At 38.4% G+C, this 72,089-nt stretch overlaps 3 protein-coding genes across 5 annotated transcripts in view; all 3 read left to right on the forward strand.

Moving 5' to 3' along the window:
* The first annotated feature begins 4,384 nt into the window (after positions 1–4,384).
* On the forward strand, positions 4,385–20,044 carry pop5 (POP5 homolog, ribonuclease P/MRP subunit). The gene is made up of 5 exons (XM_061985852.2): positions 4,385–4,529; positions 4,603–4,745; positions 13,484–13,633; positions 19,434–19,517; positions 19,686–20,044. The coding sequence occupies exons 1-5, from the start codon at positions 4,510–4,512 to the stop codon at positions 19,775–19,777; spliced, it is 489 nt and encodes a 162-aa protein (XP_061841836.1). The 5' UTR covers positions 4,385–4,509; the 3' UTR covers positions 19,778–20,044.
* Positions 20,045–23,583: 3,539 nt separating this feature from the next.
* On the forward strand, positions 23,584–58,842 carry rnf10 (ring finger protein 10). Its single transcript, XM_061985863.2, has 17 exons — positions 23,584–24,262; positions 26,793–26,977; positions 29,364–29,569; positions 29,631–29,721; positions 29,786–29,970; positions 30,092–30,228; positions 30,365–30,519; positions 36,302–36,430; positions 36,521–36,761; positions 42,308–42,441; positions 50,724–50,841; positions 50,928–51,029; positions 51,119–51,256; positions 52,422–52,513; positions 52,619–52,676; positions 57,844–58,011; positions 58,072–58,842. Exons 1-17 carry the CDS (start codon positions 24,100–24,102, stop codon positions 58,143–58,145), a joined length of 2,376 nt encoding a protein of 791 aa, XP_061841847.2. The 5' UTR covers positions 23,584–24,099; the 3' UTR covers positions 58,146–58,842.
* Positions 58,843–70,189: 11,347 nt separating this feature from the next.
* The window catches only part of LOC133622987 (uncharacterized), a 78,100-nt gene continuing 76,200 nt past the window's right edge, over positions 70,190–72,089 (forward strand). For all 3 annotated transcript variants that reach the window (XM_061985859.2, XM_061985860.2, XM_061985862.2), the window contains exon 1: positions 70,190–70,359. The gene's annotated coding sequence lies outside the window, so the exon portion shown is untranslated. The remainder of the gene's footprint in view (positions 70,360–72,089) is intronic.

Raw genomic sequence — 72,089 nt, forward strand, 5'->3', positions numbered from 1 at the left:
TCCATTTTCTACCGCTTATTCCCTTTGGAGTCGCGGGGGGCGCTGGAGCCTATCTCAGCTACAATCGGGGATATATATTGTCGGAGGCAGATATTTACATATATCTGAATTTAAGTTGTACTTCTTTCATTTCTTAGTCATATTTGAACACAGCTCGTGTTTTCCATTTATTCTCTTTTGATGCTCTGTCAGCAAGTATACTATGTGTTGCCCTTGAGTTCTTTGGAATGTGTTTTGTCTAGCATTTTGTTTTGGCTAGGGAGGGGGAAGGAAAGAGAGGTTTTTGGCGTTGGGAAGACAGACCATTTTGGGTGTGCGCGATAGAATGTTCGAGGGTTAGACTGGTCTCAATCAAAATGTATATTGGCAAAGCTTTGAGAATATACAACAAAAAAACTATTCTGTCTCTGGTGGTTTTTCAACTCAGCTTTAAGTGTCGGAAAGAACTTGGGAGCGAATTGTGACTTGAATTCCCTGGGAGGAACAACTGGTCCAAAACGCAACAATATCTATCTCTATCTATCTATCTCTCTATCTCTCTCTCTATCTCTCTCTCTATCTATCTCTATCTCTCTCTATCTCTCTCTCTCTATCTATAGAGATATCTACATCCTGAAAATATGTAAACAAAACTGTTTAGATAATTGATACTTCAAACTTGCATAAATAAATATTAAGGAATATAACATAACTTGGCTTCTGAGAGTTTCAAAATGTAATGAATAAAATGCTAAAGTTGTTGATAAACAAGCAATTATTTTAATAATTAAATATGGTCATTTTAAATGAATTATTATGATCATTTGAAGTCAATTATTTCAAATATGTTTATTTTAATGTATAATTCTATGGCTGGATGTAATAAGGAGTCACAAAAAAATACAAATAAAAATACAATTAATTTTGATGTTCTTAGCAAAATATAGTAAAAATGTATTTAGTTTTTTTTTTTTTTTTTAAGTTAACAAATATATTTATTTTTAGGTAAAATAAACATAATACAATTTATCTCTAGTCTGGATGATTTAGTTCTTGTCACCCTGTTTTCCTCCCGTCATAAAAAAAGGCTGTCCTCACTCAGGTCCGCATTGAGCTGGAGGGGGCGTGGCCTCCAGCTCCGGCTGAAAATCGGGAGATTTTCGGGAGAATATTTGTCCCGGGAGGTTTTCGGGGGAGGCGCTGAATTTCGGGAGTCTCCCGGAAAATTCGGGAGGGTTGGCAAGTATGGATACAGTCTATAAGATGTATATATATCTAATGTATTCATACATTGTTTATGTAGGATATACGCATGTATATATAACCTAATCATATTGTTTCTTCAATTCAAAAATAGCTCACCGTTTTTTCCCCGTTCTCTGGGATTATATTCACAGTTTTCATCTTGGACGTCTGGTCACTTATAGCATACAGGGCCGGCCCGTGGCATAGGCCGTATAGGCAAATGCTAAGGGCGCCGTCCATCAGGGGGCGCCACGCCAGTGCCACAAATGTTGGAGAAAAAAAAAAAAAAAAAAGTTGGTACTATTATTTCTAAATACAAAAAATAATCCCACGTTAATTAATATGCAAAGTAAAGCCTATTTAATAGAAATATTATTTGTTACAACATTACGCCCCCCCCCCCCCGCACGGTGCGCCCCCTCCCTTCCCGTATCATGACTCTTTTTGGACGTCACCACATCAAAAAATCAACACAAGCTGTCAAAACGGCCAAAACTGTCAGGTGCCCAGGGAAGAAAAAAGAGAAAAGAAGAGGAGGAGAAACGAGAAAAAGACAGAGGTAGCAGGTAGGTAACGTTAGCCTACATGACATTATTTGTCTGTTACAGAATGTGATAGTAGCTGGCTTTTTAGCATTAAGCTAATGTTACATGATTCGGCAATTGCTAATCAATAAATAGCTAGTTCTGTTTTAACGTCGGGTTAATATTGTGGAGGGGGCTAAATTGTTATGGAAAATAATAATGTAACGTTAGGTAATTACAGTACTCCCACCTTACATTCCTCAGGGACATTTCTTTCTTTCTTTAGTTTATTTGGAACATGAACACACTTACATCATAACACATCACACAATTTCATATCATTTCATTTTACATCATGCCCGAAAAGGAGTAGGAAGAAGCAAAGCTTATTTAATCCTACCCCTTTCCCACTTCAAAGCGTTTACAAATATATAGAATCATTTACTGACCTTTTTATATAATAAAATAACATCTATGAATTAGTATACAACAGTTTTGTAATATGTAATTAATTAATTAATTCAGTCATTATTAACATACTGAGATGAAGAATATCTTATTTTCAATAAGGTTGAAAGTATTTCTCATAATTCTTCTTTTTTGTACTCTGTAAGCACTATTATTTTGAACAACCTCTTAAACTGGATCATATCAGTACAATTTTTAACTTCTTTACTTAATCCATTCCATAATTTAATTCCACATACTGATATGCTAAAAGTTCTAAGTGTTGTACGTGCATATAAATGTTTGTATTCGATCTTTTAAGCAGGTGTTTTTTGTTTACATTGTTATTGCCTTCTGGTTAGCTAATGTTTGCCCTGCAGGTAATCGTCACTTTTCCACCCCTTTATATATTAGGTATAGTTGTAAGTAAAAAAAAAAAAAGGTCAAAGACAAAGCTATTCGGGTTCTTGTGAGTATATACACTTCACTGCCGATGTGGGGGGGGCGCCTCCTAAAATCTTGCCTAGGGCGCCAGATTGGTTAGGGCCGGGCCTGGATGTATATATATCTAATGTATTCATACATTGTTTATGTAGGATATACGCATGTATATATAACCTAATCATATTGTTTCTTCAATTCAAAAATAGCTCACCGTTTTTTCCCCCTTCTCTGGTATTATATTCACAGTTTTCATCTTGGACGTCTGGTCACTTATAGCATATAAGAATATTCTATTACTGTTAAGCAAACTATGAATAATAAAACATGTGTCCTTTATCATAGCTACACGTATGACGAAAAAGCGCGTGAAAATCAGTGGTATTCGGTGAGGTAAGATGAATTAAATGCGCTGACAGTTCAATGCTCCTGCTAGAGATGCGCGGATAGGCAATTATTTCATCCGCAACCGCATCAGAAAGTCGTCAACCATCCGCCATCCACCCGATGTAACATTTGATCAGAACCGCACCCGCCCGCACCCGCCCGTTGTTATATATCTAATATAGACGATGCAAGGCATTAGTGAGGTTATAAAGCTTTTGCCTGTTAAAGAAAGGAGACTGATCCAATGCAGCACAGACATTCGCGTGCCACGCTGTCACGACCCAGACGCACACCAGTGCGCAATCATATGGGAGCCGCGCTGAGCGCACCTCCAAGCGCGTCTCGCTGCCGGCGACGGCCGGGTATGGGCCCGACGCTCCAGCGCCATCCATTTTCAGGGCTAGTTGATTCGGCAGGTGGGTTGTTACACACTCCTTAGCGGGTTCCGACTTCCATGGCCACCGTCCTGCTGTCTATATCAACCAGGGTGAGCCCCACCCCTTTCGTGAGCGCACTGCGCGCGGAGTGACCCCTGTTACGCGCCCCCGGCAACAGGGGTGGCGGGCAGGTAAGCTGCGCGGGCGGAGCGCGCGGAGTGACCCCTGTTACGAGCCCCCGAGCCTGCTGCGCGTGACGCCGGCCGCGGCGAAGGCGGACGAGGCGGGGTGTCGGTGCGGTGGGCGCGGTGGTGACCCTGGACGTGCGTTGGGCCCTTCTCGCGGATCGCCTCAGCTACGGCTCCCGGTGGGGCCCTCTCGGGGGAAGGGGCCTCGGTCCCGGACCCCGGCGAGGCGTCCCTTCTCCGCTCCATAAAAGTGTCCATCTCTTTTCTTTTTTCTTCTTCTGTTGTGGCATATGCTGCAGGTGCCTGCTCGTTTTTCGTATGTGGGTAACAACATTTAACTATGTATATATATTTCCCAATTGGTTTAACTGCCACCCGCCTGAATCTATTTAAAATCTAATTTTTTTTTATTTCAACCGCCCGACCCGACCCGACCCGCGGATAAAATCTAATTTTTTTTAATTTCATCCGCCCGATCCGCGGATAATCCGCGGACTCCGCGGTTGTGCCCGCAAACCGCGCATCTCTAGCTCCTGCCAAATGAATTGCACTGAGTGGAGCGGATCACCACTCCAAGATGGCGGCCCCACGTCTCGTCAACGCCAGTAGGCAGTAGCGCTCCATGCTGCGTACCCTTCGAACATGTCTATGAGGGTAATGCTATAAAAAAATAAAAAAAATAAAAACAGTTTGTCTAGTCATTGAAAGACAGAACAAGCTGAAACCGGTTAGATAGGTATTTTATTGTATTTATTTTGTTTATTTCAAGTTTTTTGTGAAATGGTGATTTAGAATGTTCAGACTCCGGAGCAGTAGATGGCGGTAATGTCTGATTAAGTTGGATGCCAACCGCCGTAAAAGACGAAGAAGAAGAAGAAGAAAGTTCGCAACCCGCCATTCCACCAAAGAAGAAGAAGAAAAATGGTGCGAGTGAAGTCAAGGTAAGTTTAGTGGAAGATGTCATTTGTCTTTTCACACGTTTGAGTCTAGTTTATGTCTGTTTTTTCTTTAAAGATATTTATTGTGTGAGGTCAACGTGTCGGACAGGAAGAGCCTCTTGCTGTTGGATGACCGAGCCATCTTCGCGGCGGTGAAGAAAGCCGTGGCTCGCTTACATGGAGACTATGGAGCCGCACTGTGCAGCATCAGGTTCTCTGGTAAACTTCTTCATCTATCTAGTCAGCATATACATCTAGTCATAACATCATCTAATCATTGTATTGTCATTCATCTATCTAGTCATAACATCATCTAATTATTGTATTGTCATTCATCTATCTAGTCATAACATCATCTAATCATTGTGTTGTCATTCATCTATCTATTCAATGAATAGATATATGAATTACAATACAATGATTAGATTGTATGAATAGTATTCATTAGGGGTGTAACGGTACACAAAAATGTCGGTTCGGTACGTACCTCGGTTTAGAGGTCACGGTTCGGTTCATTTTCGGTACAGTAAGAAAACAACAAAATATAAATTTTTGGGTTATAGGCGAGGGCGGACCTACGTCACTTCCGCCTGCCAATCCCCTAGCAACCGGTCGCCATATTGAATTCGTTGAAAACAAACCAGCTCACAGCGAACACAGCATTGACAGAAAAGGCATTTAACGAGGTTTCACGGCATTTTAAACTGTTCTAAATGGCGTATGATTATGTAAATACCATATTTTCCGCACTATTAGCCGCACCTAAAAACCACAAATTTACTCAAAAGCTGACAGTGCGGCTTATAACCCGGTGCGCTTTATATATGGATTAATATTAAGATTCATTTTCATAAAGTTTCGGTCTCGCAACTACGGTAAACAGCCGCCATCTTTTTTCCCCGTAGAAGAGGAAGTGCTTCTTCTTCTACGCAAGCAACCGCCAAGGTAAGCACCCGCCCCCATAGAACAGGAAGCGCTTCTTCTTCTACTGTAAGCAACCACCCGCCCGCGTAGAAGAAAAAGAAGCGCGCGGATATTACGTTTAATTTCCTTTGTGTGTTTACATCTGTAAAGGCCACAAAATGGCTCCTACTAAGCGACAGGTTTCCGGTTCATGAAAAGACGCAATCTCTCCATCCGCACACGGACTACTATTTCACAGCAACTGCCTAAAGACTTTCAAGAAAAGCTGACTACTTTCCGTGCATATTGTAAAAACAAGATAGCTGAAAAAAAGATCCGGCCAGAGAACATTATCAACATGGACGAGGTTCCACTGACTTTTGATATTCCTGTGAACCGCACTGTGGATACAACGGGAGCACGTACGGTGAATATTCGCACCACAGGGAATGAGAAGTCATCCTTCACTGTGGTTCTAGCTTGCCATGCTAATGGCCAGAAACTTCCACCCATGGTGATATTCAAAAGGAAGACCTTGCCAAAAGAGACCTTTCCAGCCGGCGTCATCATAAAAGCTAACTCGAAGGGATGGATGGATGAAGAAAAGATGAGCGAGTGGTTAAGGGAAGTTTACGCGAAGAGGCCGGGTGGCTTTTTTCACGCAGCTCCGTCCATGTTGATATACGACTCCATGCGCGCCCACATCACGTTGGTTTTTAATATATTATTAAAGTTTGACTGACCTATCTGACTGTTTTTTTGACATCCCTTTAGCGCAGTTAGATGCGGCTTATAACACGGGGCGGCTTATAGGTGGACAAAGTTTTGAAATATGCCGTTCATTGAAGGCGCGGCTTATAACCCAGGGCGCCTTATGGTGCGGAAAATACGGTAGTCTTTCCAGTGAGGCTAGGTTAAGATACGAGTTAAAATGTTCTGTAGTTGAATTAAACGACTGCCTTTACCGCCTTCCAGCAGATGCGTGGACTGATAATCCTACACAATGGCCGGACATGGAATTTGGAAATCTTTTTGTCTACCTCACAAGCGCACCAGGTCGGTTGTTATATAACGAATAAATCACATAAAAATTGTTGTTGTTAGGGTTTATTGGTTTTTAAAAACCCAACCATTAAAGTGCAAATTTAAATGAAACCGGTTTTCGAAAATAGCCTTTATACCGTATGTTATTGTTGTGCAACAACAACTTCAGCTGTCGAACGTTATTCAGTAAAAATTCAACGGGTTCAACATTAGCATGGACGCTATAGCCAAGTTGTGGTTAAGAATGTGGATTTTTGTTCCTTATATTTACCAGAAACGAAGTGATCCGAACACACGACCCGGGATTTTGGGGGACTCCAGTGAGAACCATCCTCGTTTTCCCGGTGTGAAGCTGCGAGCCATTTGTCTCGTCTCTGTGGGCTTTTAGCACGCTTTGGCAGAACAAAATACGACCTTTGTTTTCCCTGTTTCCAGTTGTGGTTTGCACAACCAAAAACAACACCGTTTTTTGGCATTTTGGAGGCAGAATGACGGGTTTAATCAGCGCAGGTCGACAGGTTAAAGAGTAATGGCGACGGTTTGTTTTCAACGCCAGTCAGGTTGCTATGGCTCGAAGAACCCGTATGTAGCTCAGTTGCCCGGATGTCGGCCCTGCCCTATAGTATTCATTAGGGGTGTAACGGTACACAAAAATGTCGGTTCGGTACGTACCTCGGTTTAGAGGTCACGGTTCGGTTCATTTTCGGTACAGTAAGAAAACAACAAAATATACATTTTTTGGTTATTTATTTACCAAATTTGCAAAATCTTCCACCAAAAATATTTTTCTTAGTGTAATATTTGATGTGAAGTAATGTGAACCTTGGATAGGTCAATAATTCCTAATAACATTGATTTTGATTCAATATTATGTTTTGAGCAATGACAGTTTGAAAGAAAAAAAAACCCAGCTTTGTTTTATTAGTCAACATTGCAACTTTTTCTAAATTACATTTAACCTTTAAGCTTTTTTATTTCACTTCTGTTATGTTTTTGTTTATTTCAATAGTATTTTTAGAATGTGCCGTGGGCCTTTAAAACATTAGCTGTGGGCCGCAAATGGCCTCCGGGGCACACTTTTGACACCCCTGCTATAGATAATAAAAAATTGAATGTGATAAATCTGTGGATAAAAAGCAGAGCCTGGCGACGCATGCGCGTTTATCATAACTCTCTCTCTCTCTCTCTGTCTCTGCCCCTCCCTCACCAATACTGCTGCATGCACAATTTGTTTTGTTTTTAACCCCTTCTTAACCCTGAACGAACATTGAAAATACACGCAACCCTAACTCAAAATGCCGGACATTTGAGGCGTTTAAGAAACTCCGCCGGGACAGCTCCACAAAAGAGGACATGTCTGGTGAAAAGAGGACGTATGGTCAGTCTATCCTAGCCCGGCCCTTGCTAACAATGCACACCTCGGTGTGTTACGCTACTTAATATGTCCGTGTGGAAACTCGTTCGGTACACCTCCAAACCGAACCAAAACCCCCGTACCGAAACAGTTCAATACAAATACACATACCGTTACACCCCTAGTATTCATACATTCTAATCATTGTATTGTAGCAGGCTACATTTTTTGGTGTTTTAAACTTTCCCATCAATAATTCAAGTTTGACAGCGATTTTCTGCAGTAAATAAGCCATTTTTTTGGCCCGAAAAAAAAAATGCAGGCGTTATCATTGAGGAATATTAACATTGTTCATTATTTATTGTTTATTGAGGATCCCCATTAGTCGACGCACAAACGCCAGGCTAGTCTCCCTGGGGTCCTTTTTTAAAAAGTTTCAAAGTAAAATAATAATACGCAGATCTTAATAATACGCAGATCCAGTTACAAAACATACACAAATCCAATTACAAATAAAAGGGGGGGAAAAAGGAAAATTCTCAAAATAATAAAATTAAATAACAGACACAAATAAAAGAAAGGGTGGGAAAAAAAGGAACATTCTCAAAATAATAAAATTAAATAACAGTACACAGATACAGTTACAGAACATACGCAGATCCAGTTACAAATAGAAGAAAGGAAAAAAGAAAAGAAAATTCTCAAAATAATAAAATAACAGTACACAGATACAGTTACAGAACATACACAAATCTCGTTACAATAAAAGAAAAAGAACATTCTCAAAATGATAATAAAAAAATAACAGATCCAGTTACAGAACATACACAAATCTAATTACAAATAAAAGAAAGGAAAAAAGAAAATTCTCAAAATAATAAAATAACAGTACACAGATCCAGTTACAGAACATACACAAATCCAATTACAAATAAAATAAAGTAAAAAAAGAAAAAGAAAATTTTCAAAATAATAAAATATCAGTACACAGATACAGTTACAGAACATACGCAGATCCAGTTACAATAAAAGAAAAAGAACATTCTCAAAATAATAATAAAAATAACAGTACACAGATCCAGTTACAGAACATACGCAAATCCAATTACAATAAAAGAAAGAAAAAAGGGAAAGAGAAAGAAAAAAAATTCTCAAACTGATATCATATGAAGCTTAGAGGTGACAGAGCTTTCGCCGTTGCTGCTCCCAAGCTCTGGAACGACCTACCCCTGAGTGTTAGACAAGCCTCCTCTCTTCCTGTTTTTAAATCTCTCTTAAAAACATACTTTTATTCCATGGCTTTTAACACTGAGTGATATCCATCCCGCAATGGCGCCCCATAATACACCTGCTGTGAACCTGTTTTTATGTTTTTATTTATTCTATTTTATTTATTTATTTTTTATCGTGTTCTGTTTGTGTTGTGTTGTGTTTGCTCGGTACTCGTTTTATCTTTTAACCTGCCCATTGTACAGCACTTTGGCTAACCCAGTGGTAAATTTTAAATGTGCTTTATAAATAAAGTTGATTTGATTTGATCATGAAAGATGAACTCTTAAGCCTAAAAAGTGACTTTACATGTTTCTTAAATGCTTTTTTACTGGGAATAGTCCTAATATCTAAATGAAGAGTATTCCATAATGAAATGCCTCTGTGTACAACAGTGCTTTTCATTGAATGAGTTCTTGGTGGTGGTAATGCAAGTAGACCTTGAGTTGAAGCTCTGCTACTGTAGTGGTGAACATCAGCAGTCTTAAGAGTATTTTATGTAGGTTGCTTTAAAAGCACTGAGCTGGATTGCTGTTCAATTTCGTTGTTTCCATGCAATGACAATAAAGGTATTCTGATTATAACCAATCTGCCTAAAAAGAGCTGGAGGGTACTTGTTATAAATAATGTTTCGAATAAATAACCATAAACTGTTGGATAATCTATGAATAACCTTTAGCCATCCAAGACAAGAATGCATATGGTCCACACTCCATCTATAAGAACAATCAAGAGTAAGTCTAGCTGCCCTATTTTCAGCTGTTTGTCATTTTGTAAGTTCAACCTTGGGTGTAGAAGCCTAAATAACTGAACAATAATCCAGATGACACAATCCAATCCACTTTATTTATATAGCACATTTAAACAACAAAATGTTTCCAAAGTGCTGCACAACAATATTGAAAACAATATAAAATAGATATGATTAAAAACTATTTTAAAGGGTAAAACCAATTAAAACAGTAAATAGAAATCAAAATGTTAAAATCACAGAGGACCACACAACTCACGTAGTGTTAAAAGACAGAGAATAAAAGTGGGTCTTAAGACGAGACTTAAAACACTCCACTGTGGGAGCAGTTTGAACATGGAGGGGCAGAATGTTCCAGAGCTTAGGGCCGACCACAGAGAAGGCCCTGTCTCCCCTGGTTTTAAGTCTGGTCTTGGGCACCACGAGCTGGAGCTGGCTCTCGGACCTCAGAGCGCGCGCAGGATTGTACATTTGGATGAGGTCCGAGCCCTAACCAATCTGGCGCCCTAGGCAAGATTTTAGGTGGCGCCCCCCCACATCGGCAGTGAAGTGTATATACTCACAAGAAACCGAATAGCTTTGTCTTTGACCTTTTTTTTACTTAAAGAAAGCAAATTAACAATCAGAATAGTTAACAAGATAAAAAAAATATGAATAAATAAATCAAGGCAAAAAATAAAAAATGAATATATGAAATACAATATTTTTTACATACATATTGCTTAATTTACATTAATGATGTGCACTTTAACAACTAGGCTTACAACTATACCTAATATATAAAGGGGTGGAAAAGTGACTATTACCTGCAGGGCAAACATTAGCTAACCAGAAGGCAATAACACCTGCTTAAAAGATCTAATACAAATGTCCCTGAGGAATGTAAGGTGGGAGTACTGTAATTACCTAACGTTACATTATTATTTTCCATAACAATTTAGCCCCCTCCACAATATTAACCCGACGTTAAAACAGAACTAGCTATTTATTGATTAGCAATTGCCGAATCATGTAACATTAGCTTAATGCTAAAAAGCCAGGTTACTATCACATTCTGTAACAGACAAATAATTTCATGTAGGCTAACGTTACCTACCTGCTACCTCTTGTCTTTTTCTCGTTTCTCCTCCTCTTCTTTTCTCTTTTTTCTTCCCTGGGCACCTGACAGTTTTGGCCGTTTTGACATCTTGTGTTGATTTTTTGATGTGGTGACGTCCAAAAAGAGTCATGATACGGGAAGGGAGGGGGTGGGGGGGGGGCGTAATGTTGTAACAAATAATATTTCTATTATATAGGCTTTACTTTGCATTTTAATTAACGTGGGATTATTTTTTGTATTTAGAAATAATAGTACCAACTTTTTTTTTCTTTTTCTCCAACATCTGTGGCACTGGCGTGGCGCCCCCTGATGGACGGCGCCCTTAGCATTTGCCTATACGGCCTATGCCACGGGCCGGCCCTGGGTCCGAGATATAATAAGGTGCCAGTCCATGTAAAGCTTTAAAAACAAACAGCAAGGTTTTAAAATCAATTCTAAAATGAACAGGGAGCCAGTGCAAACTCTGAAGGATTGGGGTTATATGCTGGCGTCTCCTGGCCCCTGTTAAAAGTCCTGCTGCCGCCTTCTGGACTAACTGCAACCGGGAGAGAGCTTTTTGGCTAATGCCAGCATAAAGTGCATCGCAGTGGTCCAGGACACTTGAAATAAAAGCATGCACGACTTGTTCAAAAAGGTTAAAAGATAAAAACGGTTTTACCTTTGCTAAAAGACGAAGATGATAAAAACACGATTTTAAAACGCCATTGACTTGTTTGTCAAGTTTAAAATGGCTGTCTATAGTGACGCCAAGGCTGGTGACTTTGGGACGCACATCATTTTGCAATGGTCTCAAATCAGTGAGGGCCGGACCAAAAACTAAAATTTCCGTTTTTCCCTCATTCATTATTAAACAATTCTGGGCTAACCAAGCCTTAATGTGGCATAGACAGTTGAGAAGGGGTGTCAGGGGGCCGTGGCCTTTTGAAATCGGCATATAAATTTGGCAGTCGTCTGCATAAAAGTGATATGACACTCCATGCCTCTTAAAAATCTCTCCAATCGGGAGGAGATATAGAGCGAACAGGATGGGGCCTAGAATAGATCCCTGGGGGACACCACAGTAAAGCGGAGCAGAAGAAGAGGTGGCGTCCCCCAGCCTGACAGAGAAGGACCTCAACAACACCAGTGTTTTAACTACCGTATTTTCCGCACCATAAGCCGCCCTGGGTTATAAGCCGCGCCTTCAATGAACGGCATATTTCAAAACTTTGTCCACCTATAAGCCGCCCCGTGTTATAAGCCGCATCTAACTGCGCTAAAGGGAATGTCAAAAAAACAGTCAGATAGGTCAGTCAAACTTTAATAATATATTAAAAACCAGCGTGATGTGGGCGCGCATGGAGTCGTATATCAACATGGACGGAGCTGCGTGAAAAAAGCCACCGCGTAAACTTCCCTTAACCACTCGCTCACCTTTTCTTCATCCATCCATCCCTTCGAGTTAGCTTTTATGATGACGCCGGCTGGAAAGGTCTCTTTTGGCAAGGTCTTCCTTTTGAATATCACCATGGGTGGAAGTTTCTGGCCATTAGCATGGCAAGCTAGAACCACAGTGAAGGATGACTTCTCATTCCCTGTGGTGCGAATATTCACCGTACGTGCTCCCGTTGTATCCACAGTGCGGTTCACAGGAATATCAAAAGTCAGTGGAACCTCGTCCATTTTGATAATGTTCTCTGGCCGGATCTTTTTTTCAGCTATCTTGTTTTTACAATATGCACGGAAAGTAGCCAGCTTTTCTTGAAAGTCTTTAGGCAGTTGCTGTGAAATAGTAGTCCGTGTGCGGATGGAGAGATTGCGTCTTTTCATGAACCGGAAACCTGTCGCTTAGTAGGAGCCATTTTGTGGTCTTTACAAATGTAAACACACAAAGGAAATGAAACGTAATATCCGCGCTCTTCTTCTTCTTCTACGGGGGCGGGTGGTTGCTTACAGTAGAAGAAGAAGCGCTTCCTGTTCTATGGGGGCGGGTGCTTACCTTGGCGGTTGCTTGCGTAGAAGAAGAAGCGCTTCCTGTTCTACGGGGAAAAAAGATGGCGGCTGTTTACCGTAGTTGCGAGACCGAAACTTTATGAAAATGAATCTTAATATTAATCCATATATGAAGCGCACCGGGTTATAAGCCGCACTGTCAGCTTTTGAGTAAATTTGTGGTTTTTAGGTGCGGCTAATAGTGCGGAAAATACGGTACCTGTCTGCCAATTGCAGGTGTTACATACCTAGCACATTTCCTAACAGCAGCGATACTTCTACCCATCTTAGCCACGATTTCATTGATGTATTTGGACCACGAAAGTTTATTACGCCCAAAAGTCTTACTTTATCCTCTTGTTTGATGGATTGTCCTGAAATCAACACATACTGAACTAATTGAGCTTAGTATATGTTGACATACATTGGACTGGTGTTTAGTATATTAAAACATGTACGAGGCTCGTACATCCTTCCGATTTTCCTACATGCTCCCTGGGTGGGAAAACATAGTATGGACACCCGTCTTGTATCTGATGCATCATTTGTTTCATGTTCTCTTATAGTGAAATACCTGAATAGCCATACTGGAATGGTATTCCTGCGTTTCCTGAAAATGTGCTACAAACTCCTGTGGTCAGCGTTGCCCTTTATCACCAGCATTGAAACACGTGGGCAGAAGATACCTTGTTTTGTCAACTGTCTGCACATAGGAGGTAAAAGTATATATTTTTTAAAAGCATAAGTTAACTTATTTTTTTAATTACTTTTAGCTATAAGGTACATCGCAAATCGAGTACACCCTGACATTTCTGAAGAAATGACAGTGTACAGCTTGTACATACCTGCCAACTACTCCGGTTTTCCCGTAATTAGTACGGTTTTCATCAACCTATTCCGGGTTACGGTTGCAGTGATAAAAAATACGGTTTTTCATTAATTAAAAAAAATTAAGTTTTATTCACGAAATCGCGTAACAACAATGACAATCGACACTGCTTCCCGTAACTTCCTATCGAGCCATTCCGAATGCCATGCGCATACGAGTCTTAAACCGAAAAGAAAACTGCAGTCATTCCGTGAAGAATATTCAAAAGCCTATCCGGGAATAATTATCCGTTCCAAAAAGGTTGAAAACTACGCGAATTGCACCTTGTGCAGACAAGATTTTTCGATCGGACACGGAGGAATTAGCGATGTAAAAGACCACGTTGGGACAAAAAAACACAAGTCTAATGCCGTTGCTAATGCCATTGCCGTTGGATTTTAGCCACAAAAAGGTAATGACACCAATGTTATCTATTGGAATTGTTTAGTACTGTTATACTGTTAAAAGTGTTTATACTATTTATGCTTTCAAGTCCAAGTTGAAGAAATCTTGTTAAATGTTGACAGCATAACTACCAAAATACAGAAGTATGTCCTTAATATTTTTGCAGTGCTATTTCTGTTGAAAAGTTCAAATGATTACATTAGAGATGTGATGTGCCACTTTTCAAGTGTCTGATGGCTTAAATTAATTTTCATTCATTTTTCATATTTTGAATTCTTTTGAAAGGCTTACAAAAAAACTACATTTGAATTGTAATTCCATGCTATTGACAGGACTATTAATTTTAATGAAGTTAGCTTACCATGTTTACAGTATGATAATTGTGATAGAAATGTGAATTTTAGGCACAGAATATTTTTTACAATTGAACAAGGCAGTAGATTATACAAGCTTGGACAGAAAGTTAATAATGACACCAATTTTTTTTTTAATGGAATTGTTTAGTACTGTTTTACCATTTGTTTACTGTAAAAAGTGTTTATACTGTTTATACTTTCAATTAGCAAATTGAAGTCTTGTGAAAGGTTGACAGGATAACTGGCATTAACTGTCAAAATAATTTCAAACTATTGAAGTTAGCTTACAGAATAAACATGTCAATCAACCCATATGATTTTTGCTGTAATATTTTTGTTTTGAAAAGTCACTGTGACTGATAGAAAAGTGATGGTTTTAGCAACATTTTAACCTGTCTGAATGCAATCAATCATTTTGCGTCGGGGGGCGAAGCCTGAACTCCCCACCAGGACTTTGTCCTGGACCTACCGGGGCCTGCGGCCCCTGGACCCTGGCTACTAGGTTTTTCTGATTTCAAAAGTTGGCAGGTATGCTATAGTAATGTAATCAAGCTAGTGCCGTTAGCAAATATGCCAACACGTTTACAAGTGTCATAATATTAACAATAATATTAACTTACAATGGCATTATTTTTGTATTGTTTCAATTGAGTAATTTCACCAAAAAGTCATCGTGGAGTTATTGAGTCTGTTTAGATGACAATGACTTCTGTTTTGTTTGACCAGTCGTTTTACTGCCATGTGACAGGCACCGTTTGAAAACAATTAAGGTACCGGTATGTAAATAAACACAACATTTTTCCTACTGGTATATATCTGCGGCTTATGGTCCGGTGCAGCTGATATATGTAAACATATTTATTTATTCTAAAACTTGGTGGTTGCGGCTTAAATACTAGTGCGTTCTATAGCCAGGAAAATATTATTAGGGCCCGCATGGCCCATTGTATAAGGACTCCCAAAGGGAGTCTTTATGCAATGGGACATAAGGACCTATTGAATTTGTAAGGTTTTGTTCTTTATTCTTTATTCTTCCGCCGCCACATTAAACTGTAATTTGACCCACTTAACATGCTTCAAAACTCACCATATTTGACCCACACATCAGGACCTGCGAAAATTGCCTTTTTTTTTTAAAAACCGAACCACAAAACTCAAAATTGTGCTCTAGCGCCCCCTAGGAAAAAAAAAACTAGACTGCCTGTAACTCCCACTAGGAAGGTCGGAGAGACATGAAACAAAAACCTCTATGTAGGTCTGACTTACACCTAGTTTTCATAATTGTATATCCTCGGGCTAAAATCAACAGGAAGTTGGCAATTCCCCCTTCAAGACAAAAAAGTACTAAAAACAGTCACTTTTGCCTCTTTGAGCTGTAATTTGACCCCCTTAACATGCTTCAAAACTCACCAAACTGAACGCACACATCAGGACTGGCAAAAATTGTGATCTAATAAAAAAACCTAACCCCAAATTTAAAAATTGCGCTCTAGAGCAATTTTTGAATAAAACGGAGAAAAAACTGCTCCTCGGAAGAAAAAAATGACAAAACTGCCTGTAACTCCCACTGGGAAGGTCGGAGAGACATGAAACAAAAACCTCTATGTAGGTCTAACTTACACCTACATTTTATAAATTGACAACCCCCAGCGAAAATCAACAGGAAGTTTGCTATTCCCCCTTCAAAACAATTTTTTTGTAAAAACCGGTCACCTTCCTTCAAAATCTATCTCCTCTGAGCGCGTTTGTCGTTTCGGCTTCAAACAAACACAGGAGAGAGATTGAACCCTTGTGTATAAAAGTATAGAACAGAGTTTTAATACCTGCTACGGTTGTGATTTTATGACCCTTCAAAGACCCGCTGCACTGATGCTGCTGCGCTGCTGTTTTTTTAAGATGGCTGCTTAAAAGCAGGAAGCACCAACGTGCCCACACAATGCAGACAAGGTAGGTACACTAGACAAAAGTATTGGGACAATTCAGACTAAAAGTAGACAAAAGTTTTGGGACACTTATGACTACAACTGGACAAAAGTATTGGGACACTTACACTTGACAAAAGTATTGGGACACTTCGGACTAAAAGTAGACAAAAGTTTTGGGACACTTATGACTACAACTGGACAAAAGTATTGGGACACTTCGGACTAAAAGTAGACAAAAGTTTTGGGACACTTATGACTACAACTGGACAAAAGTATTGGGACACTTCGGACTAAAAGTAGACAAAAGTTTTGGGACACTTATGACTACAACTGGACAAAAGTATTGGGACACTTACACTTGACAAAAGTATTGGGACACTTCGGACTAAAAGTAGACAAAAGTATTGGGACACTTTGGACTAAAAGTAGACAAAAGTATTGGGACACTTACACTTGACAAAAGTATTGGGACACTTCGGACTAAAAGTAGACAAAAGTATTGGGACACTTTGGACTAAAAGTAGACAAAAGTATTGGGACACTTACACTTGACAAAAGTATTGGGACACTTCGGACTAAAAGTAGACAAAAGTATTGGGACACTTCGGACTAAAAGTAGACAAAAGTATTGGGACACTTTTGACTACCACTGGACAAAAGTATTGGGACACTTAGGACGCAAACTGGACAAAAGTATTGGGACACTTGGGACTACAACTTGACAAAAGTATTAGGACACTTGTGACTACCACTGGACAAAAGTATTGGGACTCTTATGACGAAAACTGGACAAAAGTATTGGGACACTTACACTGGACAAAAGTATTGGGACACTTAGGACTACAACTTGACAAAAGTATTGGGACACTTAGGACTACCACTGAACTAAAGTATTGGGACACTTCGGACTAAAAGTAGACAAAAGTATTGGGACACTTAGGACTACCTCTGGACAAAAGTATTGGGACACCTACACTGGACAAAAGTATTGGGACACTTAGGACTACAACTTGACAAAAGTATTGGGACACTTGGGACTAAAACTGGACAAAAGTATTGGGACACTTAGGACTACAACTTGACAAAAGTATTGGGACACTTGGGACTAAAACTGGACAAAAGTATTGAGACACTTGGGACTACCACTTGACAAAAGTATTGGGACACTTACACTGGACAAAAGTATTGGGACACTTAGAACTAAAACTGGACAAAAGTTTTGGGGCACTTACGACCAGAAATTGACTAAAGTATTGGGCCACTTGGGACTAAAACTGGACAAAAGTATTGGGACACATAGGACTACAACTTGACAAAAGTTTTGGGCCACTTGGGACTAAAACTTGACAAAAGTATTGGGACACTTGACTACAACTTGACATAAATATTGGGACACTTCGGATTACCACTGGACAAAAGTATTGGGACACTTAGGACTAAAACTGGACAAAAGTATTGGGACACTTAGGACTACCACTGGACACAAGTATTGGGACACTTACACTGGACAAAAGTATTTGGACACTTGGGACTAAAACTTGACAAAAGTATTGGGACACGTAGGACTACAACTTGACAAAAGTTTTGGGCCACTTGGGACTAAAACTTGACAAAAGTATTGGGACACTTGACTACAACTTGACATAAATATTGGGACACTTCGGATTACCACTGGACAAAAGTATTGGGACACTTAGGACTAAAACTGGACAAAAGTATTGGGACACTTAGGACTACCACTGGATACAAGTATTGGGACACTTACACTGGACAAAAGTATTGGGACACATAGGACTACAACTTGACAAAAGTTTTGGGCCACTTGGGACTAAAACTTGACAAAAGTATTGGGACACTTGACTACAACTTGACATAAATATTGGGACACTTCGGATTACCACTGGACAAAAGTATTGGGACACTTAGGACTAAAACTGGACAAAAGTATTGGGACACTTAGGACTACCACTGGACACAAGTATTGGGACACTTACACTGGACAAAAGTATTTGGACACTTGGGACTAAAACTGGACAAAAGTATTGGGACACTTAGGACTACAACTTGACAAAAGTATTGGGACACTTGGGACTAAAACTGGACAAAAGTATTGAGACACTTGGGACTACCACTTGACAAAAGTATTGGGACACTTACACTGGACAAAAGTATTGGGACACTTAGGACTAAAACTGGACAAAAGTTTTGGGGCACTTACGACCAGAAATTGACTAAAGTATTGGGCCACTTGGGACTAAAACTGGACAAAAGTATTGGGACACATAGGACTACAACTTGACAAAAGTTTTGGGCCACTTGGGACTAAAACTTGACAAAAGTATTGGGACACTTGACTACAACTTGACATAAATATTGGGACACTTCGGATTACCACTGGACAAAAGTATTGGGACACTTAGGACTAAAACTGGACAAAAGTATTGGGACACTTAGGACTACCACTGGACACAAGTATTGGGACACTTACACTGGACAAAAGTATTTGGACACTTGGGACTAAAACTTGACAAAAGTATTGGGACACTTAGGACTAGCACCTGCCAAATACGCGGGCCCGACCAACGCTGCTTGCAGCTTTAATTATTATTGAAACAATAAGAAAATGTGCAGTATTTCAATGGCTAATTGGGCTATATTTGGACACTTTAATTTTGAAGTGTACTCACTTTTGTTGCCGGTGGTTTTGACATTAATGATTGTGTATACAATTATTTTGAGGGGACACTAACTTTACCCTCTCATACAAGCTGTACACTGACGTATATACATTATATATACTGTAAGTGTCATTTCTTCACTCAAGATGTAATAAAATATTGCAGAAATGTGAGTGGTGTGCTCACTATTGCAAGGTACATCTGGGAAAACTATGTAACATTCTACATGTTTCACTTTGTAACTACTACAATTTATCCATTTATTCAATGCAATGTTTCCTCAGGAACCATTAGAACATGTCAGAAATTTCTGGTGCGATACAACACACGGCAGCTCCATCGAATGCTCCCTAATTGCAACAATGAAGGTAAGCATCGTCATTTAGGCCTTTGATCAAATTGACAACTTAAGTTTGTAATATTTACTTTAATTCATAAATAACAATGTTCTTGGATAATAATGTTTTAGTGTCTGTCATTTGTTATGAAATACCAACTTGACTGGTTGTCAATCTTTCCATTTCATCCATATACAGATGAAAAGAAACAGATTCGCAAAGCTATTTTAAATTGCTCAATAATACGAGGAGCATTTGAAGATGAAGCAGAGAGTGAAGATGAAGAGTAACCTCGCCAAATACTTAAACACGGTGATTTCCCCCCCCCTTTTTTCTTAATTTTTTGTTGACCCTCTTTGTTCTTTCTTTTGGAAGATGTTTCAACCACAGTAGATTTGTTCCTAAGGACATTACACAGATTATGTGCATGTATTATTAAAATGACAGAATATATTGAGGTACCTCAATTCATGAGTATTTTGACATGCAGTACGAACGGTCTCTTAGCTTTTTTTCAGCCTTGAATGGGCCTTATTATTAAAAACAACTTTTCTTAACTGTTGGTACCTAATTTTTTGTATTTGGGATCCTCGTAAGTCCTGAAAATGTGAAATCAAACCATGAAAGCATGGTGGAGATATTCATAAAACAATCTTGCTCATGAGGAGAAATGTCTGGGGCTGCACACTCAGCTACAGCCTCCCACCACGCTCTGAAGGCAGTCCCAACGCGCTCCTCCTTTATTTGGGCATTTTCTGATTACATTACGCAGCTGCTCCGAAGGGGAGGGGGGTCATAAACAGCTGCCGCACTCAGTCATAAACAGTTCAAAGCAAAGGTGCCTGGAGCGGTGTCAGGTCTGCTCCCTGACTCATATTATGTTCAACATATAGTGAATGTTTGTTTATATTCATCTTGGAGAAAGCAACCTTCAAGTTTGATTAAACAGTGATATTTCAGTTTGAAATACCGTAACTCTAAATGAAGTCTTTGTTACTTAGAATATGTTCCCCTACTGTCCAAATAACTCTAAATTAAGTCTTTGTTACTTAGAATATGTTCCCCTAGTGTCCAAATAACTCTAAATTAAGTCTTTGTTACTTAGAATATGTTCCCTTAGTGTCCAAATAACTCTAAATGAAGTCTTTGTTACTTAGAATATGTTCCTCTAGTGTCCAAATAACTCTAAATTAAGTCTTTGTTACTTAGAATATGTTCCCCTAGTGTCCAAATAACTCTAAATTAAGTCTTTGTTACTTAGAATATGTTCCCTTAGTGTCCAAATAACTCTAAATGAAGTCTTTGTTACTTAGAATATGTTCCCCTAGTGTCCAAATAACTCTAAATTAAGACTTTGTTACTTAGAATATGTTCCCCTAGTGTCCAAATAACTCTAAATGAAGTCTTTGTAACTTAGAATATGTTCCCCTAGTGTCCAAATAACTCTAAATTAAGTCTTTATTGCTTAGAATATGTTCCCCTGGTGTCCAAATAACTCTAAATGAAGTTTTTGTTACTTAGAATATGTTCCCCTAGTGTCCAAGTAACTCTAAATTAAGTCTTTGTTACTTAGAATATGTTCCCCTAGTGTCCAAATAACTCTAAATTAAGTCTTTGTTACTTAGAATATGTTCCCTTAGTGTCCAAATAACTCTAAATGAAGTCTTTGTTACTTAGAATATGTTCCTCTAGTGTCCAAATAACTCTAAATTAAGTCTTTGTTACTTAGAATATGTTCCCCTAGTGTCCAAATAACTCTAAATTAAGTCTTTGTTACTTATGTTCCCCTAGTGTCCAAATAACTAAATTAAGTCTTTGTTACTTAGAATATGTTCCCCTAGTGTCCAAATAACTCTAAATTAAGTCTTTGTTACTTAGGATTTGTTCCCCATGTGTCCAAATAACTCTAAATTAAGTCTTTGTTACTTAGAATATGTTCCCCGAGTGTCCAAATAACTCTAAATTAAGTCTTTGTTACTTAGAATATGTTCCCCATGTGTCCAAATAACTCTAAATTAAGTCTTTGTTACTTAGAATATGTTCCCCTAGTGTCCAAATAACTCTAAATTAAGTCTTTGTTACTTATATGTTCCCCTAGTGTCCAAATAACTAAATTAAGTCTTTGTTACTTAGAATATGTTCCCCTAGTGTCCAAATAACTCTAAATTAAGTCTTTGTTACTTAGAATATGTTCCCCATGTGTCCAAATAACTCTAAATTAAGTCTTTGTTACTTAGAATATGTTCCCCTAGTGTCCAAATAACTCTAAATGAAGTCTTTGTTACTTAGAATATGTTCCCTTAGTGTCCAAAAGACTCTAAATGAAGTCTTTGTTACGGTACTTAGAATATGTTCCTCTAGTGTCCAAATAACTCTAAATTAAGTCTTTGTTACTTAGAATATGTTCACTTAGTGTCCAAATAACTCTAAATTAAGTCTTTGTTACTTAGAATATGTTCACTTAGTGTCCAAATAACTCTAAATGAAGTCTTTGTTACTTAGAATATGTTCCCCTAGTGTCCAAATAACTCTAAATGAAGTCTTTGTTACTTAGAATATATTCCCCTGGTGTCCAAATAACTCTAAATTAAGTCTTTGTTACTTAGAATATGTTCCCCTAGTGTCCAAATAACTCCAAATTAAGTATTTGTTACTTAGAATATGTTCCTCTAGTGTCCAAATAACTCTAAATTTAGTCTTTGTTACTTAAAATATGTTCCCCTAGTGTCCAAATAACTCCAAATTTAGTATTTCTTACTTAGAATATGTTCCCCTAGTGTCCAAATAACTCCAAATTTAGTATTTCTTACTTAGAATATGTTCCCCATACTAAAGTGTTACCAAAAACATATAACTTTGTTTTGAATTTGAAAAAAAAACATTGTATTTTTCACTAAAGAAGGGTTCGGTGAATGCGCATATGAAAGTGGTGTGGTTCGGTACCTCCAACAAGGTTAAGAACCACTGCTCTCCGTCTGGTCATTCAACACCATACTTGCCAACCTTGAGACCTCCGATTTCGGGAGGTGGGGGGGTGGGGGGCGTGGTTGAGGGCGGGGGCGTGGTTAAGAGGGGAGGAGTATATTGAAGGCTAGAATTCACCAAGTCAAGTATTTCATATGTATATATATATATATATATATATATATATATATATATATATATATACACATACATATACACATATATATATATATATATATATACATATACATATACACATATATATATATACATATACATATACACATACACATACACATACACATATATATATATATCCTGAAAATATGCAAACAAAACTGTGTTTAGATAATTGATACTTCAAACTTGCATAAATAAATCTTAAGGAATATAACATAACTTGGCTTCTGAGAGCTTCAAAATGTAACGAATAAAATGCTAAAGTTGTTGATAAACAAGCAATTATTTTAATAATTAAATATGGTCATTTTAAATGAATTATTATGATCATTTAAAATTAATGATTTCAAATATGTTTATTTTAATGTATAATTCTATGGCTGGATGTAATAAGAAGTCAGAAAAAATACAAATAAAAATACAATTAATTTTGATATTTTTAGCAAAAAATAGTAAAAATTTATTTATTTATTTTAAATTAATAAATATATTTATTTTTAGGTAAGACAATTTATCTCTAGTCTGGATGATTTAGTTCTTGTCACCCCTGTTGTCATAAAGAAAAGGCTGTCAGGTCCGCATGGAGCTGGAGGGGGCGTGGCCTCCAGCTCCGGCTGAAAATCGGGAGATTTTCGGGAGAATATTTGTCCCGGGAGGTTCTCGGGAGTGGCGCTGAATTTCGGTAGTCTCCCGGAAAATTCGGGAGGGTTGGCAAGTATGTTCAACACTATCCTTAAACTCTGAAATTGAACTTTTATTTTGAAGTTGTCAAACATGTATATTACTTAAAGCACTTGACAATGAACTCTATTTATGTGTTATTGCATGCATGTAGTAGTTAAAGACAAGGGTGTGTAATTGTTGAGTCAGATGACGAATAAGGAGAAGAACAGTCGTGGTTTTACTTAGCTCTGGTGCGTAGTTCCGGGTTGTCCTCTGTGACAGCGTTGATTCGTTGAAATCGTTTGTAGTTCTCCTGTCATCCAGTTGCCTTCATTGCTGTTTTATAGACAGGCGGTGTGAACTACATTTCCCAAGATGCCCTTTAAGGTCGCAGCAAAACAGCTTTGCAGCCTCGACTAGCAACATCCGGGTCCCTCAGGTTTCTACCAGGCGACCCGTCGCCATTCGTGCGAGCGCATACAAAAACACACACTTTTAGGGGCCAAATCTTGATATTGACAATTCCTGGCTATTGAAAACATTTCAATACATCGGTTTTGCAAATTATTCACCCGAGCAAGAAGAAGAAGGTTGCTTTTTGGGGGCCTGTCCCCGCGTGGCTGTCCGTCCTCTCCTAGCACAGCCTGCATAACTTGAGACGCCGATATCGTGTCTCTTCTTTTTCTCTCCGGATTATTTTAGTGTCAAGATGTCGCCGTGATGGGGTCTCCGTGTTTGATAGATATGAATCAGGGCATTTGCCGCCTGACCCGCACTCTTCGTTACTCCTTGTTGTTTTTGTTTGATGCTAGAGAGCTCAACGGCTCTCAGCCCGGAGCTCGGCCTCAGCAGCGCTCGTCGCACGGACACAAGAACCATGGAGAAAACCCCCAACAACAGCAACTCCAAGGCGCCACCTCGTTCCAACTCTTCCGGGCCAACGCCGGGGGATTCTAAACCCAAAACAGGTAACAACAACACCATTTAATAGCTCAAGTCAAATACGCCATGGTTGCTTATATTCAGGCGGCGGCCTAGTAGTGAGGCGCAGGCAAACATGTCGCTGACAATTGTAGTATCAGATCGATAAGTTAGTTGATTATTTCTTCGGGTCAGTGGTCAACAAAATAAACAAACAGTTGTACATTCATAAATTGAAAATGTTGCAGACCGAAAGGGTTCAGGCATCTATGAGCAGGCAGTTAGGAAAAAAGCTAAGAAAATTATTTCCAACTCACAACACCCACTCTTTCCTGAATATGGAACCCTGCCATCAGGGAGAAGACTCCGGGTCCCACTATGCAAATCTAACCGCCTTAAATTATCATTTGTCCCAGCCTCCATTAAGCTGACCAACAATGTGCAATAGAATTTTAATACATAGGTTAGCACTTTTTTAGCACATAGCACTTTAGCACATAGCACTTTAGAACTAAGCACTTTAGCACACAGCACTTTATCCATGAGCTCTAGTGCAATGCACATTGGTACTTTATCTTTATCTCCATACTGTAGATTTTATGCCTACATCAAAGTGCCACCTATGTCTATCAAGCTCCATGTTCTGATGTTTAAATGTTAGTTGTATGGTTGTGGTTGTGTCTGTGCTTGTGTTTTTCTTCTGTTGTTTTTGGGTATGTTAAGAAAGCAATGATGCACTGTGCCCAAGACAAATTTCCCCGCGGGGACAATAAAGTTGAACCTTGAACCTTGAAGGCTGAAGTTGAACACTTATTGCGCCTAACTCTATAAACCAGGGGTGGGCAATTAATTTTTTTTACCGGGGGCCGCATGAGCAACCCGAGCACTGCTGGAGGGCCACATCGACAATATTTCAATTACATTTTGCTCAATATTATTTTTGATGTACCGTAAGATAAATAATAATAATAATTTCATTTAACTTAACTTTATACAAAAGCAGATTGCTTTTGATTAGAGATGTCCGATAATATCGGCAAAATGTAATATCAGAAATTTTCGGTATTGTTTTTTTAAATTATCGGTATCTTTTTTTTAAATTTTTTATTTATTATTAAATTAACATAAAAAACACAAGATACACTTACAATTAGTGCACCAACCCAAAAAACCTTCCTCCCCCATTTACACTCATTCACACAAAAGGGTTGTTTCTTTCTGTTATTAATATTCTGGTTCCTACATTACAGGTAAAAGCCAGTAAATTAGAATATTTTGAAAAACTTGATTTATTTCAGTAATTGCATTCAAAAGGTGTAACTTGTACATTATATTTATTCATTGCACACAGACTGATGCATTCAAATGTTTATTTCATTTAATTTTGATGATTTGAAGTGGCAACAAATGAAAATCCAAAATTCTGTGTGTCACAAAATTAGAATATTACTTAAGGCTAATACAAAAAAGGGATTTTTAGAAATGTTGGCCAACTGAAAAGTATGAAAATGAAAAATATGAGCATGTACAATACTCAATACTTGGTTGGAGCTCCTTTTGCCTCAATTACTGCGTTAATGCGGCGTAGCATGGAGTCGATGAGTTTCTGGCACTGCTCAGGTGTTATGAGAGCCCAGGTTGCTCTGATAGTGGCCTTCAACTCTTCTGCGTTTTTGGGTCTGGCATTCTGCATCTTCCTTTTCACAATACCCCACAGATTTTCTATGGGGCTAAGGTCAGGGGAGTTGGCGGGCCAATTTAGAACAGAAATACCATGGTCCGTAAACCAGGCACGGGTAGATTTTGCGCTGTGTGCAGGCGCCAAGTCCTGTTGGAACTTGAAATCTCCATCTCCATAGAGCAGGTCAGCAGCAGGAAGCATGAAGTGCTCTAAAACTTGCTGGTAGACGGCTGCGTTGACCCTGGATCTCAGGAAACAGAGTGGACCGACACCAGCAGATGACATGGCACCCCAAACCATCACCCAACCATGCAAATTTTGCATTTCCTTTGGAAATCGAGGTCCCAGAGTCTGGAGGAAGACAGGAGAGGCACAGGATCCACGTTGCCTGAAGTCTAGTGTAAAGTTTCCACCATCAGTGATGGTTTGGGGTGCCATGTCATCTGCTGGTGTCGGTCCACTCTGTTTATTTATTCTACAATTGGGAAATTATCTGGTTGTGGTGCAGTTTTTACATAAAAGTAAAACATGATTAAAAAAACAACTAAAAATGAGTAATAAATAATACCACTATTTCCACCTATGCACATATAAACATATTTCACGATGTGTAAAACACAAACACCATCTTGTCTTTTTTGCTAAATGCTCGCTACCCACTCAAAACATACTACTTTCAAATGAGTATATTTAACTTTTGATTTTCACAAATAAGATATAAATCCTAGACCGCCATCTGGTAGTAGTAAGTTAAAAGTACTGAACTGACGATGGTTAGAGGGAGTGGAATGCTAGTTTACCGGAGACTAGGTCATTCATTTTTCACAAACATATTTAGGAATGTTACCATTGGGCGTGTTCCTGCAGTTCATGAGAGTTTACATTTTGTTTTTCAGAAAGTAAGAATAATGGAGGGTCCAAGCGTTATAACCGCAAACGGGACCCCTCCTTTCCAAAAGCAGAAAACTTCACTGGCCCGCGTCGCACCAATCCACAGAAAAGCAAGAGTTTTGACAAGAGACCCCCCCAGAGAGGTGGAGGACGGCAGTATGGGGTTGCAGGAGGAGGACGACGGGAGGAGGTTGGTATTTTAGGAGATGAGGTCCCATTTTTGTGCTTATAAGTTTATGTAACATGTAGGGCTATATGGACGAAAAAGTATATCTCGATATATTTTTACTTAAACTCGATGTACGATGTATATCTCCATATATGTTCCAGTGAAAGTATACATATAGAGATATTAATTTTTGAGCGAGATTCACTGAAATTGAACTGAATGACAAACAGTCAGTGGCACTTTTATTAACCCAGTTAGTCAAGATGGGTATTAACAGCACTTTTATTAACCCAGTTAGTCAAGATGGGTATTAACAGCACTTTTATTAACCAGTTAGTCAAGATGGGTATTAACAGCACTATCATTAACCCAGTTAGTCAAGATGGGTATTAACAGCACTTTTATTAACCCAGTTAGTTAAGATGGGTATTAACAGCACTTTTATTAACCCAGTTAGTCAAGATGGGTATTGACAGCACATTAAATCAACTGTTTACGTTGCACAGAATTACATAACATAAATAAAATAGAAAAATATTATTTCTACATAAAATAAATAACATAGCTGTGCAAAAAATACAAAATGTATCAAACTCAGATAAAAATACATTTGCAGGCAGGCACTTTTTAATTCCCAGTGGATGATGTAATGGACTGTCACACACGTACGGTTCAGGTCAGCACCAAGTAAGTGACTTGACTTCATTGTGCGTCTATCATCTTCCTCACTTCTTCTTCTTTTTTTTTTTTGTCCTGTCCAACTTCTCAGGCAAATCATATAGTTGATGTAGATGCCCATGTCGGCTGTTCAGGTTTACTTTACAAAAGAGAAGTGTAGGATACTTCTCTTGTTGCCTTATTTGTATTTGACATTATTAAATGTATTTATATTATCATTTGGTGCAGCCGAGCAGGAGGGGATAGAAAGAGAGAAAAAAGAAGACTGAGGGGGAAATTGTGGGGACAAGAGGGGGATTAGACAGAGAGACAAACACAACAACAACAATAGAGCAACATCAGCAAATACGACATGTACAAATATGATGGTAAAAGTAATAGCAAATAAGCAGTTAGCGAAAATAAAAATACAGAAATGACAATGAGCATTATTACACTACTTCTTCACTTCACATACATTTTTGGCAGCATTTCTCATGCAAAATATGCCCGGCTTGGCAACTGGAGAACAGTTTTGATTTGGACTTACATGGTAAACAACTGAAATGAATGTTTTATCCAGACGCATACATTTGTCCTTCTGCCATCTTCTACTAGTTTTTGAAGTATATAAATCGCCCGCTTGAAAATTCCCTCTTCTACAACTCTCTCATCGTCATTTGGGATGTCTGTTGTGATTTCCCTTCCTGGTTGCATGACCCGCCCTATCTTGCCTCTGATTGAACTAGGGATGTCCCGATCCGATATTTGGATCGGATCGGCTGCCGATATTTGCCAAAAATTGCGTATCGGCAAGGCATGGGAAAATGCCGATCCAGATCCAGTTTAAAAAAAAAACCCCGGTCCGTGTTTTCCAACGCACCTATTTAAATAATACATTCCACTTTTCTGCTACTCCGTAATTTCCGTTCCGCATTTTCCAGCACACCTTCAACACATCCACAATTCTCACGCAGTTGCTTTTAGCTGCTGGCATTACACGACAGGCTCTTCTCACTCTTTCCTGTGTCTCCCTCTCACAGACAGCGAGCGCACCGTCTTACACACGTCACATACGTATACGTCCTCTCCCAGCAGAGAGCGAGGTAGCGGCATGGCTAACGTTAGCTGTGATGCTAGCGCAGCTGCCAAGGTGCGCGCCTGCTCAAGCGTCCTCTGCACACGGCAAATCTATGCCACGCACAAAATCAAATAAATAAAGAAGCGCATAACAATTTTCGACACACGGACACGACAGAGACAACAGTTTTCGTCATCATTGTTCAAATATTCCGCTGCTCCTCCATATCGAGAGGAGCCAGATGAGGTGGTTCGGGCATCTGGTCAGGATGCCACCCGATCGCCTCCCTCGGGAGGTGTTTAGGGCACGTCCGACCGGTAGGAGGCCACGGGGAAGACCCAGGACACGTTGGGAAGACTATGTCTCTCGGCTGGCCTGGGAACGCCTCGGGATCCCCCGGGAGGAGCTGGACGAAGTGGCTGGGGAGAGGGAAGTCTGGGCTTCCCTGCTTAGGCTGCTGCCCCCGCGACCCGACCTCGGATAAGCGGAAGAAGATGGATGGATGGATGGATATTTTCTTAATTTATATCTTGTTTAAAAATATATCGATACATCTTCCAAATTGGATATATCGCCCAGCCCTAGTAACATGTCAGTTTAAAAAAAAGTTGACGCACATTTATCACATGCATAATAACTGATCAACTGTTTTGGCCTCCGCTTTTCCAGGTAGCAGAGACACACCGGGCCGAGTTTACCCCGGCTCAGTTTGCTGGACCGAAAAAAATCAGCTTGAATCACCTGTTGAACTTCACCTTCGAACCTCGTGGAGGTAATGGTGCTGCCGGAGACGGAGGACCCTCCTGTTGGGGACGCCGAAACAAATGGGGCCACAAGCACAAGCCCTTTAACAAGGAGCTTTTTCTGCAGGCCAAGTAAGCCAAGCGTAAATGTTCCAAAAAATGGTGGAGGTTGAGCGTTCTCTTTGCATTTCAGCTGCCAGTTTCTGGTGACTGATGACCAGGACTACGAAGCTCACTTCACTGATCCGGATACTCTTGTCAACTGGGACTGTGTGCAACAAGTGGTAAGTGCTTTTGTTTCCCAACACCATTCACCTCAAACAATGTCTACACTTTTGTTTCATCCAGCGAATCTATAGTCATGAGGTGCCATCTTGCCCCATCTGCCTCTACCCACCTGTGGCCGCCCGCATCACCCGCTGTGGACACATCTTCTGCTGGCCCTGCATATTGCATTACTTGTCTCTAAGTGACAAGATTTGGTCCAAGTGTCCTATATGCTACGAATCCGTCCACATGGGGGATTTGAAGAGGTGATTTGAAGAACAGATTTATTGTGAATAAATCATTGGCGTGTGTTTGCAAGGGCCCTCAAAGGTTTTGATTTTTAAATGCTGTTTCACAGTCTTATCTTAAAACTATTGGATGTTGCAGTGTGGTTGCTATGGAGACCAGGCAGTATGTGGTCGGCGATGTCATCACCATGCGCCTCATGCGCAGGGAAAAGGGAGCTGTTGTAGCCATGCCGAGCTCTCAGTGGGCGAAAGTGGAAGAGCCTATACGCCTTGGAGGTAAGTCATGACAGACATTACTATGGAGGAGATGTTGATTTTTGCTGTTTTGGTGCAGTTTATGTAGGAAATAAACCTTATATAATGATTTTTAAGAATAGACATAATTCAATAAGTGTCTTGTTTTGTTCTGTAGATGCTGCTCTTAGTCCATATTCCAAGCTGCTGCTCACCACCTCTGATCAGGTCCTCATCCTGGTGGCGGAGGAGAAGGCTGCCCTGCAGGCCCAGCTATGCCAGGATGAAGATGCACAAGGCTGCTTTATCCAGAGCGCACTTTGCCATTTGCAGGTAAACAAAGGATACATAACTGTACCTAGGGCTGGGCGATATGGCCTTTGACTAATATCTCGATAATTTTAAGCCATGTCACGATCAGAGGTGGGTAGTAACGCGCTACATTTACTCCGTTACATCTACTTGAGTAACTTTTGCGATAAATTGTACTTCTAAGAGTAGTTTTAATGCAACATACTTTTACTTTTACTTAAGTATATTTATAGAGAAGGAACGCTGCTTTTACTCCGCTACTTTTATCTACATTCAGCTCGCTACTAATTTTTATCCATCTGTTAATGCACGCTTTGTTTGTTTTGGTCTGTCAGACAGACCTTCAAAGTGCCTGCCTTACTGGTGACGTTTCACTTCGTTCCACCAATCAGATGCAGTCACTGGTGACGTTGGACCAATCAAACAGAGCCAGGTGGTCACATGACCTGACTTAAACAAGTTGAAAAACTTATTGGGGTGTTACCATTTAGTGGTCAATTGTACGGAATATGTACTGTACTGTGCAATCTAATAATAAAAGTTCCAATCAATCAATCAAAATTGTGAAGGAAAAAAGATACTTTTTTATTTCAACCGTACATCCCGTCAAAAGCCTAAAGACTGACCGCACATGAGGACGGTCCTGTCTTCACAATAAAAGTGCCGCTCCATCGCGCCTGCGCTTTCAAAACAAGAGTCTCCGGAAGCCAGCGCAAACAAGTTAGCAAGCTACGGAGTTTGACGCCAATATATTTCTTGTAAAGTGTATAAAAACGAGTTTGGAAGCTGGACAAATAAGATGCCAAAAACCCACCACTTTCATGTGGTATTAGACAGAAAGGAAGAACGTTTCTTCTCCTCCATTTGAAAACGTGGACGTTATCATCACGACTGTCTGATTACAATCAACGCAAGTGATCAGAATCAGGTAATACACCAACTTATATTCTAGTCTTCATTAAAGAAAGGAATCTATATGTTAAACATGCATGTATATTCATTAAAACACCTAAAACAGCAAAATAAATACATATAAATTATATACTGTATATATCAATGTATATGTATGTATGTATGTATGTATGTATGTATGTGTATATATATATATATATATATATATATATATATATATATATATATATATATACCGGTGTGTGTGTGTGTGTGTATATATATATACCGTATTTTCCGCACTATAAGGCGCACCTAAAAACCACAATTTTTCTCAAAAGCTGACAGTGCGCCTAATAACCCGGTGCGCTTTATTACGATTCATTTTCATAAGGTTTCGGTCTCGCAACTTCGGTAAACAGCCGCCATCTTTTTTCCCGGTAGAACAGGAAGCGCTTCTTCTTCTACGCAAGCAACCGCCAAGGAAAGCACCCGCCCCCATAGAACAGGAAGCGCTTCACCCGCCCCCGGAAGAAGAAGAAAAAACGCGCGGATATCACCGTACGTTTCATTTCCTGTTTACATCTGTAAAGACCACAAAATGGCTCCTACAAAGGACAAGGATCCGGTTCATAAAAAGACGCAATCTCTCCATCCGCACACGGATTACTACCGTATTTCACAGCAACTGATATTCCTGTGAACTGCACTGTGGAACGGGAGCACGTACGGTGAATATTCGCACCACAGAGAATGAGAAGTCATCCTTCACTGTGGTTCTAGCTTGCCATGCTAACTTCCACCCAGGGTGATATTCAAAAGGAAGACCTTGCCAAAAGAGACCTTTCCAGCCGGCGTCATCATAAAAGCTAACTCGAAGGGATGGATGGATGAAGAAAAGATGAGCGAGTGGTTAAGGGAAGTTTACGCGAAGAGGCCGGGTGGCTTTTTTCACACAGCTCCGAAGGCGAACACACCTTCACTAAGACGGGCAGATAGCGCCGGTCGACATACGCCAACATCTGCCAGTGGATCGTAAATGCCTGGGCAGATAGTTTCGGTCACAACTGTGGTCCGAGCTTTCCGGAAGGCAGGATTCACAGAACTGCTGCACAACAACAGCGACACTGAATCCGATGACTTCGACGAGGCGGAGCCGGCCATTTTTGGATCCCACGCTTGCGCAACTTTTCAATTCGGACACCGAAGACGAAGAATTCGAAGGATTTACGAATGAAGAATAACTTCAGAAGGTGAGCGCTATGTTTATTTTGTGTGTTGTGACATTAACGTTCGAGCAACATTATGTTGCTATTTATTGCTCTACACCATTTTGAATTTTACTATGTTTGTGATTGCACATTTGCGTACATTTTGGGACAGAGTTGTTAGAACGCTGGTTTTCAATATATTATTAAAGTTTGACTGAACTATCTGACTGTTTTTTTGACATTCACTTTAGCGCAGCGTTTTTTTGACATTCACTTTAGCGCAGCGTAGGCGCGGCTTTTAGTCCGGGGCGGCTTATTGGTGGACAAAATTATGAAATATGTAATTCATAGAAGGTGCGGCTAATAATCCGGTGCGCCTTATAGTGCGGAAAATACGGTATATATATATACCGGTATATATATATATGAGTGTGTATGTTACTCATCAGTTACTCAGTACTTGAGTAGTTTTTTCACAACATACTTTTTACTTTTACTCAAGTAAATATTTGGGTGACTACTCCTTACTTTTACTTGAGTAATAAATCTCTAAAGTAACAGTACTCTTACTTGAGTACAATTTCTGGCTACTCTACCCACCTCTGGTCACGATACACAGTATATATCTCGATATTTTGCCTTAGCCTTGAATGAACACTTGATGCATATAATCACAGCAGTATGATGATTCTATGTGTCTACATTAAAATATTATTGTTCATACTGCATTAATATATGTTCATTTTAAACTTTCATGCAGAGAGGGAAACCACAAGTAAAAGTGTATTTATTAAACAGTTATTAAGCAGTGGCGCAAACATTCATGTCATTTCAAAACAGAAAGTGCAAGATTGTCAGAGACATTTTAAAACAAGCTATTAGTGCACTTTTGTGCATGATGTCACTAAGATGACACATCAAAACAACACTAAATTAATGCCACTACAATAGTTTCAAACAAATAAAATGCACTTTTGTGCATGATGTCACACAAGATATTTCAATAACTGTCAAATAAAAATGAGCTGCATAATAAGAAATCAAATGGTTTATGTCCTTCGCTATGTGTTAGTTTCCTGCGGACGTTATCTCCTTCTGTTGTTGACTATTTGTTTCATACGGTGTTGATGTGGAAATGGTTGCTTCGGCATAATGTTGGTGTGGCACAGAACGGAGATGTTGACATGCAGAGTTTCAAGCACTCTTCATTCTCTAACGGGTGATTTTTCAAATGATGCTACAAATTAGCAGTAGGTGCTACTTTTTGTAGCAACGCTTTTGCCGCATAAATGTTCGACATCTTCCCGCTTGAAGCCAAACCACCGCCAGACGATGGACCCCGTGCTGTATTTCTTAGGAATGAGTTCTTCCTTCATTTGTTACCAGATTCGCACCTTCTCTCTCTCGTATTACCACTCGCACTGGTCTATTGACCCCCTGAGCCCAGGTTAAGAAAGGCTGCCTTAGACCGTAAACTATTTAACTGTGCACTTATTTTGCTCACTCCTTTCTACTATACCAGGGGTCGGCAACCCGCGGCTCTTTGATCACTCTGATGCGGCTCAGCAGCTTACTTGCTGAACCCCCCAATTTTCCCGTGAGACTTCTGGATTTCAGTGCATCTCGCAGAAAACTCCCGGGATCAATATTCACCGATTTTCACCCTTACAGCTATAATAAGGGCATGCCATGATGTTACAACATTTAGCGCCCTCTACAATGTGTATTAACAGCATGCCAGCCCAATACTTGTTATACAATATACATTTTCTGCTTGCACACGTACGTGACAGCAAGGCATACTTGGTCAACAGCCACACAGGTTACACGGACGGTGACCATATAAAAGAACTTTAACACTCTTACCGTATTTTCCGCACTATAAGCCGCACCTAAAAACCACAAATTTTCACAAAAGCTGACAGTGCGGCTTATAACCCGGTGCGCCTTATATATGGATTAATATAAATATTTATTTTCATAAAGTTTCGGTCTCGCAACTACGGTAAACAGCCGCCATCTTTTTTCCCCGTAGAAGAGGAAGCGCTTCTTCTTCTATGGTAAGCAACTGCCAAGGTAAGCACCCGCCCTCATAGAAGAGGAAGCGCTTCTTCTTCTACGGTAAGCAACCACCCGCCCCCGTAGAAGAAGAAGCGCGCGGGTATTACGTTTCATTTCCTTTGTGTGTTTACATCTGTAAAGACCACAAAATGGCTCCTACTAAGCGACAGGTTTCCGGTTCATGAAAAGACGCAATCTCTCCATCCGCACACGGACTACTATTTCACAGCAACTGCCTAAAGACTTTCAAGAAAAGCTGGCTACTTTCCGTGCATATTGTAAAAACAAGATAGCTGAAAAAAAGATCCGGCCAGAGAACATTATCAACATGGACGAGGTTCCACTGACTTTTGATATTCCTGTGAACCGCACTGTGGATACAACGGGAGCACGTACGGTGAATATTCGCACCACAGGGAATGAGAAGTCATCCTTCACTGTGGTTCTAGCTTGCCATGCTAATGGCCAGAAACTTCCACCCATGGTGATATTCAAAAGGAAGACCTTGCCAAAAGAGACCTTTCCAGCCGGCGTCATCATAAAAGCTAACTCGAAGGGATGGATGGATGAAGAAAAGATGAGCGAGTGGTTAAGGTAAGTTTACGCGAAGAGGCCGGGTGGCTTTTTTCACGCAGCTCCGTCCATGTTGATATACGACTCCATGCGCGCCCACATCACGCTGGTTTTTAATATATTATTACAGTTTGACTGACCTATCTGACTGTTTTTTTGACATACCCTTTAGCGCAGTTAGATGCGGCTTATAACACGGGGCGGCTTATAGGTGGACAAAGTTTTGAAATATGCCGTTCATTGAAGGCGCGGCTTATAACCCAGGGTGGCTTATGGTGCGGAAAATACGGTACTAATAATGCGCCACACTTTGAACCAAAACCAAACAAGAATGACAAACACATTTCGGGAGAACGTCTGCACCTTACAAACATAAACACAACAGAACAAACACCCAGAATCCCATGCAGCCCTAACTTTTTCGGGATACATTATACACCCCTGCTACCACCAAACCCCGCCCCTACCCCAAGCCTGCTCCCTCACACATCAAACCCCCCATACCTCCCCCTCCCCCCCCCCGAAGAGTTAGGGTTGCATGGGATTCTGGGTATTTGTCCTGTTGTGTTTATGCTGTGTTACGAGTAAGAGTGTTAAAGTTTTTTTTTATACCGCCACCGTCAGTGTGACCTGTGTGGTTGTTGAGGAAGTATGCCTTGCTGTCACCTATGTGAGCAAGCGGAAGCCCCATACAACATGTGGCTGATCAGGCACGCTGGTTGTAGTGGGCGCTATATGCTGTACCATCACGGCACGCACGACGCTGACAAGCGCTATTCATTCAAAACCCGCGTGCCGCACCAGCTTAAAAATGTCATATAAAGGTGTGGGCAGCGTGTCTGAGACCCCTGGTTTATACATAGCACAAAGCAAAAAAAAAACTTTGTATGCAGTGTTGTCATTCAAAATTTCAAAAAAATTTGCGGCTCCCATTGTTTTCTATAATTTCTGAAACTGGTCAAAATGGCTCTTTGACTGGTAAAGGTTGCCGACCCCTGTACTATACAGTAGTTTTGCAGCGTAAACTGTTCAAATATGGTAAACACCTTTTCCTCATTTTGATTCAGGAGCGAGAGGAAACACTTTTTCAGCAGCAGAAGCCAAATAAAGTCGACACCTTTGACTTCTCCTCTCTGGCTCTTGAGGAACCTACTGCTCCCGCAGAGGAATTTATGACTAACAACAGTGTTACCAAGGTAGGACTGAAGGAACACTCATCCAGCTTTTTTTGTTTTTCTCTTTCCTGGATTTAGTCACAGTCGCCAATAATACTAGTCTCATTTTAGCCGATGCTACAGTATTCGTCTGCATTTGACGATGAAGTGGAGGCACCCCCAGAGGAGATTGCTGAGGAGTTGCCAGGGCCAACTGCAGATATTTTGGAGTGTGTGCAAGAAGAGCCTTCAGATGCTGTGTTGGATGTAACTCCAGAGCCCGGTTCTGATGAGAAAATTCCTGCTAGAGAGACAGAAACAGTTCACACTTCAACCAGCCAGGTGCACGGACCCTTCTATTACTTCTATCAAGGTTGGTATTTTGCAGAACCAAAGTTTAAGACATAATAGTGATGTTCTGAACTGTTTACCATCAATTAACTGTATTCAGTTTGAGGCTGGATTAATATCATTTAATATTTTTAAATATTAAACATATAGGTAAAACTTTAAAAATAGAATATCATTCAAAGGTTTTTTTATCCAGTAATTAGATGTACAAGGTGAGACTAATACAGGTAATAGCCAGTAAATTAGAATATTTTGAAAAACTTGATTTATTTCAGTAATTGCATTCAAAAGGTGTAACTTGTACATTATATTTATTCATTGCACACAGACTGATGCATTCAAATGTTTATTTCATTTAATTTTGATGATTTGAAGTGGCAACAAATGAAAATCCAAAATTCCGTGTGTCACAAAATTAGAATATTACTTAAGGCTAATACAAAAAAGGGATTTTTAGAAATGTTGGCCAGCTGAAGAGTATGAAAATGAAAAATATGAGCATGTACAATACTCAATACTTGGTTGGAGCTCCTTTTGCCTCAATTACTGCGTTAATGCGGCGTGGCATGGAGTCGATGAGTTTCTGGCACTGCTCAGGTGTTATGAGAGCCCAGGTTGCTCTGATATTGGCCTTCAACTCTTCTGCGTTTTTGGGTCTGGCATTCTGCATCTTCCTTTTCACAATACCCCACAGATTTTCTATGGGGCTAAGGTCAGGGGAGTTGGCGGGCCAATTTAGAACAGAAATACCATGGTCCGTAAACCAGGCACGGGTAGATTTTGCGCTGTGTGCAGGCGCCAAGTCCTGTTGGAACTTGAAATCTCCATCTCCATAGAGCAGGTCAGCAGCAGGAAGCATGAAGTGCTCTAAAACTTGCTGGTAGACGGCTGCGTTGACCCTGGATCTCAGGAAACAGAGTGGACCGACACCAGCAGATGACATGGCACCCCAAACCATCACTGATGGTGGAAACTTTACACTAGACTTCAGGCAACGTGGATCCTGTGCCTCTCCTGTCTTCCTCCAGACTCTGGGACCTCGATTTCCAAAGGAAATGCAAAATTTGCATGGTTGGGTGATGGTTTGGGGTGCCATGTCATCTGCTGGTGTCGGTCCACTCTGTTTCCTGAGATCCAGGGTCAACGCAGCCGTCTACCAGCAAGTTTTAGAGCACTTCATGCTTCCTGCTGCTGACCTGCTCTATGGAGATGGAGATTTCAAGTTCCAACAGGACTTGGCGCCTGCACACAGCGCAAAATCTACCCGTGCCTGGTTTACGGACCATGGTATTTCTGTTCTAAATTGGCCCGCCAACTCCCCTGACCTTAACCCCATAGAAAATCTGTGGGGTATTGTGAAAAGGAAGATGCAGAATGCCAGACCCAAAAACGCAGAAGAGTTGAAGGCCACTATCAGAGCAACCTGGGCTCTCATAACACCTGAGCAGTGCCAGAAACTCATCGACTCCATGCCACGCCGCATTAACGCAGTAATTGAGGCAAAAGGAGCTCCAACCAAGTATTGAGTATTGTACATGCTCATATTTTTCATTTTCATACTTTTCAGTTGGCCAACATTTCTAAAAATCCCTTTTTTGTATTAGCCTTAAGTAATATTCTAATTTTGTGACACACGGAATTTTGGATTTTCATTTGTTGCCACTTCAAATCATCAAAATTAAATGAAATAAACATTTGAATGCATCAGTCTGTGTGCAATGAATAAATATAATGTACAAGTTACACCTTTTGAATGCAATTACTGAAATAAATCAAGTTTTTCAAAATATTCTAATTTACTGGCTTTTACCTGTATATGACATAGACTCATCACATGCAACTTAAGATAGTTCAAGCCTTCTTCTTATACAATTTTGATGGATTATTATGGTTTGCAGGGTGGATTTACAAGGTGAGACTAATATATGACATAGGCCCATAACATGCAAGTTAAGATAGTTCAAGCCTTATTTTGATAGGATTATTATGGTTTGCAGCCACCCTGCCGACACACAAAACGTATGAACTTTAAGAGCCAAGCCACTACAATGGTGAGGAATGAAAAATAAAATCCACTCTCTTTTTGGCTTGCAGCGGAAGGGAGTATCATGGGGGAATGTCAGAAATGTGTTCTACTGAGGCGTCTGAAAATTAGTTTGAAGAAAGTGGGATTTTGATATTTTGAATCTGTAGGACCTAGGGCTGAACAATTAATCTACATCGAATTGACACCAATGTTTTAATTGGTACAATAATGTAACCGCAAGAGGCTGAGTTTATTTTTCCTTTCTTTTCTGCAGTCACTGGCATTTGAGCGAAAAACATGTTCGCCAATCAGAATTGAGCCTTGGGTTTATTCGCCGCTCGCTTCAAACAGGGGTAAAGAGGTTTCACTCTGTGCATTGCTCTCTGCATCTGAGCGCAATTGACAGTTCAATTAACTGGACGCAGTGAGCCTTCTTTTCAGTCACCCGCAATCTTTAGTGCAAGACCACCAGCTTTACGTGCACAGGAAGCACAGCACAGCCTTCTGACTTGCCAATAAAAAGTTCCGAAAAGTAACACATTTGGAGGAAAAGTGCCGTCATCATGTAATGGCTACAAAAAAAAAGACAACGTCCGACCTAATTTTTCCAACTAGGAAAAAAACTGCACTTTAAGATGTTCTATATTTATTTAAGTTACATTTTTATTTACAGAAATGAGTCCAAAGTAATTTACCTTACACATAAAGTACAATGGTTTACATGCTTTTAAATACTAATTACTTGAATTATTATTATTATCTATTATAATTAAATTATAAACACTATAGTTTTTATCGGTTATTTCTTCAGGAGCAGATGTAGACAAAAGCTATGAATCTGCAACTCTACATAAAGCAAATTATTGCATATTAATAATTAATAATAATAATACATTTTATTTATAAGGCGCCTTTCTGGGCACTCAAGGACACCGCATACCTGCCAACTACTCCGGTTTTCCCGTAATTAGTACGGTTTTCATCAACCTATTCCGGGTTACGGTTGCAGTGATAAAAAATACGGTTTTTCATTAATTAAAAAAAATATATTTTTTTTAAGTTTTATTCACGAAATCGCGTAACAACAATGACATTCGACCTGCTTCCCGTAACTTCCTATCGAGCCATTCCGCGAGGCTATTTATAGCACCGCTGCCAAGCACGAGGCACCAGTTGCCATTGTTTCCAAACGAGCGAATGATCATGGAATCAGCCGGAGAAAAATGGCATACGAGTCTTAAACGGAAAAGAAAACTGCAGTCATTCCGTGAAGAATATTCAAAAGCCTATCCGGGAATAATTATCCGTTCCAAAAAGGGTGAAAACTACGCGAATTGCACCTTGTGCAGACAAGATTTTTCGATCGGACACGGAGGAATTAGCGATGTAAAAGACCACGTTGGGACAAAAAAACACAAGTCTAATGCCGTTGCTAGCGATACAAGTGGAAAACTTTCAACGTTTTTCGGATTTTAGCCACAAAAAGGTAATGACACCAATGTTATCTATTGGAATTGTTTAGTACTGTTATACTGTTAAAAGTGTTTATACTATTTATGTTTTCAAGTCCAAGTTGAAGAAATCTTGTTAAATGTTGACAGCATAACTACCAAAATACAGAAGTATGTCCTTAATATTTTTGCAGTGCTATTTCTGTTGAAAAGTTCAAATGATTACATTAGAGATGTGATGTGCCACTTTTCAAGTGTCTGATGGCTTAAATTAATTTTCATTCATTTTTCATATTTTGAATTCTTTTGAAAGGCTTACAAAAAAACTACATTTGAATTGTAATTCCATGCTATTGACAGGACTATTAATTTTAATGAAGTTAGCTTACCATGTTTACAGTATGATAATTGTGATAGAAATGTGTAAACCATTTGTTTACTGTAAAAAGTGTTTACCGGTATACTGTTTATACTTTCAATTAACAAATTGAAGTCTTGTGAAAGGTTGACAGGATAACTGGCATTAACTGTCAAAATAATTTCAAACTATTGAAGTTAGCTTACAGAATAAACATGTCAATCAACCCATATGATTTTTGCTCTAATATTTTTGTTTTGAAAAGTCACTGTGACTGATAGAAAAGTAATGGTTTTAGCAACATTTTAACCTGTCTGAATGCTAATAATCATTTTGCGTCGGGGGGCGAAGCCTGAACCCCCCACCAGGACTTTGTCCTGGACCTACCGGGGCCTGCGGCCCCTGAACCCTGGCTACTAGGTTTCTCTGATTTCAAAAGTTGGCAGGTATGACACCGTACAAAATCTAAACAATAAAATCAAATTGGATAAAAACAACAATAATAACAACAACAACGATAGAGAAGAAAAGATGATTACAGTGAATAAGCAGTCAGGAATAGGTGTGTTTTGAGTCTTGATTTGAAGAGGGATATTGCGTCTAAGTTACGAAGGTCTGGTGGCAAAGAGTTCCAAAGATGTGGGGCAGAGCGGCTGAAAGCTCGGGCACCCATGGTGGACACTTGAAATAAAGGGACAGTGAGATGGATGGATGAAGAGGATCTTAGGGAACGTGAGGCGTGGCGACATGGATCAGGTCAGAGAGATAAGATGGAGAGAGGTTATGGATGGCTTTGAAAGTGAGGAGAATTGTTTTAAAGTGGATACGATGTTTGATGGGTAGCCAGTGGAGTTGCTGCAGAACAGGGCTGATGTGCTGGATTGAAGGGGTTCTGGTGATTATCCGGGCTGCAGACTTCTGGAGAAGGTGAAGTTTGGGAAGTGACTTGTGAGGGAGACCAAACAGGAGAGAGTTGCAGTAGTCCAGGCGAGAGGTGACCAGGCTATGGACTAGTATGGCATCAGTATGTGGAGTAAGGGATGGATCAGGCTATGGACTAGTATGTCAGCAGTATGTGGAGTAAGGGATGGACCAGGCTATGGACTAGTATGGCAGCAGTATGTGGAGTAAGGGATGGACTAGTATGGCAGCAGTATGTGGGGTAAGAGATGGACCAGGCTATGGACTAGTATGGCAGCAGTATGTGGAGTAAGGGATGGACCAGGCTATGGACTAGTATGGCAGCAGTATGTGGGGTAAGAGATGGACCAGGCTATGGACTAGTATGGCAGCAGTATGAGGACTAAGGGATGGACCAGGCTATGGACTAGTATGGCAGCAGTATGTGGGGTAAGGGATGGACCAGGCTATGGACTAGTATGGCAGCAGTATGTGGGGTAAGGGATGGACCAGGCTATGGACTAGTATGGCAGCAGTATGAGGGGTAAGGGATGGGCGAAGACGATTAATGTTCCGTAGATGAAAGTAAGCATATTGTTCTAATGTGTGGCACATTGAGGCAAGAATATTTTAACACTTTAAAAGTAATGTGTCTTATTTTACTTATTTTGCAGTGTAATGCGTTTATATGTATAAAATAATAAAATTGCAAGCCCTAGTAGGAACACTAGCAGGTTTTAGGTTAGAGTAAATACATGTTTATTTTAAACTTTTTGCTCTGTGTTTTATCTAATCTCCAAATGACATGATTCCTCATTTTTGTCATCCTCTAGCCGAGGACTGCCAGCAGATGTTCTTGCATCCTGTGAATGTACGTTGTCTGTTGCGGGAATATGGCAGCTTGGAGGCCAGCCCAGACTCTATCACCGCCACTATGGTGGAAATTGAGGGACACACCGTCACCGAGGTCAGAATAACTCAAAGCACTCACTTTAATAAATAGAAACTTTAGTGTATTGTTCAGTTGTGCCTTTGTAAATATCAACAATGTATCAAATTGCATCATATTATCGAAGCCTAATTAATTGATCAAACAAACATTTAAAATAAAATAGAGTACTTTGCCGTCATCCATAAATTGCCATGTTCAAGGTCAAGGTTCAAGGTTCAACTTTATTGTCCCCGCGGGGAAATTTGTCTTGGGCACAGTGCATCATTGCTTTCTTAACATACCCAAAAACAACAGAACAAAAACACAAGCACAGACACAACCACAACCATACAACTAACATTTAAACATCAGAACATGGAGCTTGATAGACATAGGTGGCACTTTGATGTAGGCATAAAATCTACAGTATGGAGATAAAGATAAAGTAAGAACATGGAGCTTGATAGACATAGGTGGCACTTTGATGTAGGCATAAAATCTACAGTATGGAGATAAAGATAAAGTAACAATGTGCATTGCACTAGAGCTCATGGATAAAGTGCTGTGTGCTAAAGTGCTTAGTTCTAAAGTGCTATGTGCTAAAGTGCTATGTGCTAAAAAAGTGCTAACCTATGTATTAAAATTCTATTGCACATTGTTGGTCAGCTTAATGGAGGCTGGGACAAATGATAATTTAAGGCGGTTAAATTTGCATAGTGGGACCCGGAGTCTTCTCCCTGATGGCAGGGTTCCATATTCAGGAAAGAGTGGGTGTTGTGAGTTGGAAATAATTTTCTTAGCTTTTTTCCTAACTGCCTGCTCATAGATGCTCTGTATAGGCTCATATTCTTTCCTCCCTACGATTTTCATTGCCGTTTTATGCATGCCGGCCAGTTTGCTTTTTAGCTTAACGGTTAGGTTGCCAAACCATGAGGTGATCCCGTATCTAATGATGCTCTCTACAATGGCACGGTAGAAAATCATCATGATGTGGCTGCTTACGCCGTACAATCTTAATCTTCGCAAAAAATATAGCCTCTGTTGCAGTCTATTGCACAGTTTGTCAATATGTGTCTTCCAGCAGAGAAGATTATCAATATGAACCCCTAAATATTTATATGAGGATACCTGGGTGATTTCCTGATTTCAAGTGTTGTTTTTTTGCCTCTCGCTTTCAAACATGGTACGAGAGGAATTACTCTGTGCGTCGCTTTTACCACCTGAGCACATGTATTCAATAGCAGAGTAAATCCTCTTGTCGGTCATCCACAATCTTTATCTCGGCGCCACTAGCTTGCACACAGAAAAAAAAAATTGGAGGAAGAAAGATGATTGCAAAGACAAATGTCCGGTGTAGGAATACTGTATTTCGGCTTCAAACAAATGAACAAGATGAGTCAATCAACACAGACGAATGAGCCAGAATGCCAAAATTGTTGGAAAGTTTTTTCAATTGGGAAAAAAACTACATTTCAAGATGTTAAATACAGTCATGGTCAAAAATATTGGCACCCCTGCATTTCTGTCAGATAAAAGTTAGTTAAGTTAAAGTACCAATGATAGTCACACACACTAGGTGTGGCGAAATTTGTCCTCTGCATTTGACCCATCCCCTTGTTCATCCCCTGGGAGGTGAGGGGAGCAGTGGGCAGCAGCGGTGCAGCGCCCGGCAATCATTTTTGGTGATTTAACCCCCAATTCCAACCCTTGATGCTGAGTGCCAAGCAGGGAGGTAATGGGCAGGGTTGGGACTAACGCATTACAAAGTAACGCGTTACTGTAACGCCGTTAGTTTCGGCGGTAACTAGTAATCTAACGCGTTATTTTTTATATTCAGTAACTCAGTTGCCGTTACTACATGATGTTTTACTGCGTTATTTTACGTTATTTTTCATGTAGTATCGGATAGAACCAGAAGATCTGAGTGTGTTTTATTGCAGCGGTGGAAAAGAAAAGGCGTGCTTTGTGTGGGTGGGGGCGGGGGAGACTACCATACCGCAGTTGAGGAGCGCAAGGGAGACGTTCCTCCAGGGCCTATGTACGTCTTCGGGGCTAACAACCTTCACTTTACCCGGCAGTGGGTCTTTACAGCTGAGGGTGAATGACAAGACGGGCGGTTTGTTGCAACTTTGTGACTTTATTGGACGCAGCCATCCACCAAGATAGAGCACCTGCACGCACTCACTGTCGCCGCTCGCTCACCTCTCTCGACCACTCACTCACTGACGTCACTCACCTCACACGCTGTCATATCTTAAAGGGCCACACACACACATACGCGACTCTCATAACAACTAACAAGACATCATGGCAAAGCCAGAAGTCGAGTTTTTTTTAACATGGAGACATTCTCAATACTTTTCTTTTGTCGAGCACAAAGAAAATAACATTTTAGTTAAATGTAAGTTGTGTCTTGGATCAAAGATCCTATCTACTTAAAGTTAAAGTTAAAGTGCCATTATGTTGCAGCTATTTAAAATAGTTTTGTCAATTTGTTCTGGCCTGAAATAAATTGGCCCTTTGAAACATATCTTTGTCTTTGTGTGTTGTATGTAGAGCACATTGCTTAGCAGAGTTCAGTGATGCAAATGCATGTCAAGTTGATCAACAGATTGTATTATTCTCCAGTGCAATAACAGTGCTGAAATGAAGGCTAAAAGGGCATTAATGGGAGCCTTAAAAAAAAGGGAAAAAAATAAGTAACTAAATAGTTACTTTTCACAGTAACGCATTACTTTTTGGTGTAAGTAACTGAGTTAGTAACTGAGTTACTTTTGAAATAAAGTAACTAACTAGTTACTGGTTTTCAGTAACTAACCCAACACTGGTAATGGGTCCCATTGTTATAGTCTTTGGTATGACTCGGCCGGGGTTTGAACTCACAACCTACCGATCTCAGGGCGGACACTCTTAACCACTAGGCCACTGAGTAGGTACTGCACCACTTCTCCCAGAAAATTGTTGAAATTACAAATGCTTTGGTATTCACATGTTTATTTCTTTTGTTTGCATTGGAACAACACAAAAAAACTCCCAAAAAAGCCAAATCTGATATTATTTTTACACAGAACTCCAAAAATAGACTGGACCTTTTCAAAATTGTAAGAAATAGTTGTATTCTAAGCATTTGATGCTCCTTTAAAATGTCATTAAACTCACCTGCAGCAAGTAACAGTTGGGGCGGTATAGCTCGGTTGGTAGAGCGGCCGTGCCAGCAACTTGTGGGTTCCAGGTTCGTTGTGTCCTTGGGCAAGACACTTTACCCACCTGCTCCCAGTGCCACCCACACTGGTTTAAATGTAACTTAGATATTGGGTTTCACTATGTAAAAGCGCTTTGAGTCACTAGAGAAAAGCGCTATATAAATATAATTAACTCACTCACAGTTGCTGGCAATTTAGAAATCACACTTGCAGCCATTTAAAATGGAAAAAAGTTGACTCAGCCTTTGTGCTGAGCATGGAGAAAAGAAAGAAGAGCAAATAACTCTCAGAAGATTTGAGAAGCAAGATTGTGGAAAAGCATGGACAATCTCAAGGCTCCAAGTCCATCTCCAGAGATCTAAATGTTACTGTGTCTACCGTGCGCAATGTCATCAAGAAGTTTAAAGCCCATGGCACTCTAGCTAACCTCCCTGGAAAAATTGATGAAAGACTGCAACGAAGGATTGTTAGAATTGTGGATAAAGAACCTGGATCCACTTCCAAACAAATTCAAGCTGACCTGCAGACACAGGGTACAACGGTGTCATCTCACACTATCTGTCGCCATCTCAGTGAAAAGGGACGCTATGGTAGGAGACCCAGGAGAACCCCGCTGCTGACACAGAGACATAAAAAAAGCAAGACTGGAGTTTGCAAAAACTTACCTGAGGAAGCCAAAAATCCTTCTGGGAGAAGGTCCTGTGGACCGATGAGACTAAAGTGGGGCTTTTTGGCAAAGCACATCATCACACTGTTTACAGAAAACAAAATGAGGCCTTTAAAGAAAAGAAAACACCATCCCTACAGTCAAACATAGTGGAGCTTCACTGATGTTTTGCTGCTTCTGGTACCGGATGCCTTGACTGTGTGCATGGCATCAGGAAATCTGAGGATGAGCAAATAATTTTGGGGCATAATGTAGGGCCCAGTGTCTTCCAGCAGGACAAAGCCGTGTACCACTCACACCAGTGAATTGAATGATGAATGATAGGTGGTGGTCGGAGGGGCCGTTGGCGCAAATTGCAGCCACGCTTCCGTCAGTCTACCCCAGGGCAGCTGTGGCTATGAAAGTAGCTTACCACCACCAGGTGTGAATGTTTGATGGTTTCTACATGTAAAGCGACTTTGGGTACTTAGAAAAGCGCTATATAAATCCCAGTTATTATTATTATTATTATTATAAAGCATACTTCAAAAAGCAGACAAAAATGGTTTAAGACAAAGCGCTGGAGTGTTGTGAAGTGGCCATCAAGGAGTATGAGTGGAGAGTGTGAAAAGATGTAAAAACAGCAGTTGGGAGAAGGAACCCTTCAAATCTGAGAGACCTGAAGAAGAGTGGTCCAAACTTCCAGTAGCAAGGTGTAAGAAACTCATTGATGGTTACAGGTAGCAATTGATTTCACTTATTTTTTCCAAAGGGTGTGCTACCAAATATTCAGTTGAGGGCGCCAATCATTTTGTCCAGTCCATTTTTGGAGTTCTGTGTAAAATGATATCAGATTTGGCTTTTTTTTTTTTTTTTGTTCCATGTGACTACCAAAGCATTTGTCATTTCAACAATTTTCTGGGAGAAGTGGTGCCTTATCTGACAGAAATGCAGGGGTGCCAATATTTATGGCCATGACTGTACTTACTGAAGTGCAATTTTTGCTAAAAGATTAAGAGTCCATTTTGTTTTTGTCTGTTTACATATTTAGGATATTTAACAGTCTTAACCTTCCAATTGCAATGGTACGAAACTGAGAAATAAGTTCATTGCATGTGAAAGAAATACTGTACTTGCAATATTATTATATATTACGACTGCCATCCATGTTCTACCGCTTGTCCCGTTCAGGAGCCTATCTCAGCTGCACCCTGGACAAGTCGCCCCCTCATCACAGGGCCAACACAGACAACATTCACACACTACATGAATGCCTATTTTGGTCGCAAAATAAAGCTGACAATATTTGTTGTCTATCTGTGTTGGCCCTGTGATGAGGTGGCGAATTGTCCGGGGGGGAACCCCGCCTTCTGCCCGAATGCAGCTGAGATAGGCTCCAGCACCCCCCGCGACACCAAAAGGGACAAGCGGTAGAAAATGGATAGATGGAATATTATCGTTTTAACGCAATAACTTGTTGGACAATATGTCGTCCAGCAACATTTGTTATCGACTAAGGCCTAATATCCTTATCAAATATTACAAATTGTAAATTAACTTGAAATACATCAACTACAGTTATCCCTTTCTAGCTGATATAATAAACCGGTTCAGTACATACCTCGGTTTAGAGGTCACGGTTCGGTTCATTTTCGGTACAGTAAGAAAACAACAAAATATAAATTTTTGGGTTATTTATTTACCAAATTTGCAAAATCTTCCACCAAAAATATTTTTCTTAGTGGAATATTTGATGTGAAGTAATGGGAACCTTGGATAGGTCAATAATTCATAATAACATTGATTTTGATTCAATATTATGTTTTGAGCAATGACAGTTTGAAAGAAAAAAAAACAGCATTGTTTTATTAGTCAACATTGCAACTTTTTCTAAGCTTTAAGCTTTTTTATTTCACTTTTGTTATGTTTTAATAGTATTTTTAGAATGTGCCGTGGGCCTTTAAAACATTAGCTGTGGGCCGCAAATGGCCTCCGGGGCACACTCTTGACACCCCTGCTATAGATAATAAAAAATTAAATGTGATAAATCTATGGATAAAAAGCAGAGCCTGGCGACGCATGCGCGTTTATCATAACTCTCTCTCTCTCTCTGTCTCTGCCCCTCCCTCACCAATGCTGCTGTTTGTTTTGTTTTTAACCCCTTCTTAACCCTGAACGTACATTGAAAATACACGCAACCCTAACTCAAAATGCCGGACATTTGAGGCATTTAAGAAACTCCGCCCTGACAGCGCCGCAAAAGAGGACATGTCCGGTGAAAAGAGGACGTATGGTCAGTCTATCCTAGCCCGTTAGCTGCTAGCATGCCGTGTGTTGTGCCTCGGTGTGCATTGTTTACACAACGTGCGTTACGCTACTTAATATGTCCGTGTGGAAACTCGTTCGGTACATCTCCGAACCGAAGCGGAACCCCCGTACCGAAACGGTTCAATACAAATACACGCACCGTTACACCCCTACTCAGACCATTTAATGCTGTTGTTCCAAGTCAGTGTCGGGTGCAATTTGCTATCATAAAAAAAGCCAATCAAGATTGTTAGTGGCATAATATTTCATTAAATGTAGGAAGGACAAGTTTGTCGTTAAACATTATTTGCTTCTCACTATATAAAGAAAAGTACATGATCGGTCATTAGCACATATTGTTTAATGCAGGCGAAAACGTTTTTTAAATAGCAAAGACTACCCTCAGGAAGGAAAGCAGTGCACTATCAACACCGTGTATGGTGCGGATGGTGTTCTGCTGACCTCGACTGCGGATGTTGTGGATCGGTGGAGGGAATACTTCGAGGACCTCCTCAATCCCACCAACACGTCTTCCTATGAGGAAGCAGTGCCTGGGGAATCTGTGGTGGGCTCTCCTATTTCTGGGGCTGAGGTTGCTGAGGTAGTTAAAAAGCTCCTCGGTGGCAAGGCCCCAGGGGTAGATGAGATCCGCCCGGAGTTCCTTAAGGCTCTGGATGCTGTGGGGCTGTCTTGGTTGACAAGACTCTGCAGCATCGCGTGGACATTGGGGGCGGTACCTCTGGATTGGCAGACCGGGGTGGTGGTTCCTCTCTTTAAGAAGGGGAACCGGAGGGTGTGTTCTAACTATCGTGGGATCACACTCCTCAGCCTTCCCGGTAAGGTCTATTCAGGTGTACTGGAGAGGAGGCTACGCCGGATAGTCGCACCTCGGATTCAGGAGGAACAATGTGGTTTTCGTCGTGGAACTGTGGACCAGCTCTATACTCTCGGCAGGGTCCTTGAGGGTGCATGGGAGTTTGCCCAACCAGTCTACATGTGTTTTGTGGACTTGGAGAAGGCATTCGACCGTGTCCCTCGGGAAGTCCTGTGGGGAGTGCTCAGAGAGTATGGGGTATCGGACTGTCTGATTGTGGCAGTCCGCTCCCTGTATGATCAGTGCCAGAGCTTGGTCCGCATTGCCGGCAGTAAGTCGGACACGTTTCCAGTGAGGGTTGGACTCCGCCAAGGCTGCCCTTTGTCACCCATTCTGTTCATAACTTTTATGGACAGAATTTCTAGGCGCAGTCAAGGCGTTGAGGGGATCTGGTTTGGTGGCTGCAGGATTAGGTCTCTGCTTTTTGCAGATGATGTGGTCCTGATGGCTTCATCTGGCCAGGATCTTCAGCTCTCACTGGATCGGTTCGCAGCCGAGTGTGAAGCGACTGGGATGAGAATCAACACCTCCAAGTCCGAGTCCATGGTTCTCGCCCGGAAAAGGGTGGAGTGCCATCTCCGGGTTGGGGAGGAGATCTTGCCCCAAGTGGAGGAGTTCAAGTACCTGGGAGTCTTGTTCACGAGTGAGGGAAGAGTGGATGGTGAGATCGACAGGCGGATCGGTGCGGCGTCTTCAGTAATGCGGACGCTGTATCGATCTGTTGTGGTGAAGAAGGAGCTGAGCCGGAAGGCAAAGCTCCCAATTTACCGGTCGATCTACGTTCCCATCGTCACCTATGGTCATGAGCTTTGGGTTATGACCGAAAGGACAAGATCACGGGTACAAGCGGCCCAAATGAGTTTCCTCCGCCGGGTGGCGGGGCTCTCCCTTAGAGATAGGGTGAGAAGCTCTGCCATCCGGGGGGAGCTCAAAGTAAAGCCGCTGCTCCTCCACATGGAGAGGAGCCAGATGAGGTGGTTCGGGCATCTGGTCAGGATGCCCCCGAACGCCTCCCTAGGGAGGTGTTTAGGGCACGTCCGACCGGTAGGAGGCCGCGGGGAAGACGCAGGACACGTTGGGAAGACTATATCTCCCGGCTGGCTTGGGAACGCCTCGGGGTCCCACAGGAAGAGCTGGACGAAGTGGCTGGGGAGAGGGAAGTCTGGGCTTCCCTGCTTAGGCTGCTGCCCCCGCGACCCGACCTCGGATAAGCGGAAGAAGATGGATGGATGGATGGAAAGACTACTATTAACACCTTAACTGATTTATCGTGCTTGCCTTGTTTCAGGAGATCCGCCGTCGTCATCGTTATCTGTCTCATCTGCCACTCACGTGTGAGTTCAGCATCTGTGAGTTAGCCTTGCAGCCACCAGTCCTCTCCAAAGAAACCATGGACACATTTGCAGGTTTGAAAACACTCGCCATCTTTCGAATGTCCAGTGTGCTTTATTTAGTCGCACTGGGATTGAATAGTGTGGTTTTTGTTCTGAAGATGAACTGGAGAAAAGAAAGCGCCTAAGACAAAAGAAAGCAAGAGACGAGAAGCGCAGAGAGAAGCGAATTGAAATGGAAGAGAACAAGAAGCAGGGTAAATGTGAGTATGCTGGCTGCTTTGAAAAGGTCACAATGCAGTTCTTCACAGTTCAATTTATATTTGTTCCCAACCTTTCTCTTCTGATTTAGATCCTGAGGTGCACATAGGACTGGAGAACCTTCAACATTTCCCAGCATTTGGTTCACCACCTCACACTAGCAGCCTCCCAGTCCATCCTGATTTTACTCTGGTTCCTCCTTCACCACTTAGCAGCAGTCCTTCCTCTGGTAACTGCAGCATATTTACAATGTTCCTTCTGTAAATGTACCGTATTTTCCGCACTATTAGCCGCACCTAAAAACCACAAATTTACTCAAAAGCTGACAGTGCGGCTTATAACCCGGTGCGCTTTATATATGGATTAATATTAAGATTCATTTTCATAAAGTTTCGGTCTCGCAACTACGGTAAACAGCCGCCATCTTTTTTCCCCGTAGAAGAGGAAGTGCTTCTTCTTCTACGGCAAGCAACCGCCAAGGTAAGCACCCGCCCCCATAGAAGAGGAAGCGCTTCTTCTTCTACTGTAAGCAACCACCCGCCCTTGTAGAAGAAGAAGAAACGCGCGGATATTACGTTTCATTTCCTTTGTGTGTTTACATCTGTAAAGACCACAAAATGGCTCCTACTAAGCGACAGGTTTCCGGTTCATGAAAAGACGCAATCTCTCCATCCGCACACGGACTACTATTTCACAGCAACTGCCTAAAGACTTTCAAGAAAAGCTGGCTACTTTCCGTGCATATTGTAAAAACAAGATAGCTGAAAAAAAGATCCGGCCAGAGAACATTATCAACATGGACGAGGTTCCACTGACTTTTGATATTCCTGTGAACCGCACTGTGGATACAACGGGAGCACGTACGGTGAATATTCGCACCACAGGGAATGAGAAGTCGTCCTTCACTGTGGTTCTAGCTTGCCATGCTAATGGCCAGAAACTTCCACCCATGGTGATATTCAAAAGGAAGACCTTGCCAAAAGAGACCTTTCCAGCCGGCGTCATCATAAAGGCTAACTCGAAGGGATGGATGGATGAAGAAAAGATGAGCGAGTGGTTAAGGGAAGTTTACGCGAAGAGGCCGGGTGGCTTTTTTCACGCAGCTCCGTCCATGTTGATATACGACTCCATGCGCGCCCACATCACGCTGGTTTTTAATATATTATTAAAGTTTGACTGACCTATCTGACTGTTTTTTTGACATTCCCTTTAGCGCAGTTAGATGCGGCTTATAACACGGGGCGGCTTATAGGTGGACAAAGTTTTGAAATATGCCGTTCATTGAAGGCGCGGCTTATAACCCAGGGCCCTGCCTTATGGTGCGGAAAATACGGTACTCTGCTGCCGATAGTTGAATATTTTTAACATTTAAACTTTTGTCTTCAATATTTTAGATGGAATGACATTCCCAAGTCTAAATGGACAAAGCTCATACCCCAGTGTGAGGAGTGTGGAGGAAGACTCTCACTGCATGTCCTTTGCTCAGGTGTGTACACTAACCCAAACACAAACATCACATTGTGAATTTTGACTGTTTTTGCAACTTTTAAATAGATTCTACATGATGTGAATCTGTCTGTATTATACATAGATGCTGAGAGACGGGAAAGCCAAAGCTGAAGCTGGGCTCAAAATCTCTTCAAAAGACGGTACTGAAAGATGCCACAAACACACACACACAGATTTTACAATATTGGTGTTCCCCATACATTTGTGGTAGCCCGCCAAGAATACACATACCTGCCAACTACTCCGGTTTTCCCGTAATTAGTACGGTTTTCATCAACCTATTCCGGGTTACGGTTGCAGTGATAAAAAATACGGTTTTTCATTAATTAAAAAAAAAAAGGGTGAAAACTACGCGAATTGCACCTTGTGCAGACAAGATTTTTCGATCGGACACGGAGGAATTAGCGATGTAAAAGACCACGTTGGGACAAAAAAACACAAGTCTAATGCCGTTGCTAGCGATACAAGTGGAAAACTTTCAACGTTTTTCGTCGCCCAAACAGATTCTTTGGATGTGATAAATGCCGAAGTTTTATTTACGTAGGCAATAATTGAGCATGGACTTCCAATCGCACTGGCTGATCACATGGGACAGTTAAATGTTTGTAATGCAACCTTTAAAAATCATTACGCGGTGATCGCGGTCCCAAAAATAAACTTTTCTTGCATGATAATGTCCAGAAAAACTCACTTTATATTACTATAGAGTCCTTTTAACGAATGAGTTTGATGGTTTATCACAAACCTTAAATGAAAGAAGTCCTTTGTTCTCCTGCACCATGCACGCTCTTTGGCCTTGCTTCGTGTTTGGTGCGCAATCCTGTCGGCTGTATTTCACAGCACGTCTTTGACAACTTGAAGTGGCATAAAACATTTAAAACAAAGGGGTTATAGGAACAATCACTTTCAGTGTTTTATGCCACTTCAAGTTGTCAAAGACGGTATGCTGGTGCCCGACTGCCACAAGTGGAACAAACATTTGAAACAAAGGGGTTATAGGAACAATCACTTTCAGTGTTTTATGCCACTTCAAGTAAACTTATCATAAAGTTACCATATCATTTTTGCAGTATGATCAATCTGATAGAATACATTTGGATTTTAGCCACAAAAAGGTCATGACACCAATGTTATCTATTGGATTTGTTTAGTACTGTTATACTGTTAAAAGTGTTTATACTATTTATGCTTTCAAGTCCAAGTTGAAGAAATCTTGTTAAATGTTGACAGCATAACTACCAAAATACAGAAGTATGTCCTTAATATTTTTGCAGTGCTATTTCTGTTGAAAAGTTCAAATGATTACATTAGAGATGTGATGTGCCACTTTTCAAGTGTCTGATGGCTTCAATTAATTTTCATTAATTTTTCATATTTTGAATTCTTTTGAAAGGCTTACAAAAAAACTACATTTGAATCGTAATTCCATGCTATTGACAGGACTATTAATTTTAATGAAGTTAGCTTACCATGTTTACAGTATGATAATTGTGATAGAAATGTGAATTTTAGGCACAGAATATTTTTTACAATTGAACAAGGCAGTAGATTATACAAGCTTGGACAGAAAGTTAATAATGACACCAATTTTTTTTTTAATGGAATTGTTTAGTACTGTTTTACCATTTGTTTACTGTAAAAAGTGTTTATACTGTTTATACTTTCAATTAACAAATTGAAGTCTTGTGAAAGGTTGACAGGATAACTGGCATTAACTGTCAAAATAATTTCAAACTATTGAAGTTAGCTTACAGAATAAACATGTCAATCAACCCATATGATTTTTGCTGTAATATTTTTGTTTTGAAAAGTCACTGTGACTGATAGAAAAGTGATGGTTTTAGCAACATTTTAACCTGTCTGAATGCAATCAATCATTTTGCGTCGGGGGGCGAAGCCTGAACCCCCCACCAGGACTTTGTCTACTAGGTTTTTCTGATTTCAAAAGTTGGCAGGTATGAATTACTGTCAAATGTACATCGTGTGGGGACATTTATTAACGCACTGCAGCCTCATAGACACACACACACACTCACGCATGCATACAAACACCAATCAGTGTGTTACCAGGTGCAGCCCACACCTATCAGTTTATGGTTTGCGTAAAGGCTAACTTGTTATTTTCCTTTGTAATCTCTGCCTACTGAGCCTATGGTGCTGTTAAGTTATTGTGGCTCAATTTGCCTTCATTTTTTTTATGTTAATGTATTATTATTTAATATATATTATTGTTTTAGTTGCTTAAGAGATATTCCTGGTTCGGAATTTGTTCATTGCTATTTTTATGTTTTTGTGCATTATTTGTTGCTGTCATCATTAAACAAACAGGTTACTCATCAGCAGGCCCGGCCCTAACCAATTTGGCGCCCTAGGCAAAATTTTAGGTGGCGCCCCCCCACATCGGCAGTGAAGTGTATATACTCACAAGAAACTGAATAGCTTTGTCTTTGACCTTTTTTTTTTACTTACAACTATACCTAATATATAAAGGGGTGGAAAAGTGACTATTACCTGCAGGGCAAACATTAGCTAACCAGAAGGCAATAACAATGTAAACAAAAAACACCTGCTTAAAAGATCTACCGTATTTTCCGCACCATAAGCCGCCCTGGGTTAAAAGCCGCGCCTTCAATGAACGGCATATTTCAAAACTTTGTCCACCTATAAGACGCCCCGTGTTATAAGCCGCATCTAACTGCGCTAAAGGAATGTCAAAAAAACAGTCGGATAGGTCAGTCAAACTTTAATAATATATTAAAAACCAGCGTTCTAACAACTCTGTTCACTCCCAAAATGTACGCAAATGTGCAATCACAAACATACGTATATCAACATGGACAGAGCTGCGTGAAAAAAGCCACCCGGTCTCTTCGCGTAAACTTAAACTTACCTTAACCACTCGCTCATCTTTTCTTCATCCATCCATCCCTTCGAGTTAGCTTTTATGATGACGCCGGCTGGAAAGGTCTCTTTTGGCAAGGTCTTCCTTTTGAATATCACCATGGGTGGAAGTTAGCATGGCAAGCTAGAACCACAGTGAAGGATGACTTCTCATTCCCTGTGGTGCGAATATTCACCGTACGTGCTCCCGTTGTATCCACAGTGCGGTTCACAGGAATATCAGTTGCTGTGAAATACGGTAGTAATCCGTGTGCGGATGGAGAGATTGCGTCTTTTTATGAACCGGATCCTTGTCGCTTAGTAGGAGCCATTTTGTGGTCTTTACAGATGTAAACAGGAAATGAAACGTACGGTGATATCCGCGCGTTTTTTCTTCTTCTTCCGGGGGCGGGTGGTTGCTTACAGTAGAAGAAGAAGCGCTTCCTGTTCTATGGGGGCGGGTGCTTTCCTTGGCGGTTGCTTGCGTAGAAGAAGAAGCGCTTCCTGTTCTACCGGGAAAAAAGATGGCGGCTGTTTACCGAAGTTGCGAGATCGAAACTTTATGAAAATGAATCTTAATATTAATCCATATATAAAGCGCACCGGGTTAAAAGCCGCACTGTCAGCTTTTGAGTAAATTTGTGGTTTTTAGGTGCGGCTAATAGTGCGGAAAATACGGTATTAACGCACTGCAGCCTCATAGACAGACACACACACTCACGCATGCATACAAACACCAATCAGAAGTGTGTTCTCAGGTGCAGCCCACACCTATCAGTTTATGGTTTGCTTAAAGGCTAACTTGTTATTTTCCTTTGTAATCTCTGCCTATTGAGCCTATGGTGCTGTTAAGTTATTGTGGCTCAATTTGCCTTCATTTTTTTTATGTTAATGTATTATTATTTAATATATATTATTGTTTTAGTTGCTTAAGAGATATTCCTGGCTCGGAATTTGTTCATTGCTATTTTTATGTTTTTGTGCATTATTTGTTGTTGTTGGTCCGCATTGCCGGCAGTAAGTCGGACACGTTTCCAGTGAGGGTTGGACTCCGCCAAGGCTGCCCTTTGTCACCCATTCTGTTCATAACTTTTATGGACAGAATTTCTAGGCGCAGTCAAGGCGTTGAGGGGATCCGGTTTGGTGGTTGCAGGATTAGGTTTCTGCTTTTTGCAGATGATGTGGTCCTGATGGCTTCATCTGTCCAGGATCTTCAGCTCTCACTGGATCGGTTCGCAGCCGAGTGTGAAGCGACTGGGATGGGAATCAGCACCTCCAAGTCCGAGTCCATGGTTCTCTCCCGGAAAAGGGTGGAGTGCCATCTCCGGGTTGGGGAGGAGATCTTGCCCCAAGTGGAGGAGTTCAAGTACCTCGGAGTCTTGTTCACGAGTGAGGGAAGAGTGGATCGTGAGATCGACAGGCGGATCGGTGCGGCGTCTTCAGTAATGCGGACGCTGTATCGATCCGTTGTGGTGAAGAAGGAGCTGAGCCGGAAGGCAAAGCTCTCAATTTACCGGTCGATCTACGTTCCCATCCTCACCTATGGTCATGAGCTTTGGGCTATGACTGAAAGGACAAGATCACGGGTACAAGCGGCCCAAATGAGTTTCCTCCGCCGGGTGGCGGGTCTCTCCCTTAGAGATAGGGTGAGAAGCTCTGTCATCCGGGAGGAGCTCAAAGTAAAGCCGCTGCTCCTCCACATGGAGAGGAGCCAGATGAGGTAGTTCGGGCATCTGGTCAGGATGCCACCCGAACGCCTCCCTAGGGAGGTGTTTAGGGCACGTCCGACTGGTAGGAGGCCGCGGGGAAGACCCAGGACACGTTGGGAAGACTATGTCTCCCAGCTGGCCTGGGAACGCCTCGGGGTCCCACAGGAAGAGCTGGACGAAGTGGCTGGGGAGAGGGAAGTCTGGGCTTCCCTGCTTAGGCTGCTGCCCCCGCGACCCGACCTCGGATAAGCGGAAGAAGATGGATGGATGGATGGATGTTGTCGTCATTAAACGAACAGGTTACTCATCAGTTACTCAGTATTTGAGTAGTTTTTTCACAACATACTTTTTACTTTTACTCAAGTAAATATTTGGGTGACTACTCCTTACTTTTACTTGAGTAATAAATCTCTAAAGTAACAGTACTCTTACTTGAGTACAAATTCTGGCTACTCTACCCACCTCTGTTTATAAATATGCAAAACCTGCTAAATGATTATGGTTTGCAGAGCTGAAATGCAAGTCCTGTATTATTACTTAGTCATGGCAAATGTAGATGGTAGTAAGGACAATGCTGACTGATGGGCGTGTTAGCACGGGTGAAATAACACTTTTGTTGTATTGTATTTCACTTCTTGTAAAACCTGTTTGTGTGACTGTTGAAAAGTGACTCCTGAAGGCTCTCTTTACAAGTCAGGACTGTTTTATTATCATGCAGAGAAGCTGTTAGTTCCCCCCGCAGCAGACAGCGACGGAGAGAGCGATGGCTCGGACCGCGTGCCCGTGCCCGTGCCCAGCTTTCAGAACTCTTTCAGCCAAGCGTTTGAGAAGGCACTCCTGCAGCTGGACGGTTCTGCTGCTTCTCCACAGCTCCTGGTGGTCACAGGTGAGTCACGTTGCATTCTGCTGCTCTGAATACTTCTCATTTTGGATTTTTCTCTTGCAGAGGATAAAGGAGCAAAGAAGAAAAAGAAAAAACAGAAACTTCTATTCAGCACGTCCATGGTTCACACAAAGTAGACAACACTGAAATAAATGGAATAGTTCAATGTTTGGGTTTATAATTACACTCATTTTAGTTTTTGTTGATAACTTGGAAAGTGATTTAAAATGCAGCCAAAGTGAATGCAGTGTTGGTTTTACAGTGTTTGGAAGTTTGGTTTAAAAAAGGTGCAGATCATGCAGAGATTGTCCTATTCCACATATGGATTTTTATACCTGTGATCATATTTTAGTCAGTCATATTTGGAGGCCTGTGGTATAAATAACAAGATTCATTGAGGGTGCCTAACATTACCAGTCGCAGTCAACCAGCTGCAGATACATTGCACCTTTTGAATCTTTCCAGGATCCTCCTTTCTTACCTTTAAAATAGCTTGTCAGGCAAAAATGCTGACCTTTTTGTTAGTTTTTTTTTAGTTTGCCACAATTTGAGACAGACCACAGTATTGCAATGAAACCTCTCAGCTGTTTTGCAAAGTTTACTCATATAATTTGTGGTTAGACCGTAATTAATGCACTTACCTCATTAGGTTTCCTCATCTTTTGACTTTTGGTCATTAGAATTCTTTTATTTCAGTGTTGCGATTGTGTGAAGCTGAAGTGAACAGCGGAATAAGGCGATGGACATTTTTTGATTTCACCTTTAATTTTGAGCAAGTGTATAGGCTATTGGAATAAGTCTGCTGAAATGAATAAACATTTATGCACAATCCAACCTTTGTCTTGATTATCTGCTTTTTGTAATATGTTGGTACCAAAGTCCAAAAGGATGAGGTCTAACATAAATTAGCACTATCAAATTTAGTGAGTTTATGTCACACCGCGGTGAGGGAAGTCTTGTCTTGGTTTTTTCTGTCTTGTGATCTACATGTTTTATTTTGAAAAGCAACTCCTCTTGTTTCAGATCACGGGTCCTTCCTCTTGTGTCACCAGTCTGACGTCATTCCTGACCCTTGATTGTTTCCATGTTTCCACCTGTTTCCCATTACCCTCATGTTCTTTATAAGCCCAAGCCTCCCCTTGTTCTGTGCCAGATTGTCTCGAGCTTTCGTGCCTGTCTTGCGTTCCATGTCCCTGTTCATGTCCATGCCTTGCCTTGTCTCACGTCTACGTCCTTGCTCCCAGGATATCCCACGCTGTAATTTTGAATTGATTTTTTTCCTCCCTCAGAGCGACTTTTGTTATCCTACCTTTTTCTACCGCAGTGGTGAGTTATTATTTTTCCTTAAAGATTTTTTCCTCAAAGTTTGTTGAGTGATTTTTTTGTTTACATTGATTAAAGTAAAGTTGTATAGTCTTTATTTTCTTCCTCCTGTTTGGAATAAGTCTGCTGAAATGAATAAACATTTATGCACAATCCAACCTTTGTCTTGATTATCTGCTTTTTGTAATATGTTGGTACCAAAGTCCAAAAGGATAAGATGTCACGTTCAAACACTGAGGACATCTATTAAACAAGACAAAAGGCAAGGAATCAAACAGAGACAGAATTCAATTTGGACTCAATATTGAGGAGAGACATGGCCACTGCACTCTCTGTACAGTCCTGCACCACGCTCTGACCAAGAAGGTTTTCGTCTCCTCTTTTAATTCAGATGTTCAATGTTCACGCACCAACACATGTCACAGCAGGAATGGGGAGTATGTAAAACAGTCATTGTTTTCGGTCGCTTTGAAGACCAAGAAGTGGGATTTCTCGGGCTTGGGCTCTTCCTGGATCCAGCTGGGGCAGATGTTGGAGGACAATGGATAACCCCTCCCGTCTCCTGACCACAGCAACTTCAAGAGGGCAGCGGGTCGTAAATAGCGTTGACCTCGGTTACCAAATAGTTGGAAGAGAGTTTGTGAAATACTCCAGAGAGAGTTCCTCTGGAAGTTGAGCAGATCCTGCCATCTGTCCGTGTTGAAATCACAGTGGCGTTTCACGAGCCTTCTTCCTCTTGTTAGGCCTCGAAAGACAGCATTCATAATACAACGTTTCTTTTGTGATAACTTACAAACAATTAGGTCTAACATAAATTAGCGCTATCAAATTCAGTGAGTTTATGCATGCGAGTAATCACAAAAAATGGCATTAATCATGTATCAATGCAGATTAATCACCAAATGTAGTTTGACCCCACATGTTCCTTTATTTGAACTGCCTACCTGGAGGCAGTGTGGGTTGTTCTACAGTCTGATCACATAAATGCATCCATCCATCCATCCATTTTCTACCGCTTATTCCCTTTGGGGTCGCGGGGGGCGCTGGAGCCTATCTCAGCTACAATCGGGCGGAAGGCGGGGTACACCCTGGACAGGTCGCCACCTCATCGCATATGTCTGTAAAAATGAGAAGACCCAGACTGGTGGGCTCTTGACAAATTCCTATTTAAAATACAAGATTAAGATCAAACACATTTTTGAGCAAATAAATTGCACGTTTTAGTTCCACATTTCTTAGATGTTGTATAACCTTCTGATAAACTGCAATTGATCAAAAATATTGAGGTCTTTATTGAAATTTCCATACAAATAATATACAGTACTGTGAGTACTCAGTCATGATTAATCACAATTAAAAAATGCGATTAATCTGGTTTTAAAAATCATTAGACAACACTAACTGAAATAATTAGAAATAAATGAATCACGTGACTTAAGTATTTGTAGTTTAGTAGTACTTAGCACAATACCTTTATTTATAATATGCAACATTTACATATATGCAAACTTTGCATATATGTAAATGTCTTTGCATTGCAAAGACATAGTGTGGAGGAGTTCAAGTACCTAGGAGTCTTGTTCAGGAATGAGGGAAGAGTGGATGGTGAGATCGACAGGCGGATCGGTGCGGCGTCTTCAGTAATGCGGACGCTGTTTCGATCCGTTGTGGTGAAGAAGGAGCTGAGCCGGAAGGCGAAGCTCTCAATTTAGCGGTCGATCTACGTTCCCATCCTCATCTATGGTCATGAGCTTTGGGTCATGACCGAAAGGACAAGATCACGGGTACAAGCGGCCCAAATGAGTTTCCTCCACCGGGTGGCGGGTCTCTCCCTTAGAGATAGGGTGAGAAGCTCTGTCATCCGCGGGGAGCTCAAAGTAAAGCCGCTGCTCCTCCACATGGAGAGGAGCCAGATGAGGTGGTTCGGGCATCTGCTCAGGATGCCACCCGAACGCCTCCCTAGGGAGGTGTTTAGGGCACGTGGCAGACCCAGGACACGTTGGGGAGACTGTGTCTCCCGGCTGGCCTGGGAACGCCTCGGGATCCCCCAGGAAGAGCTGGACCAAGTGGCTGGGGAGAGGGAAGTCTGGGCTTCTCTGCTTCGGCTGCTGCCCCCGCGACCCGACCTCGGATAAGCGGAAGAAGATGAATGGATGGCAAAGAAATAATAATGATCGAACCTAGAGATGTCCGATAATATCGGCCGATAAATGCTTTAAAATGTAATATCGGAAATTATCGGTATCGTTTTTTTTGTTTTTTTTTAATTAAATCCACACAAAAAACACAAGATACACTTACAATTAGTACACCAACCCAAAAAACCTCCCTCCCCCATTTACACTCATTCACACAAAAGGGTTGTTTCTTTCTGTTATTAATATTCTGGTAGGTTCCTACATTATATATCAATATATATCAATACAGTCTGCAAGGGATACAGTCCGTAAGCACACATGATTGTGCGTGCTGCTGCTCCACTAATAGTACTAACCTTTAACACTTCATTTGACTCATTTTCATTCATTACTAGTTTCAACGTAACTGTTTTTATATTGTTTTACTTTCTTTTTTATTCAAGAAAATGTTTTTAATTTATTTATCTTATTTTATTTTATTACTTTAAAAAAAAAAAAGGACCTTATCTTCACCATTCCTGGTGGTCCAAATTAGGCATAATAATGTGTTAATTGCACGACTGTATATATCGGTATTGTTGATATCGGTATCGGTAATTAAAGAGCTGGACAATATCGGATATCGGCAAAAAAGCCATTAACATTACAGTACAAAAACGGCGCCAGGGGGTTGTAAATTCAATAAAGCAACTAAAATAGAATGCAATATATATATATATATATATATATATATATAAATATATATATATATATATATATATATATATATATATATATATATATATATGTAACAAAGTGTAAAGCAATAGGCTCACACAAGTTCCGTAAATAATCCAAATTTGGAGCACATCATCATAGTTTTCACAGCTTTTTGGATTTAGCGCGATATCTTTTTATTTTTTTTAATTTTTAATTGAATATTTAATGTGGCACATCCAAAAGCAACATTAACGAGACGCAACCAAAAATCCATCCATGATAGCAGTTTTGCTATTTTTTTTAATTTTTAATTTTTATTTTATAAACCTCTATTTATAAATTTCAACATTTACAAACAGTTGAGAAATAATAATTAAAGTACAAAAACAGTACAAAACAGCGCCAGGGTTTGTAAACTCAAAGTAACTTAAATAGAATGCAATATATATATATATATATATATATATATATATATATATATATATATATATATATATATATATATATATATATATATATATATATATATATGTATATATATATATATGTGTGTGACAAACTAAGTGCAAACCATATGTTCACACAATTTCAGTAAATAATTTAACTTTGGAACACAGCATCATAGTTTTCACAGCTTTTTGCTTGTTCCAGGTAGAAAGTGTTTTACAGTACCGGTATATGGAGCCCCTAAAGGGACATGGGGGAAAATTGTTTTTTTTATAATTTTTCGTTTTTTTTTAGACATGTATCTCGTGTGCACGAGAAACTTTTTATAAAGTTATAAAAAAAAAAAAAAAATGTGTATAATTTTTTATATAATTGTATTTTTTTAGACATGTATCTCGTGCGCACGAGAAACTTTTTATAAAGTTATAAAAAAAATTTTTTAAAATGTGTATAATTTTTTGTATAATTTACTTTTTTTTAGACATGTATCTCGTGCGCACGAGAAACTTTTTATAAAGTTATAAAAAAAAAAAATAAAAAAATTGTATAATTTTTTGTATAATTTACTTTTTTTTAGACATGTATCTCGTGCGCACGAGAAACTTTTTATAAAGTTATAAAAAAAAAAAAATGTGTATAAATTTTTGTATAATTTTATTTTTTTTAGACATGTATCTCGTGCGCACGAGAAACTTTTTATAAAGTTATAAAAAAAAAAAAAATTTGTATAATTTTTTGTATAATTGTATTTTTTTTAGACATGTATCTCGTGCGCACGAGAAACTTTTTATAAAGTTATAAAAAAAAATTTAAAATGTGTATAATTTTTTGTATAATTGTTTTTTTTAGACATGTATCTCGTGCGCACGAGAAACTTTTTATAAAGTTATAAAAAAAAAAAAAATTTGTATAATTTTTTGTATAATTGTATTTTTTTTAGACATGTATCTCGTGCGCACGAGAAACTTTTTATAAAGTTATAAAAAAATTTAAAAAATGTGTATAATTTTTTGTATAATTGTTTTTTTTAGACATGTATCTCGTGCGCACGAGAAACTTTTTATAAAGTTATAAAAAAAAAAAATGTGTATAAATTTTTGTATAATTTTATTTTTTTTAGACATGTATCTCGTGCGCACGAGAAACTTTTTATAAAGTTATAAAAAAAAATAAAAACAATGTGTATAATTTTTTGTATAATTTACTTTTTTTTAGACATGTATCTCGTGCGCACGAGAAACTTTTTATAAAGTTATAAAAAAATTAAAAAAATGTGTATAATTTTTTGTATAATTTTATTTTTTTTAGACATGTATCTCGTGCGCACGAGATACATGTCTAAAAAAAATAAAATAATTTTTTTTTTTATAAAAAAAAAAAGTATATATATCTTTTTTAATAACTTTATAAAAAGTTTCTCGTGCGCACGAGATACATGTCTAAAAAAAAAAATTAATTTTTTTTATAAAAAAAATATATATATATATTTTTTTAATAACTTTATAAAAAGTTTCTCGTGCGCACGAGAAACTTTTTATAAAGTTATAAAAAAAATAAAAAAAATGTGTATAATTTTTTGTATAATTTACTTTTTTTTAGACATGTATCTCGTGCGCACGAGAAACTTTTTATAAAGTTATAAAAAAAAAAAAAAATGTGTATAATTTTTTGTATAATTGTATTTTTTTTAGACATGTATCTCGTGCGCACGAGAAACTTTTTATAAAGTTATAAAAAAAAAAAAAAAAAATGTGTATAATTTTTTGTATAATTTACTTTTTTTTAGACATGTATCTCGTGCGCACGAGAAACTTTTTATAAAGTTATAAAAAAAAAAAAAAATGTGTATAATTTTTTGTATAATTTTATTTTTTTTAGACATGTATCTCGTGCGCACGAGATACATGTCTAAAAAAAATAAAATCTTTTTTTTTTTTTATAAAAAAAAAAATGTATATATATTTTTTTTTTAATAACTTTATAAAAAGATTCTCGTGCGCACGAGATACATGTCTAAAAAAAATAAAAAAAAATTTTTTTTATAAAAAAAAAAAAAAAAATATTTTTTTAATAACTTTATAAAAAGTTTCTCGTGCGCACGAGAAACTTTTTATAAAGTTATAAAAAAAAAAAAAAAAAATGTGTATAATTTTTTGTATAATTTACTTTTTTTTAGACATGTATCTCGTGCGCACGAGATACATGTCTAAAAAAAATAAAATAATTTTTTTTTTTTATAAAAAAAAAAATGTATATATATATTTTTTAATAACTTTATAAAAAGTTTCTCGTGCGCACGAGATACATGTCTAAAAAAAATAAAATTAATTTTTTTTTATAAAAAAAAATATATATATATTTTTTTAATAACTTTATAAAAAGTTTCTCGTGCGCACGAGAAACTTTTTATAAAGTTATAAAAAAAATAAAAAAAATGTGTATAATTTTTTGTATAATTTACTTTTTTTTAGACATGTATCTCGTGCGCACGAGAAACTTTTTATAAAGTTATAAAAAAAAAAAAAAATGTGTATAATTTTTTGTATAATTGTATTTTTTTTAGACATGTATCTCGTGCGCACGAGAAACTTTTTATAAAGTTATAAAAAAAATTAAAAAAAATGTGTATAATTTTTTGTATAATTTACTTTTTTTTAGACATGTATCTCGTGCGCACGAGAAACTTTTTATAAAGTTATAAAAAAAAAAAAAAATGTGTATAATTTTTTGTATAATTTTATTTTTTTTAGACATGTATCTCGTGCGCACGAGATACATGTCTAAAAAAAATAAAATCATTTTTTTTTTTTATAAAAAAAAAAATGTATATATATATTTTTTTTAATAACTTTATAAAAAGTTTCTCGTGCGCACGAGATACATGTCTAAAAAAAATAAAATTATTTTTTTTTTATAAAAAAAAAAAATATAAATATTTTTTTAATAACTTTATAAAAAGTTTCTCGTGCGCACGAGATACATGTCTAAAAAAAATAAAATTATTTTTTTTTTATAAAAAAAAAAAATATAAATATTTTTTTAATAACTTTATAAAAAGTTTCTCGTGCGCACGAGAAACTTTTTATATAGTTATATAAAAAAAAAAAAATGTGTATAATTTTTTGTATAATTTACTTTTTTTTAGACATGTATCTCGTGCGCACGAGATACATGTCTAAAAAAAATAAAATAATTTTTTTTTTTTATAAAAAAAAAAAAATGTATATATATATTTTTTAATAACTTTATAAAAAGTTTCTCGTGCGCACGAGATACATGTCTAAAAAAAATAAAATTATTTTTTTTTTTATAAAAAAAAAAAAATATATATTTTTTTAATAACTTTATAAAAAGTTTCTCGTGCGCACGAGAAACTTTTTATAAAGTTATAAAAAAAATAAAAAAAATGTGTATAATTTTTTGTATAATTTACTTTTTTTTAGACATGTATCTCGTGCGCACGAGAAACTTTTTATAAAGTTATAAAAAAAAAAAAAAATGTGTATAATTTTTTGTATAATTGTATTTTTTTTTAGACATGTATCTCGTGCGCACGAGAAACTTTTTATAAAGTTATAAAAAAAAAAAAAAAAAATGTGTATAATTTTTTGTATAATTTACTTTTTTTTAGACATGTATCTCGTGCGCACGAGAAACTTTTTATAAAGTTATAAAAAAATAAAAAAATGTGTATAATTTTTTGTATAATTTTATTTTTTTTAGACATGTATCTCGTGCGCACGAGAAACTTTTTATAAAGTTATAAAAAAAAAAAAAAAAAATGTGTATAATTTTTTGTATAATTTACTTTTTTTTAGACATGTATCTCGTGCGCACGAGAAACTTTTTATAAAGTTATAAAAAATAAAAAAAATGTGTATAATTTTTTGTATAATTTTATTTTTTTTAGACATGTATCTCGTGCGCACGAGATACATGTCTAAAAAAAATAAAATCATTTTTTTTTTTTATAAAAAAAAAAATGTATATATATTTTTTTTTTAATAACTTTATAAAAAGTTTCTCGTGCGCACGAGATACATGTCTAAAAAAAATAAAATTATTTTTTTTTTATAAAAAAAAAAAATATAAATATTTTTTTAATAACTTTATAAAAAGTTTCTCGTGCGCACGAGAAACTTTTTATAAAGTTATAAAAAAAAAAAAAAAAAATGTGTATAATTTTTTGTATAATTTACTTTTTTTTAGACATGTATCTCGTGCGCACGAGATACATGTCTAAAAAAAATAATTTTTTTTTTTTTTTTATAAAAAAAAAAATGTATATATATATTTTTTAATAACTTTATAAAAAGTTTCTCGTGCGCACGAGATACATGTCTAAAAAAAATAAAATTAATTTTTTTTTTATAAAAAAAAATATATATATATTTTTTTAATAACTTTATAAAAAGTTTCTCGTGCGCACGAGAAACTTTTTATAAAGTTATAAAAAAAATAAAAAAAATGTGTATAATTTTTTGTATAATTTACTTTTTTTTAGACATGTATCTCGTGCGCACGAGAAACTTTTTATAAAGTTATAAAAAAAAAAAAAATGTGTATAATTTTTTGTATAATTGTATTTTTTTTAGACATGTATCTCGTGCGCACGAGAAACTTTTTATAAAGTTATAAAAAAAAAAAAAAAAAATGTGTATAATTTTTTGTATAATTTACTTTTTTTTAGACATGTATCTCGTGCGCACGAGAAACTTTTTATAAAGTTATAAAAAAATAAAAAAATGTGTATAATTTTTTGTATAATTTTATTTTTTTTAGACATGTATCTCGTGCGCACGAGATACATGTCTAAAAAAAATAAAATCTTTTTTTTTTTTTATAAAAAAAAAATGTATATATATATTTTTTTTAATAACTTTATAAAAAGTTTCTCGTGCGCACGAGATACATGTCTAAAAAAAATAAAATTATTTTTTTTTTATAAAAAAAAAAATATATATATATTTTTTTAATAACTTTATAAAAAGTTTCTCGTGCGCACGAGAAACTTTTTATAAAGTTATAAAAAAAATTAAAAAAAATGTGTATAATTTTTTGTATAATTTACTTTTTTTTAGACATGTATCTCGTGCGCACGAGATACATGTCTAAAAAAAATAAAATAATTTTTTTTTTTTATAAAAAAAAAAATGTATATATATATTTTTTAATAACTTTATAAAAAGTTTCTCGTGCGCACGAGATACATGTCTAAAAAAAATAAAATTAATTTTTTTTTTATAAAAAAAAAAAAATATATATTTTTTTAATAACTTTATAAAAAGTTTCTCGTGCGCACGAGAAACTTTTTATAAAGTTATAAAAAAAATAAAAAAAATGTGTATAATTTTTTGTATAATTTACTTTTTTTTAGACATGTATCTCGTGCGCACGAGAAACTTTTTATAAAGTTATAAAAAAAAAAAAAAATGTGTATAATTTTTTGTATAATTGTATTTTTTTTAGACATGTATCTCGTGTGCACGAGAAACTTTTTATAAAGTTATAAAAAAAAAAAAAAAATGTGCATAATTTTTTGTATAATTTACTTTTTTTTAGACATGTATCTCGTGCGCACGAGAAACTTTTTATAAAGTTATAAAAAAATAAAAAAATGTGTATAATTTTTTGTATAATTTTATTTTTTTTAGACATGTATCTCGTGCGCACGAGATACATGTCTAAAAAAAATAAAATCATTTTTTTTTTTTATAAAAAATTTTTTTTATATATATATTTTTTAATAACTTTATAAAAAGTTTCTCGTGCACACGAGATACATGTCTAAAAAAAAAAATTAATTTTTTTTATAAAAAAAAAATATATATATATTTTTTTAATAACTTTATAAAAAGTTTCTCGTGCGCACGAGAAACTTTTTATAAAGTTATAAAAAAAAAAAAAAAATGTGTATAATTTTTTGTATAATTTACTTTTTTTTAGACATGTATCTCGTGCGCACGAGAAACTTTTTATAAAGTTATAAAAATTTTTTTAAAAAAGTGTATAATTTTTTGTATAATTTACTTTTTTTTAGACATGTATCTCGTGTGCACGAGAAACTTTTTATAAAGTTATAAAAAAAATAAAAAAAATGTGTATAATTTTTTATATAATTGTATTTTTTTTAGACATGTATCTCGTGCGCACGAGAAACTTTTTATAAAGTTATAAAAAAAAAAAAAAATGTGTATAATTTTTTGTATAATTGTATTTTTTTTAGACATGTATCTCGTGTGCACGAGAAACTTTTTATAAAGTTATAAAAAAAAAAAAAAAATGTGCATAATTTTTTGTATAATTTACTTTTTTTTAGACATGTATCTCGTGCGCACGAGAAACTTTTTATAAAGTTATAAAAAAATAAAAAAATGTGTATAATTTTTTGTATAATTTTATTTTTTTTAGACATGTATCTCGTGCGCACGAGATACATGTCTAAAAAAAATAAAATCATTTTTTTTTTTTATAAAAAAAAATTTTTATATATATATTTTTTAATAACTTTATAAAAAGTTTCTCGTGCACACGAGATACATGTCTAAAAAAAAAAATTAATTTTTTTTTATAAAAAAAAAATATATATATATTTTTTTAATAACTTTATAAAAAGTTTCTCGTGCGCACGAGAAACTTTTTATAAAGTTATAAAAAAAAAAAAAAAATGTGTATAATTTTTTGTATAATTTACTTTTTTTTAGACATGTATCTCGTGCGCACGAGAAACTTTTTATAAAGTTATAAAAAATTTTTTAAAAAAGTGTATAATTTTTTGTATAATTTACTTTTTTTTAGACATGTATCTCGTGTGCACGAGAAACTTTTTATAAAGTTATAAAAAAAATAAAAAAAATGTGTATAATTTTTTATATAATTGTATTTTTTTTAGACATGTATCTCGTGCGCACGAGAAACTTTTTATAAAGTTATAAAAAAAAAAAATGTGTATACATTTTTGTATAATTTTATTTTTTTTAGACATGTATCTCGTGCGCACGAGATACATGTCTAAAAAAAAAAAAATACTTTTTTTTTTTAATAAAAAAAATAAATATATATATATATATTTTTTAATAACTTTATAAAAAGTTTCTCGTGCACACGAGATACATGTCTAAAAAAAATAAAATACATTTTTTTTTTATAAAAAAAAAAAAAAAAAAAATTTTTTTTTAAATAACTTTATAAAAAGTTTCTCGTGCGCACGAGATACATGTCTAAAAAATAAAAATATTTTAATTTTTTTATAAAAAATGTTTTTTTCCCCATGTCTCTTTAGGGACTCCGTAGTTTTAACATAAAGTTCTAATTCTATTTTAAAGGCACACAAACAGGTCGGGTATTGAGAAACTTACATTTATGAATATAAAACTTAGCCAATAGTACAACAAGGTTGCAAAGGTAAAATTCCTTTTCAATTTTTCTTTCATACAGTGTAAATCCAAATAGCACATCTTTAAATTAGTGTTTCCCACCACGTTTGCCGTCAAGCGTCACTTATTGAAGCCGGACAGAATTTTATTTTGAAAAGCGGAAGCAGTTGGGTAATTGCCGCTGAGCAGCCAGTCTGTTTCCTGCCTGTCAACAACACTGCAAGCTGAGACAGGAGAGCAGCCTGTTGGCGAGCTAAGCTCAAATAAACACAGACTTTTACTACACAGTCTGCTTATTTCCTCCGTCATGTAACGACCGAGGAAACTTACCTGGACCGGGCGGGAGGTCGGACGGACTTTGTAGTTGGGTAAGTTGACGACATCCAGCAGAGAAAGAGACAGCTTGACTTGTCTTCAATTGTTAGCTCCTGGTTGCTAACGAGGGACTTTAAAGATGTTTACATGTTCGCATAATCTCACTACAATCTTTACCCTTTTTACTCTTATTCTTCTTTAAAGTGCTCGCACATTTCTTACTTTCAACGGACTCCACTTTCAAAACAGGCCGACGGACTTTTGCTAATCCCCAGCAGGTTGTGCTCCACCATTAGTGCTTAAATTAAGTTAAGTTAAGTTGTGCTCCACCATTAGTGCTTAAGTTAAGTTAAGTTAAGTTGTGGTCCACCATTAGTGCTTAAGTTAAGTTAAGTTGTGGTCTACCATTAGTGGTTAAGTTAAGTTAAGTTGTGGTCCACCATTAGTGGTTAAGTTAAGTTGTGGTCCACCATTAGTGGTTAAGTTAAGTTGTGCTCCACCATTAGTGCTTAAGTTAAGTTAAGTTAAGTTGTGGTCCACCATTAGTGGTTAAGTTAAGTTAAGTTGTGGTCCACCATTAGTGTTTAAGTTAAGTTGTGGTCCACCATTAGTGGTTAAGTTAAGTTAAGTTGTGGTCCACCATTAGTGGTTAAGTTAAGTTAAGGTCCACCATTAGTGGTTAAGTTAAGTTAAGTTGTGGTCCAACATAAGTGGTTAAGTTAAGTTGTGGTCCACCATTAGCGGTTAAGTTAAGTTAAGTTGTGGTCCATCATTAGTGGTTAAGTAAAGTTGTGGTCCAGCATTAGTGGTTAAGTTAAGTTGTGGTCTACCATTAGTGGTTAAGTTAAGTTAAGTTGTGGTCTACCATTAGTGGTTAAGTTAAGTTGTGGTCTACCATTAGTGGTTTAGTTAAGTGGTGATCCACCATTAGTGGTTAAGTAAAGTTAAGTTGTGGTCTACCATTAGGGGTTAAGATAAGTTAAGTTGTGGTCCACCATTAGTGGTTAAGTTAAGTTGTGGTCCACCATTAGTGGATAAGTTTAGTTGTGGTCCAACATTAGTGGTTAAGTTAAGTTGTGGTCCACCATTAGTGGTTAAGTTAAGTTAAGTTGTGGTCCATCATTAGTGGTTAAGTTAAGCTAAGTTGTGGTCCACCATTAGTGGTTAGGTTAAGTTAAGTTAAGTTGTGGTCTACCATTAGTGGTTAAGTTAAGTTGTGGTCCAACATTAGTGGATAAGTTAAGTTGTGGTGCACCATTAGTGGTTAAGTTAAGTTAAGTTGTGGTCCATCATTAGTGGTTAAGTTAAGCTAAGTTGTGGTCCACCATTAGTGGTTAGGTTAAGTTAAGTTAAGTTGTGGTCTACCATTAGTGGTTAAGTTAAGTTGTGGTCCAACATTAGTGGATAAGTTAAGTTGTGGTCCAACATTAGTGGTTAAGTTAAGTTGTGGTCCACCATTAGTGGTTAAGTTAAGTTAAGTTGTGGTCCATCATTAGTGGTTAAGTTAAGCTAAGTTGTGGCCCACCATTAGTGGTTAGGTTAAGTTAAGTTAAGTTGTGGTCTACCATTAGTGGTTAAGTTAAGTTGTGGTCCAACATTAGTGGTTAAGTTAAGTTGTGGTCTACCATTAGTGGTTAAGTTAAGTTAAGTTGTGGTCTACCATTAGTGGTTAAGTTAAGTTGTGGTCCACCATTAGTGGTTAAGTTAAGTTAAGTTGTTGTCCATCATTAGTGGTTAAGTTAAGCTAAGTTGTGGTCCACCATTAGTGGTTAAGTTAAGTTGT

This window comes from Nerophis lumbriciformis, linkage group LG12 (assembly GCF_033978685.3).
Source record: "Nerophis lumbriciformis linkage group LG12, RoL_Nlum_v2.1, whole genome shotgun sequence".
In the NCBI taxonomy this organism is placed as follows: Eukaryota; Metazoa; Chordata; class Actinopteri; order Syngnathiformes; family Syngnathidae; genus Nerophis; species Nerophis lumbriciformis.

Bases quoted from the DNA above. Each gene is read 5' to 3' on its own strand.
- pop5 (XM_061985852.2), top strand. From the start codon at position 4,510: ATGGTGCGAGTGAAGTCAAG. The intron at 4,530-4,602 runs GTAAGTTTAGTG...TTTTCTTTAAAG, and splicing joins ATGGTGCGAGTGAAGTCAAG to ATATTTATTGTGTGAGGTCA. The intron at 13,634-19,433 runs GTAAAAGTATAT...ATGTTTCCTCAG, and splicing joins CAACTGTCTGCACATAGGAG to GAACCATTAGAACATGTCAG.
- rnf10 (XM_061985863.2), top strand. From the start codon at position 24,100: ATGCTAGAGAGCTCAACGGCTCTCAGCCCGGAGCTCGGCCTCAGCAGC. The intron at 29,570-29,630 runs GTAAGCCAAGCG...TTTGCATTTCAG, and splicing joins GAGCTTTTTCTGCAGGCCAA to CTGCCAGTTTCTGGTGACTG. The intron at 51,257-52,421 runs GTAACTGCAGCA...TCAATATTTTAG, and splicing joins TAGCAGCAGTCCTTCCTCTG to ATGGAATGACATTCCCAAGT.